The sequence below is a fragment of the Taudactylus pleione genome, unplaced genomic scaffold (assembly GCF_031769625.1).
Source record: "Taudactylus pleione unplaced genomic scaffold, aTauple2 ptg000095l, whole genome shotgun sequence".
Classification (NCBI taxonomy): Eukaryota; Metazoa; Chordata; class Amphibia; order Anura; family Myobatrachidae; genus Taudactylus; species Taudactylus pleione.
This window is the reverse complement of record NW_028284497.1, coordinates 26170167-26233750: the sequence shown is the minus strand read 5'-3', so window position 1 is coordinate 26233750 and position 63584 is coordinate 26170167. Positions and strand designations below refer to the sequence as shown.

Sequence of the window (63584 nt, the reverse complement as noted above, 5' to 3'; positions counted from 1 at the left end):
TAGGCAGTTTCCGCCCTCAGTAATTACAGATTTAGCCACATTGAACTTTTAATTTATTTTTTTCACAAAGTACTGCTTAGGTCACAGGTTCTCAAACTTGGGGTCTCATTCAGACCCGGTCGCAAGCACTGATGTGCTCGCAACCAAGTCGATAGTTAGCCCTGCGCAAGCCCCAGAGCGAGAGAGAAACTCTCTACCCAGGGGTGGTTTCCAAAACGGAGGCGTTCCTTAAGGAACACCTACCGTTTTGTGGGCGGCCGCACTGACATCATCAGTGATGTCAGTGGGGAGTTTCCTGCTCTTTCAGAGCAGGAAGCTCCCTGGGGCTTGTGACTGCCGAGACCCAACCTTAGGGTCTCGTCACAAGCCCCGATGGTCGCGATGGTGTTCACCATCGCGACCATCAACCTGGTCGGTCGCTAAGCTGTGGGTGGTAACAGCTTACCTAATGACCAGGAGACCGCTCTTCAAAAATGAAGCGGCCGCCCTCATTCAGAACGAGCGCTCGCTTCTTGCGAGCACCTCTGAATGAGGTCCTAGGTTCTCAGGACCGCAAACAGTGCATGTTTTCCATGTCTCCTCACAAAATAACAAGTGAAATAATTAGCTCCACCTGTGGATGTTTTAAAATGTGTCAGTGAGTAATGAATACACCTGTTCACCTGCTAGATCCCTAGAAAAAGTGACCTATGTGGGGTCCTGAGGACCAAGTTTCAGAGCCACTGGATAAGGTGAACCACACCTTAAACTGTCCTTGTTCCCTTGTCCACTAATGATAAAGATATCCAGGAAGAAATTGAAACACATCGCCAACTCCTATGGATGCGGATTTACAGGCTACATGATGTAAAAGAGTGGACTTTGGTCAGACTATGGGCCTGATTCAGAGATATACACTAACCCGATGGTTAGCTCATGCGCAGAACGGGTCTTGCGATGCCGCACAGAGTTACCCAAGCTTCTGTAATTTATAAAAACGTATACTAGTTTGCATTGTGTATCTTGCGTGAATTGGAACTACGTATATTCAGAAAGTAAAAGAACATATATACAGCTATGCAGACCAGTACATGTCAAACCTTACAACCAAGGATCAATAAATGCGATTTCACGCAAATGTGGCCCATGCAGACCAGCACGTTAGGAATATATATTCTGTCAGGAGGCATATATTTTGCACCTAGGATAACTTAGGTGCAAGTACACACTGATACACTGATGATTACTTGTAGTAAACATGCATACAGTACATGCTACTCATTCAGAGACATACACATGTCCACATATGTCCAGCTCTTTGTATGTGCAGAAATATGATATTTTTCAGTGCACTGTTCTTTGCTGTAACGCACCCCCATTTTATTTCTGACTCTGCATTGGCCACATAAGGTTTTTATTAGTGCTACCTAGGTTCTTTATTCAGGTTTCCGGACTATAGATAGACAGTAAAAAGCTTGACAATCAATAAGTCGACTGAGGCAAAACATCGACAGGGAAAAAGGCAGACTCACTAAATGTCGACATGGACGAAGGTCGACAGGTACAAGTGGTCGACAAGGTCAAAAGGTTGATAAAAATGGTCTACACAAGAATGGTTGACACAATGTTTTTAATGTTTAGGATTAGGCACTTACCAGAGGGTTAGGGTTATGGTTAGTCACCTACAGGGTTAGGAACTTACCGGAGGGTTAGGCACTAGAAGGGACGGTTAGGGCCAGACACCTATCCAGACGGTTAGGGTTAGGCAACAGGGGTGAAGATTAGGGCTAGAAAATAAAAAAAATAATGTGTCGACCATCTTTGTGGCAACCTTTTTTTGTGGTGACATTTGACCACGTTGACCATCTTGCATGTCGATCTTTAGTATGACGACCTTTTGTCCTTGTCGACCTATTGACTGTCTAACATCTGGTGTATATCTAGACACTGTCGACCTTTTTACTGTCTATCTGTTAGTCCACACCCATTTATTCAGAAAGTGCATTAATACAATCTATCCTTTTTATGGTGGACTCCCCTTTTTTACAAGTGCAGAAGTTGTTGAACAAAATCTGTGGACTTTGTTACTTTATAACATACCGTTTGGACAAATATATATTTTTCACTTGGTGGATATAAAGTAACTAAAAGTCCTTTGTAGATTATAAGTAATGCAAGATCAATAGGTCTGTTCCATTTACTGGTATCTATGGTGTGGACTGTTTTTATTTGTTCAGGTATTTTTATGGAATTAAATTCATTGATTTTATTTATAGATTTTTTGTGGTTTATAAATAAGAATGTAGTATGTTTTTATTGTTATTAAATTGAGCATATTCAACATTAAATGTACTGTTATTTAGTGCAACCAGTGCTGCAAGTGTTAACAGTGGTTCACCAACGTGGATACACTTTTTTACAACATAAGGTTTTGCACACTATAAAGTTAAATGCCCTTTGCTGCTTTAAAAAACAATAAGTCAATTAAAGAAAAAAAAAAACAACAACCACAAACCCGAGGCATTTTCTTACATTATGGAATCACAATAGATTTATTCAGGAGTTCGTATGACTGACCAACACAAAATGGTTTTGTGATACTCTCTCTGGCAAGCTTTGGGAGATGCTCGATTGTTCAAGGTATATTTGTTTAATTTTTTATTTACACTGTCCATTAAACGTCAAATTTATGAAAGGCCTGTGCTACTGTCACATGGACAGCTCCTCCCATCACTCTAGGCTTCCTCTCTAGCAAAAGGCTTTCACATTTGGAACCTCAGTATTGTAGTATGTCCTGTTATAGAGCCTGAACACAAGTGGAATGCGAATGGACCTCGCAGACTTCAACATACGGTACATGCGCTGTGACTAAGAAATCTGCAGGCACCTGATCAGACATACGCACACTGAAGGAGATCACTCGTGTATACGGATAGATCCTTCCATCGACGGACCAAACTATCTGTGAAATGCCGGTTCTCATGATTAAACACCATGCTTAAGGCACGAGAATGGGCATTCTCCGACATAACAGCGTGCTGAATTGAATAGCTCCGGGAGCTCCTTTCGGCGCTATTCAATTCGCGTTGCATTGAACTCGATGATGTTCGGAAATTAGGGGTGAAAAATACGAGGACGGTAATAATTTTTTACAGCCACTGTATCAAACTCTTAAGGTATATAAGCTGCCATTTTAACAAACTGGCACTGACCAACCAGATATATCTTAGATTAGGCCACATGTGTATGTGCGTGTGTGGCCAAACCTGACTGTAACATGGTAACACTATATATGGGTAACTGTTAGCATTAAATACACATTTATTACATTGTGGGTTGCATACCATTTAATTCACTCTAAAAATAACCAAACATACAAAGATAAAAATAAAATAATGTATACATAAATCATTTCAATTGTTTTTAACATATAAATATATGTCTTGAATAAACCTTTTTTTTTTTAAATCTGGTTTGTATTTGCCAAATGAGGTGCTGTGTATTTGTTTGCACCTGCATATCACATCACACTTCTAGTACTGGAGACTTATTACCAAAATGGATTGTTTGCACTCCTGCATAACGAAGCAGGGAACTAATCGGTACATGGTTGTATCTGTTCATGTCACGATGCAGAACATGGACTCTGTTACCTGTAGTGAAAAATAGAAGTGAAGCAACGTCATTCTAAGTTGTATTGCCAGCCAAACTTAAGTTGGCAAAAAGCATTGACTTTGTTGAATGATTCAAAGAAAAGTTATTTAATTAATTTGTAGTGCTAAAATAGTCACTACTGTATACTGTTATTGTAGCAGTATCTAACAATTCTTGAGCAGTATAATAATTGAAACATGTTTGTATTTTAACCATGTGGGTGTTCTGATTTAAACATGCTGGTAAGCGACAAGTACTAGCATCTGCACAGGAAAATTGCTCTAATACCACTTTCAGACAGAAAAATCCCTAAAACCTGGGTTTTTCCCATATCTTTCAACCCTGGAAGGACCAAGGAATTTGCTCCTAACCCCCTTTCACACAGCACATAAATCCCGGGAAATTCCCGGGTCGACCCCTTTCACACAGAACACAGATTATCCCTGCAATATACAGTGTGTCATAATAAATGGACTGCTTTTATGGCACACAGAGATGAGGTCATGAAAAGTGTAGCCCGTGCCACGCCATCTCAGCCAATAAGCGCTGCTTACTATGCCCGGAGTAGAAAAACCCGGGTCGGCACCTTTCAGACAGCCACCAACCCGTGTAAGACCCGGGAAAAACCCAGGTAAATACCTGGGTCGAAGTACCGGGAATTAGGTCCCGTTTTGACCCTTTCAGACAGAGAAAAAACCCGGGTCGACCCGGCAAGAGCCGGAAAATTACTGGGTTCTTTTCTCTGTCTGAAAGGGGTATAAGTAGCATTACACCCATGTTGGGATGCCAGCACTGGCATTGTAAGATCTACATACTCATTGGTGACATAGTGAGTGTCAACCTCCTGATTGCTTACCATGCAGACAGAGCAGAACTCAGGAGCAAGGTTTAGTACCCAGACCGGGAGAATTGAGGTCTGCCTAGTATAGTAGCTATAAAAGATTTGGGGTTTGCATTGTATAGTGGGGGTTTGCACCATGTAGTAACCATGATAAGTCACTAGAATGCTGTAAGTATTGTACACCAGTCACTAGAATAGACTCTGCATTAGTCAAAATGTGATGTGGTTGTATTTGATTATACATTATCATGACATTGTCCTACATTTTATTGGCTATGTGACACTACGCCCACATCAGAAATATATATTTTTTTACAATAGTGTGTAGCCTATTATTCCTGCTTTTCAAAGGATACTTCTTTTTTTCACCTACTAGTTAATAATTTTCTAGAATCCAGAATTAAATCAATAGTATAATTTGGTATCAGTTCCTACAACTGTATCCCCTAATTTGACACCAAAAGGAAGTATGGAGAGGGGTTGTCACCTAAACAAACTTAATGAAATGAGTTATTTCAAAATGATTGATTTAATAATCTCGCCCCCACGAGTCCGGTAGAGTAAGTGCAGCTATATGCCACACTTACCACACAGTAGCTCCAGAGTTGCTGATTTTTGTTTGCAGCCCCACAGGGCTGTGTACAAAAATCAATGAGTCAAGAGCGAGATCAGGCCACCAGGGGGGCGAGTTCGGCTGCCGTTGATGGAATTTCCACTCTTTTTGCATTGGCAACTTGCATGTAATTGCATTGACCCCCAAGATTGAAGATTCTGGAATTGATGCTATAGAAATTCCAGAAATATAGTAAAGAATGAATAAAAAACAAAAATAAAATATGGTTGGATACAGTCTGTTCTTCTACTAGGAGCTATTGCACTCCATAAAACATTTACTAAATTGTGTATAACTTTTAGCTGTGCATTTTAAAGCACTGTATTAGGAAATCTAAGAGGTATATAGCACTCTTCACAGAAACTAGCTAAAATCACTTCATTAAATAAACCACATATGCAAAGATTTATATTTTGGGCATCATCAAAGTGGTGTGCTACATATTTTTTATTTAATGTGTTCTGGATCAAAGAAAGCTTTTAATTTGTAACACAATTTAAAAAAAAAAAGATTTTCCAAATATTGGCACCCCCTTTGGTGGAAATGACAGCAGTGAGCCACTTTCTGTAATGCTAAATAAGGTTGGCAAACACTTGTTGAGGCATCTTTGATCACTCCTCCATGCAGCACATTCCCGGTTCCTTGATATTCTTGGGTCGTTGCTTGTGGACTGTCATCTCCAATACACACCACAGGTTTTCAGTTGAGTTCATATCTGGAGACTGAGAAAACCATAGCAAAACTCTGATTTTGTGTCCCTGCAACCATTGTATGCTGCCCCTTTTTTTCTTCAAACAATGGTGTGCGCCTCTGGTGAGTGCCCCTATCTGCGACCCAGTCCCAGCCTGCACTTGGGCAGCCACTCCCTCCTTACCTCCCACAAACAGTCCCTGACTGTCAATCACACTGCGGCTAAATCCTTACTGCGATCACCGTTGGCACACATTAGCTGTACATGTGCACTGCGAATAAGCATGCGCAGACCACTGATAATCATTCAACTGCGCAAACATTGCCATTGCGTCCATCTCCGAATCAGGCCCATAATTCCATTTGTAGTTTCAAAAATGTTTTACATAGTTCAGGCGCTGTATTTTATATCTCGCTGTTTAGAAAGGTTTCTTTCGTGGAACTCTTCCAAAAAGTGTCTGATCACGGAGGTGGTATTTGACAGTGGATTTTGAAACTTTAAAATCCCAAAATTCAACTAAACTGTGCCGTTCTGAAATTGTGATGTTTTGGTTCTTGTTTGCCTCTCTTACTATCCTCCTGACTGTACGAGGGGGCAGTATGCATATGTGTCTTCTTCATGGCAAAGATTCAGCTGTTCCATGCTATTCTTGCTTTTTTATTATTGTCACTGACTACTGATTTTTTAGAACCATTCCTAATCTGTGCCGGTCCACAACCATCTGTTTTCAGTTGCCAGCTCTTGGTTTTAGCTATGTTGATAGATGATAAAGGGATTTTACATCTTACTTGCCTACTCTCCCGAAACGGCCAGGTGGTCCCAAAAATTGGGTGGCTCTTCTGGCCGCCCAGGAGAGTGAGGAAGTCTCCCCAAGCCAGACGCATCTTGCACCCAACTGCCCACTTACCGAGTGAAGTGGGCAGTCTGGATGGCAGATTACAGAATTTGCCACCCTGCTGTACAATGCTGGTATTCACTGCATTGTATTGTGATGGGGGGGGGGCAAGATGATGCAAACACTCTGCCAAGCCCCTGCACCACTTACTATGCCACGCCCCCAAACTGCATCCTGCGCCGCGCCCCTGAACTACCCCCCCGCCGTGCTTGAACTGGCTGCCCCCTCCCGAGACTTTTGATGTTTGCGATTATGTTTTACACCTGTATAACCCCGGGGGAAATAAGAAATAGTCATATCCAATGTTGCAGTTTCTGGAGACTGGGAGTAATAAAAAGACAGTTTTTTTGCACTAAGATGCAAAATACTTTAGTTTTATTTAAAAATAAATAAATTACCAATATATTTTTGAAAGAATACACTATTTTTAAAATAAAACAACACTCTTTTAGGAATGATGTCTGTTATATAAATGTTAAACAATTTCACTCAACAGTTTGAAGAACTTTTGAATCATTATATGTATTATTTATATGATTGTTTTTGCACAATTTCTTGGAGATGTCAGTCAGTAATTCTGGAATTGCCTGTATTTCCCTAACATTAACAACAACCTTGAACAATTTACACCATACGCCTCCATTTAGTGTGAAATATGCTTTATTCAAATTTACTCACCTTACTAATGTAAACAATTGTGTCCCAGAAATGAACGCTACCACTGCAGTAATATTACAGGATCAGTCCTGGATTCCAGTTCTCCTAACATAGTATAGTTATGGTTTGGTTTACTATGATAATGCATTTAATAGTAAAGCTCATATGTTATAGTACATAACAAATACACATATACAGATAGTATAATATCAGTGCGTCTCAGCAGGACAAGAGCAGTAGACAGAGAAGACGTTGGGCTGGGCAGAGCAGGAAGCAGGATCGGCCGGAGCAGTGGACGTTACAGGGTGGACCAGCGGGCAGACTGTGGTGATCTGGCATATGCCAGGTCCTTTTACTAATCCTATTATACTTTACTAAGGTAGGATGGGATGCGGGAGAATGGCAGAACCCCACAAAATTTGGAAGTCTCACGGACATTATGGCAGAATGCATTCATGTATATTACATATTAGGGGGTTGGAGGGATCAATACAATAATTGTCTAAGGGCGCATATCCACTACACAATTCGCTCCATGAGTGATATCGTGTAGTGTGTTCCCGGCAGTGATGTGCTGAATGCAATTAACGACATTGAGCACACACACTGAATGATATAATTCACAATATCATTCAGTGCCGGCACCCTCCCTCATCCCCCAACCTGCCTAACCTGACGATATTGTCAGGTTGGACAGCAGGTTCAGACGGGAGCTGGTCGTTGATGCCATATCCACTGGACGATATAATGAACCATTGAACGATAATGATATTGTTATTGTTCATTATATCGTCTAGTGGATAAGCGGCTTAAGTTCTGTCCCGTCTCTGGCATGTGCATTGGGAGCCGAGGGGAGTTCTACAGGTGAACAACATCCCCTCTCCATTGGCTCTCACTGAAGTGATGGAACAGACCGGCCAGTGAGGACGGAGGACCACTCTGCACCAGGAATGAGGCGGGTCAAGTGCTTGAGAGACAGAGCCTGGCGGGGGCAGGACGAGGGCTGAATGAAACTGGGTGGGACAGGTTGCAGACCGAGGTGCCTTTATAAGTAAATATTGTTTATAAATGGATAATTAAGCTGCAAATAAAACAATTTGCTTTACATACCTGGGCCTACTATTAACGCTCCACCTTGTTGTGCTGGGTCCCCTTGAAAATCAAATGCAGGACTTTTCATTGCTCTCCAAATGCTTTTAATGCTTCCAGCGATGAAGTTTGATTTCACATGGGGGCTTCCTGCTAAAATATTTAAAAAGCATATTCACCCACTGCAGAGCAATAATGTAGCAAGATTGGTATTGATAATGGTATTCCAAAAAATACGCAGCTTGGTTAGGAGGAAAAAAAAGCTTACAAAACTTAAATAAATGCATGAAACAGCAATTGAAATGAACAGGCAACATGCACAAAATGGAATCGGTATGTAATGCCGGCTGTCGGGATGCCTCTTGTCAGAATACCGACAGCGGCATCCCGATGGTTGGTATCCCAACCATCGGGATAAGTATACCTACCCTTCCCCATTCTCCCCCTCCCTTCTTGTAGCCGTAGCCTAACCCTCCCCACCCCGCACCCTAACCCTCCCCGTTAGCGCCTAAACCTAAGTTTCCCCCCCTTGTGCCTAAATCTAACCTTTCCCCCCCAGTGGTGCCTAACCCTACCCTCCCCAAAACCTAATGCTAACCCCGCTATGCTACCTAGCCATAACCCCCCCCCACCGCTCCGTGGCTCGCAACAAAACGGGGCGGCTGTCGATGTTGACCGACAGCTCGCCCCGTTTTGTAGGCGGGGAGGGGGTAGGGCTCTTTGAGGCCGTTTCCCCCTCTATTAGAGCAGGAAGCTCACTCTCTAATAGAGGGGGGGCTTGCGGGAAAGAGACCCTACTACAAGGGTCTCGTCGCAAGCCTGATGGTTGCGACCATCGCGACCATCACCTGGCCACTCGCAAAAGCTGTGGGTGGTCACCCATAGCTTAGCGAGTGGCCAGGAGGCCGGCTTAAAAAAAAAAAAAAACGCCCTGATTCAGGGCCAGAGTTACAGGGAGTCATGTAACTCTGTCAGTTACATCTATCTATCAGATGGAGCAGTACACTCCTTCTCCAGCGCCACATGCATGTGTTTCTTTCGCAATCTCCCTAAAATGCTTTTACAAAAGTAGGCAAGTATGATATGCACCTGCCTTCAAGCATATACAGATTTCACAGGCATATATGCGTCTCAATCATTCTACATTTGTTCACAATCACGTGAACACGCCTTGAGGTACTCAGCCTACATGTATGGTAGACAGCCTCTCTGTGAGCTGGTGTCAGATTTATGCAACTCTGCATAGGCATGTGACTGATTTTGTGACCATGCACACAGTGCCTTTGCAATTATAGATTGTACACTGAGACTTTTTCCCCATTATTGGCAGAAAATGACAGTTGAAATAAAGAACACTGGCTCCCATAGTAAACAAATTTTCAAAGCCCGCAGTCAGTGTGATTGGTTTATTTGTGGTCTTAAGTATTTTGACTGAAAATTACCATGGGTCCCATGGGCATATGACTAATTATTTTCAAGCATGAGCTTTCAACAAAAAAATATTTTTTATAAAGTTGAATTCATAGTGGTGAATTCAGAGCTGGCCCTAGCCCATTTGGTGCCCTAGGCAAAATTTTGACTGCGGCCCCCTAACAACTTCCCATACTGAGCTGAACAGCCCCTCAGGAAAAAAACAGGTGGCTCTCCTCAGTAGGTGCTGTCGATGTTTTAAGACCCATCTGTCTTTTCATCAGGACATGTCTTGAAACATCAACAGAACCTATGAGATATGTGATTTTTTTCTTGAGGGACTGTTCAGCTCGGTATAGGAATTTGTTTAATATGCTAGGAGGGCACCCTCAAGATTACCAGTAAATATATCCAGAGTGCCGGGCTGAATGTATATATATATATATATACACATACACACACACACACACACACACACACACACACACACACACACACACACATGTATACATACACACACACACACATATATGTATATATATACACATATATATGTATTGTATATACACACGCATATTATATATATACTGTATGTGTGTGTATGTATATACAGTATGTGTGCGTGTGTATATATGTATATACATACATATGTGTATGTATATATATATATATATACACACACACACACACACACACACACACACACACATATATACATACACACACACACACATATATGTATATATATACACATATATATGTATTGTATATACACACGCATATTATATATATACTGTATGTGTGTGTATGTATATACAGTATGTGTGCGTGTGTATATATGTATATACATACATATGTGTATGTATATATATATATATATATATATATATACACATACACAGTCAGGTCCATAAATATTGGGACATTGACAGAATTTTCAGATTGTGGCCTCTATTCACCACCATAATGGTTTTGAAATGAAACAAACAAGATGTGCTTTAACTGCAGACTTTCAGATTTAATTTGAGGGTAATTACATCCAAATCGGGTGAACGGTGTAGGAATTACAACAGTTTCAATATGTGCCTCCCACTTTTTAAGGGGCCAAAAGTAATGGGACTATCAACTGAAAAGCTATTTCATGGACAGGTGTGGGCTATTCCCTCGTTATTTCATTATCAATTAAGCAGGTAAAAGGTCTGTAGTTGATTCTAGGTGTGACATTTGCATTTGGAATCAGTTGCTTTCGACTCTCAATATGAGATCCAAAGAGCTGTCACTATCAGTGAAGCAAGCCATCATTAAGCTGAAAAATCAAAACAAACCCATCAGAGAGATAGCAAAAACATTAGGTGTGGCCAAATCAACTGTTTTTAACATTCTTAAAAAGAAAGAACGCACCGGAGAGCTCAGCAACACCAAAAGACCCGGAAGACCACGGAAAACAACTGTGGTGGATGACAAAATAATTATTTCCCTGGTGAAGAAAAACCCCTTCACAACAGTTGGCCAAATCAAGAACACTCTCCAGAAGGTAGGTGTATATGTGTCAAAGTCAACAATCAAGAGAAGACTTCACAAGAGTGAATATAGAGGGTTCACCACAAGATGCAAACCATTGGTGAGCCACAAAAATAGGAAAACCAGATTAGAGTTTGCCAAACAACATCGAAAAAAGCCATTACAGTTCTGGAACAACATCCTATGGACAGATGAGACAAAGATCAACTTGTACCAGAGTGATGGGAAGAGAAGAGAAGGAAAGGAACTGCTCATGATCCAAAACATACCACCTCATCAGTGAAGTATGGTGGTGGTAGTGTCATGGCGTGGGCATGTATGGCTGCCAATGGAACTGGTTCCCTTGTATTTATTGATGATGTGACTGCTGACAAAAGCAGCAGAATGAATTCTGAAGTGTTTCGGGCAATATTATATGCTCATATTCAGTCAAATGCTTCAGAATTCATTGGACGGCGCTTCACAGTGCAGATGGACAATGAGCCGAAGCATACTGCAAAAGCAACCAAAGAGTTTTTTAAGGCTAAAAAGTGGAATGTTATGCAATGGCCAAGTCAATCCCCTGACCTGAATCCGATTGAGCATGCATTTCACTTGATGAAGACAAAACTGATGGGAAAATGCCCCAAGAACAAGCAGGAACTGAAGACATTTGCAGTAGAGGCCTGGCAGAGCATCACCAGGGATGAAACCCAGCGTCTGGTGATGTCTATGCGTTCCAGACTTCAGGCTGTAATTGCCTGCAAAGGATTTGCAACAAAGTATTAAAAAGTGAAAGTTAGATTTAGGATTGTTTAGTTTGTCCCATTACTTTTGGCTCCTTAAAAAGTGGGAGGCACATATAGAAACAGTTGTAATTCCTACACCGTTCACCTGATTTGGATGTAATTACCCTCAAATTAAATCTGAAAGTCTGCAGTTAAAGCACATCTTGTTTGTTTCATTTCAAAGCCATTGTGGTGGTGAATAGAGGCCAAAATATGAAAATTCTGTCAATGTCCCAATATTTATGCCCTTGACTGTATATAGTTCCCCCCCAGCAGTGCCCCTAGTAGTAGTCAGTGCCCCTAGTAGTAGTCCCCCCAACAGCACCCCCAGTAGTAGCCCCCCAGCAGTCCCCCCCAGGAGTAGCCCCCCAAGCAGTCCCCCCCAGCAGTGCCCCTAGTAGTAGTGCCCCCCAGCAGTGCCCCTAGTAGTAGTCCCCCCAGCAGTGCCCATAGTAGTAGTCCCCCCCAGCAGTGCCCCTAGTAGTAGTCCCCCCCTAACAATGCCCCTAGTAGTAGTTCCCCCTCTAGCAGTGCCCCTAGTATTCCCCCCCTCCAGCAGTACTCCTAGTAGTAGTAGTCCCCCCTCCAGCAGTGCCCCTAGTAGTCCCCCCCTCCAGCAGTGCCCCTAGTAGTAGTTGTCCCTCCTTCCAGCAGTACCCGACAGACACACACACGGAAAAATAACAAAAGATTCCACTTACCTTATTCCCCGCTCCTCCGTCCACTCCTCTGTCCAGCGTCCTCCAGCGCCGGCCCGCTCTGCATGATGGAAGAGACGTCATGACGTCTCTCCCATCAGCCACTGCGGGAGCCGGAAGCCCGGCTTCGGCAGTGGGCGCAGCAGCTGATGAGAGTCTGTCTGACTCTCATTGGCTGCTAAAACAAACACACAGCTGCCGGCGCCAGCGGCTGTGTGTTTGTTCCTGGCAGTGTAGTGCGGACTGCACTTATGTGCGGTCCACACTGCCACCGTGCACCTGGTCTGATGGAAGCAGCTGGGTGGCTAACAGGGAGGCGGAGGCGGAGCCGTGTCAGTGGAGCCGAGGAGTGGACACGGTTGGGCATGCACAGTATGCCGTCCCGCGGCCATCTTGTTTCCTCCTGTAGCCAGAATGAGCTTCTGTACAGAAGCTCATTCTGACCTGGGCGGCTCAACTGGCCACTGCGCTGCCTGATCGGAGCTGCAGCAGCAGGGTAGGGGGAGGGGGGAACTGCGGCAGAGCCTTTGAATGCCCCTAGGCATTCCAGTCCCCCTAGGCATTTGCTTATTATGCCTATGCCTAGGGCTGGCTCCGGGTGAATTAAATTCCTTGCATGCTAGCAGACTTTTGGTCTGTCCCCTTTGGCAAGGTGGGAGGCTTGGTGCAGCAGAAGTGGGTGGAGAGGGGGCGTGGTGGCCCAATTGTGTCATAGAGGTCCCACCCATCCACTATAAAATGCCGCAATTACCAGCATTTTGAACATGGGGCGGGAGCCTAGATGATGCGATTTTGTGTGAATTTCATTTTTGGCCGCCTGCAACGCCCACTCCAACTCAGGGAAGTGGGTGGTACCAGACAGCCGTGGGCAACCTCCGGGAGACTTACCTACTTTTCGGGGCATCCGGGAGCACCATCCGAGATTTGGGATTGTAGTGCTTTTACCATTTGATGGTGGTGGTCCGATGTTTGCCACCATTGCATGGATCACATTTGATGGTGTTCTGATGATTGTTTATTTTTTTTTAATTCCTGTTAGCTATGCCTTCCCTGACTCATTCCTGGCTACTGTGTCTGCATCAGGGCATCTTCATGGCTTCGTTGGAGGCTTTCTCCCATTCTCTGTCTGCCTCAGATGTGACCCTGCTGACAGAGCCGGCCATAGGCATGGGCATTCTAAGCAAATGCCTGGGGGTGGCCTGGAATGCATTGGGGCATTCCAGGGCTCTGACACTGCCCTTGCCCCCTCTGCGATGCTGCCCCCCTTCGCGCCGCTGTCTCCCCCTCCCCTCCTGTTGCTGCCGCGATCGGAGCTCAGCTCAGCTCCGATCGGGCAGTACAGCAGTCAGCCGGTCTGGTGATGCACTGACTGCCTATGAGCCAGGTCAGAATGAGCTTCTGCACAGAAGCTCATTCTGGCTATTTGCAACAGTAGGAGACAAGATGGCAGCGAGAGGGCATCAGAGAGATAGCAAAAACATTAGGTGTGGCCAAATCAACTGTTTGGAACATACTTAAAAAGAAAGAACGCACCAGAGAGCTCAGCAACACCAAAAGACCCGGAAGACCACGGAAAACAACTGTGGTGGATGACAGAAGAATTATTTCCCTGGTGAAGAAAAACCCCTTCACAACAGTTGGCGAAATCAAGAACACTCTCCAGGAGGTAGGTGTATATGTGTCAAAATCAACAATCAAGAGAAGACTTCACAAGAGTGAATATAGAGGGTTCACCACAAGATGTAAACCATTGGTGAGCCACAAAAACAGGAAGACCAGATTAGAGTTTGCCAAACAACATCGAAAAAAGCCATTACAGTTCTAGAACAACATCCTATAGACAGATGAGACAAAGATCAACTTGTACCAGAGTGATGGGAAGAGAAGAGTATGGAGAAGGAAAGGAACTACTCATGATCCAAAACATACCACCTCATCAGTGAAGCATGGTGGTGGTAGTGTCATTGCGTGGGCTTGTATGGCTGCCAATGGAACTGGTTCCCTTGTATTTATTGATGATGTGACTGCTGACAAAAGCAGCAGAATGAATTCTGAAGTTTTTCGGGCAATATTATATCCTCATATTCAGTCAAATGCTTCAGAACTCATTGGATGGCGCTTCACAGTGCAGATGGACAATGACCTGAAGCATACTGCAAAAGCAACCAGAGAGTTGTTTAAGGCTAAAAACTGGAATGTTATGTAATGGCCAAGTCAATCCCCTGACCTGAATCCGATTGAGCATGCATTTCACTTGATGAAGACAAAACTGAAGGGAAAATGCCCCAAGAACAAGCAGGAACTGAAGACATTTGCAGTAGAGGCCTGGCAGAGCATCACCAGGGATGAAACCCAGCATCTGGTGATGTCTATGCGTTCCAGACTTCAGGCTGTAATTGCCTGCAAAGGATTTGCAACAAAGTATTAAAAAGTGAAAGTTAGATTTAGCATTGTTTAGTTTGTCCCATTACTTTTGGCTCCTTAAAAAGTGGGAGGCACATATAGAAACCGTTGTAATTCCTACACCGTTCACCTGATTTGGATGTAATTAACCTCAAATTAAATCTGAAAGTCTGCAGTTAAAGCACATTTTGTTTGTTTCATTTCAAAGCCATTGTGGTGTAGAATAGAGGCCAAAATATGAAAATTCTTTCAATGTCCCAATATTTATGCACCTGACTGTATATATATGCCACTGTGATATTTTTGGCGTCCACATATAAACACTTAGGCCCCCATTTATCAATGATGGTAAACACCAACGCAATTTTTCGTTTAGTATCCCTGTGAAACAAACTAAAAATGTACTAGTATTTACTAATACTTACCCCTCCAGCGAGGTCCCCTGAAGTCCTCCTCCGCTGGGCTGCTGGCTGGCTAATGCTGCCAGCATCAGGGCTCTGGTGTTATGCGCATGCGCAATGGTCCGTCTGCGCAGGTGCATAACACGGGGACCCGGCAGTGCCCGAAAGGCTTCGTCAAAGCCATAAAGGCACCACTGGGTCTCATTGCAGGCAATGGGGACCGCATTACACTCGCCATCTAAAAGATAGCAAAAGCAATGCTTGACAAATAGCGGTAACCTTTGATTACCGCTGTTTGTAAATCCAGAAAAGAAGACATAATTCCTTTAACGATCGCTAAATGGGTTATGCTTCATTGATAAATGGGGGCCTTAGATTGGTGGTGGGATTATCTGCTAGCGGCACCACTCAAAATTTTGCCTAGGGCACCAAATTGGCTAGGGCCGTCTCTGCCTGCTGATTCCCTGGCTCCCTCCCATCTCTAGGCTGCTGCTAAGTAACAGGGCACATTGAGACAGTGAGGGCCAATCAGAGATATCAGAGAGCCAGTCAGAGTGTAGCCCTCGGCCTTGCAGCAGCAATCAGTCAGTCATACACACAGCACAACAGTTTTTTCTGTGACTTGCTTCATTCCAAGTCTCAGTTTCAAATGCTCGCTGTTTCAGCACCCTGGTTCAAGAGATTAACCCGAATGAACAGACCGAACCTTAAACCGGGGACTTTATTTTATATATATATATATATATATATATATATATATATATATATTATGCATAGGAGAAAGGAAGTACTCTGCAGACTTGTAATGGAAATCAATAAAAGTCCTTTATAGTCATCAGCGTTTCGGGGTATATCCCCCCGTCTTCAGGGACAGACAGTTACATACAACCTTAAAACCTCAATGTGTATATAACCTTCCCCTGAACACTAATTATCCCCCCTGGGGCTCACCTGTCGGACGCCGCCCGGTGAAGTCCAGTCTCCATGCTGCAGCCCGGCTGCGCAGTGAGCGAGACGTCATCAGGCATTGTTCGACTCCACTTGATTACGATACACCGGCCTCAAATGGTATCTAGGCAACAGTGCTAACAATACATATCAACTAGGGCTGTGAATTAAATTACATAATATCTGAGCCCCAGTGGATAAACTAATAGATAATCCCACATTAAAAACTGTAACATCAGCAATGTACGCAAACAGTCACATCATTACGTAGGTATAGCATATAACCTCATGAAGAACTAAATGTTAATTAATAATTATTAGCAAATATAGAACAGACTAGCAATATGCTATTATATTATATGGTAGTATGCTACGGCGTAAAGCTCTGTACACCACACTCAATCTACCACAATACCATATACAAAACAACAATGTAGCAGGACCTAATGCCGATCATATCAAGCTTATTATAAAAAACATTGCAGCCCCAATGTTTCATTCAACCCCTTGGGTGCGAGTGTGTATAATGTATGAATCCATCTACTCTCCTTTTGGGGAAGGATTTTACCACATTTACCTCCCCTCAACTCAGGTTCATGGTCTATAATAATGGAGCGAATAGTTGCTACTCCATGTTTAGCAGTAACTCAATGTCTAGCGACCGGTTGGTCACTATATCCTGAGGTTACAGCTTGACGTATGGCACTCCTATGCAAGGCCATACGTTCTTTGAATTGACGTTGGGTTTTGCCTACATATGCCAGTCCACATGGACACGTCAACATGTAGACCACATGTGTAGTTGTGCAAGTGACGGCATAGTTGAGTTTATATTTTTTACCCGTATGGGGATAGCAAAATGTGTTACCTATAGATAAAGATCTGCATGTTACACACCCCAAACAGCGATAACAACCAATTTTTCTACTCTAGAAATGGGATGGCTGCGTTTTATCCAATTCAGTGATATCTAGCTTAACAACATAATCACGTATGCTGCGATATCTAGTATAACTGGGTAATAACCTTGTCTGGGCCAAAGAGGGTAAATCACTATCCGTAGATACTATGGGCCACCACTGTTTTGCCTTCTTCGTAATGTTAATACTATTAGAATTATATCTGTTAACCCAAGGAATGCACTGGGAGGAAAGCTTTTGTGACTTCTGATTATTGCCCTGTAAAGCAGCTTCATGGGAAATGTTCAATATTTTCATTTTTATTTATTCAAGCTCATGTCTTTTGTAACCTCTCTCCACAAACTTTTCCAGCATAGGGCCGTATTCAATTAGTTTCTCACCCGCGATACTTTTTCGCATGCCGGAATTTTCATGCGGAAAAGTATCGGGCGCGCTCCCACTATTCGCCGTATTCAATTAGAAAGGATGCAAAAGCGGCAGTCGGCGAAACTAAAAGAGGCGAAAAGTCCTGTCAAAAATGGGGAACTCTGTCTGACACCCCCCAAAAGATGCACTAACATTGGGGATCACTATACTAACCCCCGATTAGCCCTAATGAAGGTATTTGGGGTGCTTAGTGCCAATTAGCGCATTAACACAAGTGGTGAAGAATAGCATTAAGCAGTATTTTTATGTGAAAATAACTACTCCCAGCAAATTTGGGGTACTTGAAAATGGGTACTAACATATGTTTAAGTTGCTAAAGTGAAGTTTTAAATTACGTTAAAAATCCACCTGCCGCATGCACCTGCAATAAAAAACCACCTTGGTCTATTTTGCTAGTTTTTAAGTTTGTCCCCCAACTTTGCACTTTTTCACCCCTAAAATGAAAGTACTTTTTTTGGGTGTTCTAAAGTCTTTTTTAATTTTTTTTGACACAGTTTATCTTTGGGGGACTGCCCCAAGGGTGCAGGGGGGTTACCCGAGGTTTGCACCCTAAAACCGCAATTCTGCACTTTTTTCCGACTGCTATTCATAGGCAAAACTTTTCCTCTGATTACATTGCATTGACTTTACATGTACGCAAAAAGTCTTTGGAATTGAGTACGGCGGAAACTTTCCGCCTGGCGAAATGACGTCATCCGCGATACTTTTCTGCGGATTCTGACTTTTCGCCTCTAATTGAATACGGCCCCTGGTATCCAATGCCTGTTCTACCTGACTAGGATCAGAGGTTATATGTGTTACTCTCATGAATTGGGAATACGGTAACCCCTTGCGTAACGGAAGGGGATGAAAGCTCTCATGTCTTAACAAAGTATCCTATCAGTCTTTTTTGAGAATAGGGAAGTTGCAATATTACCCTGATCAAGAGTGATACGAACATCAAGATATTCCATATTAGTAGCACTAATCTTGTAAGTTAATTTGACTACAATTTTTGATTTGTTGTGTTTATCTAACATTTCATTCAGGGCTTCCGCCTTACCATTCCAGAATATCAACAAATCATCAATATAGCGGAGGTACATCCTAATCTCACTTCTTCAAGTGCCCTCATTGTAAAACATGCCAAGTTCCACCATGTACATAAACGCATTGGCATACGATGGGGCCACAGAGGACCCCATCGCACACCCGAACACTTGCAGATAGTACCGTCCATCATATACAAAATAATTATGGGTAATGGCGCATATCCACTACACGATATAAATGGATGATTGAACGATAATGATGTTGTTATAGTTCAATCGTTCATCAATCGTGCAGTGAATATGCCAGCAACGACCAGCGATGCGCGCTCCCGCTGGACGTTGTTGGCATCTGTCATCCCCTGACGATATCGTCAGGTTGTGCATGTTTGGGTATGAGGGAAGGTGCCTGAACTGAACAACATGTCATTCAGTGTGGGCACATTATCCACGGCACAGTATAATGAACGGTTGAACGATAACGATGTCGTTATCGTTCAATCATTCTTTCATCGTGTAGTGCACCTGAAGTACCAGCTTGAGCAACCTGACAAAGAACTCTAGAGATGGACCTTCATAAAATGGATTATCAGATATCAATAATCTAACAGTTTTCACACCTGCATCATGTGGGATACAGGTGTAGAGGCTGGAGCCATCCGCACTACATAAGATGATATGACCTTGCAATTGTCCCAAATCATGTAATTTCAGCAATGAGGTGGAGTCCTTCACATATGAAGGGATATTCTGAACACATGGATTTAATAGGGGAGCTAGGCACACAGATATAGGTTGGTATAATGATCCCCTGGCCGATATGATAGATGGATCATTCATACTTTTGTGCACCTTTGGAACACTATAAAACAGGAGTACCACAGGGAATTTAACCATCAAAGCCTGTTGTAATTCAGTAGAGATCTCTCCCTCCTGAACCGCTTGAATCAAGATCGTATCAAGTTCTTGTTTGAACTTATCAGTTGAGTCGCCCTGTAACCTCTCATAGGTAGACACATCCTGTAGCTGACTAAGACTTTCTTTGCAATATTCTTTCATGTCTTGAACCACAACTGCCCCTCCTTTGTCCACACTTCACCGGGCGGCGTCTGACAGGTGAGCCCCAGGGGTGATAATTAGTGTTCAGGGGAGGGGTATGTAAACATTGTGGTTTTAATGTTGTATGTAAAGGTCTGTCCCTGAAGACGGGGGTATATACCCCGAAACGCTGTTGACAATAAAGGACTTTAATTGATTTTCATTACAAGGCAGCAGAGAGCATCCTTTCTCCTATGCATATACTGGGTGTTTGCACACTCCAGGAGAGCACCGCAGCAGGAAGATTATATATTTACTAGGAGTGCCGGGCTTGAAGCTGCGGAGAGAGAGAGAGACAGAGAGAGCCTTTTTGTGAGTAATACTGTAACAGAGGGCCTGATTCAGAGCCGCTCGTAAGCGGCCGCTCGTTCGCTCCGAGCGATGTTCGCACATCTGCGCATGCGTATGGGTCATAATGCGCATGCGCCAACCAGTCATTGCGGTCGAAAATCAAGCGCTCGCAAAATAGCGAGTGCCTGCTCATTTGAGTGACAGGATGAGGCGTTTGTGGGTGGTAACAGGGGAACGTGCTTGAAAACGGGGAGTGGAGATCCGAACGCAGGCGTGCCTAACGGTCAAAACGGGCGTTTTAACGGTGTGCATAATTAACAAAGCAGAGTCATCGACCACGTCACTTGGTTGTTTCTTAGCCTGAACTGTTCGCATGATTGTGGTAGGAAAATCCAACCACAAGCACTGCGAGTAGTTCAGACGCCTTTCGATGTACTCGATTAATCAAATAAATAGCGGAGATGACGTAGGATGCAAGCAGCCAGGGGGCGTCTCTACAAAATAGCGAGCGCATGTTTCGTTCGCTCGCTCAGACATAGAGGCGTCAACAGACCGCAAAGAGCGAGCGCTCAATTTAAATAGCCGGCCCCTTTTTCTGAACGAGCGAGCGCAAATAGCGTCCGGCTCTGAATCAGGCCCAGAGTTCCAGTGCACACACAGTGACACTACTACAGCCACTGAGATGCCGGACGCAGCGTAGAGTCCCTCTGCGTGCAGGAAGTCTCACAACTCCTGCGGCACGGTCAGGTCTACCTTTAGTCTGTGTGCGGATCCGATGTTACTCGATGTTCCCGATGTTTTCTCAGCCTTGCGTATCAGTACGGACGTTAGCGGAGGGTAAAGGGGGCGGCATTATGTAGTGCTGGGCGTCTGCATCTTTGTGCTGCGATTGCCTTCCGTATGCAATCATTAGCATTTTCTCGCAGCGGCCGGGTGTGTGCATCTGCATCCGTGCGTTCCTTGCTGAATCAGGCCCATAATGAGAGCTTACAGCTAAGCACTTGATCAGTTCCATGTGGTTAAACATTGCATTAGGTGTCTTAAACAAATAAATCGATACCTGATGAGGTAGAGGTTTCCCCTTTTTTCATCCCCAACTTGTTATAGATATCTCGGTGAGTATCAACATATATTTCATGAGGATATCCTGTTAATGAGCAAAATTGCTGGAGAACAGAGAAGAAAATATGAGATATGGTAAGAACTTACCCTTGTTATCTCTATTTCTACGAAGTCCATAGGGTTCCACAGGATACCTTGGGGTATAGGTGTGACGTCAGTCGCAGGGCACCAAAGAGTTAAGCTTTCAGCCTCCCAGGATGCACTGGGTCCCCCTCCTATACCCCGCCCCCGAGCCAAGGCACCTCAGTTAGTTACCAAGCCATAGGCCGGAGGAGGAGAAGGAAGAGAGAGAACAAAGATCTGGACACATACAAGAATCACATTCTCACCAGAGGGAGACGGAAAACCGGTGACCAGAGCAAAGCCCATCTGCAGCACAGGTGCGACAGGGCGGGAGTCCTGTGGAACCCTATGGACTTCGTAGAAATAGAGATAACAAGGGTAAGTTCTTACCATATCTCATATTTTCTACTTCAGGGTCCATAGGGTATCCACAGGATACCTTGGGGATGTCCCAAAGCAGTATCCTTTAAGGGTGGGGACGCTCCTGTGCTGAAAGGAGAATCCGCCGCCCGAAGGAAGCATCCTGAGAGGCGAAGGTGTCAAACCTGTAATACCTCACAAAGGTATGGACAGAGGACCACGTAGCAGCCTTGCAGATCTGGACTGCAGAGGCACCACGTCGAGCTGCCCACGAAGGACCCACAGACCTAGTGGAATGAGCCTTCAGAGAAGGAGGAACCGGCAGGCCTTCATGAAGATAAGCTTCAGAAATAGCCATACGGATCCAGGCTGCCAAAGTTTGCTTTGAAGCAGGCCAACCCTTTTTACGGAAGCCATAGAGGACAAACAAAGCGTCCGACTTCCTAAACGAAGAAGTGCGGTCAACATAAGTCCTTAAGGCCCGCACAACATCCAAAGAGGCCTCACCCACGGAAAGACCCGGTGAGTTAAAGGCCGGAACAACGATTTCCTCGTTAACATGAAACTGGGAAACAACTTTGGGAAGAAACTCGGGCCGAGTGCGGAGCACTGCCCTGTTCCCATGAAAAACCAAGAAAGGGGGTCTACAAGAAAGAGCCCCTAACTCAGAAACACGTCTGGCCGAAGCAATAGCCAGAAGGAAAACAGTCTTAGCTGTTAGCCATTTAAGATCCACTGAGCCCAGTGGTTCAAACGGCGGTCCTTGGAGAGCCCTCAGGACCACAGCCAAATCCCAAGGCGCCACAGGTGGAACAAAGGGCGGCTGAATGCGGACAACACCTTGCATAAAGGTGCGCACATCCGGGATTGTAGCAATCCTACGGTGAAACCAGACAGACAGCGCCGAAACCTGTACCTTCAAAGAAGCAAGGCGAAGCCCATGATCTAGTCCCGCTTGCAGGAAGGCGAGAATCCGAGACAGACGAAACTCCCGCGGTGCATAACCTCTCGGTCGACACCACTGGAAGAACGTATGCCACACGCGATGGTATATCCTCGCGGAAGACGGTTTCCGAGCTCGCAACATGGTACGCATCACAGAGCTGGAAAACCCCCGGGACCTCAGCATGGCCGTCTCAACAGCCACGCCGTCAAAGACAGCCGAGTCAGGTCCGGGTGACGACAAGGACCCTGAGACAAGAGGTCCGGTCGTAGCGGCAACCACAGAGGACTGTCCACGGACAGACCCTGAAGGTCTGAGAACCAGTGCCGTCTGGGCCACGCGGGAGCTACCAACAGGAGCGTCCCTCCTTCCTGTTTGAATTTCCGGATTACCCGTGGAAGAAGGGAGACCGGAGGGAACAGATATGCGAACCGGAACGTCCACCGGACGGACAGAGCATCCACCAGAGACGCCCCTTCGTCTCTTGTGCGAGACCCGTACACCGGCAACTTGTTGTTGTGCCGGGACGCCATGAGGTCGATCTCTGGAAGACCCCATCTGTCCACCAGTAGTTGAAAAACGTCCTGGTGCAGGAACCATTCCCCCGGATGAACGTCCTGGCGACTTAGAAAGTCCGCCTCCCAATTGAGCACTCCAGGGATGAAGACCGCTGATATGGCCGGAAGATTGCGCTCCGCCCAAACCAGGATCCGAGACACCTCTACGAGAGCCGCCCGGCTTCGGGTTCCTCCTTGCCTGTTTATGTAGGCCACGGTGGTAGCGTTGTCCGACTGGACCTGTACCGGGTGACCCTGGAGAAACTGATGTGCCTGCTGGAGAGCATTGAAGACCGCACGGAGTTCCAAGATATTGATTGGAAGCTCCGCTTCTGTCGGAGTCCACCTGCCCTGGACCCGAAACTGCTCCCCAGCCCCGAAGACTGGCATCCGTAGTCAACAGGACCCAATTTGGAATCCAGAACGGACGTCCCTCGCTGAGGTGGGTCGTCTGTAACCACCAAGCAAGGGACAGGTCGAACCTCCGGGGTGAACACAATCGTCTGGGACTTCAGAGACTGAGGCAGCCCGTTCCACTTTGACAGGATCAGGTGCTGCAGAGGTCTGGAGTGAAACTGGGCATATTCCACCATGTCGAACACCGACACCATGGAGCCCAGTAACCTCATCGCCGAGTGTAAAGACACCTGGCGGCTGTGCAGACAACTGCGCACCATTGACTGCAAAGCAGAGATCTTTTCCTCCGTCACGAAGATCTTTTGCTGTCCCGAGTCCAATAAGGCTCCAAGATGCAGAATCCTCCGAGACGGGATTAGAGTGGACTTCTGCCAGTTGATTAGCCAGCCGTGCCATTGTAGCAGGGCAATGGTCAGGTCTAAGTGGCGTAACAGGAGCTCTGGAGATCCCGCCACCAATAACAGGTCGTCCAAGTACGGCAACATGCGGACTCCCTGCAGCCGCAGAGAAGCCGCCATGACTGCCATCACCTTGGTGAAGACACGTGGTGCTGTCGCCAGGCCAAAAGGTAACGCCCGAAACTGGAAGTGGTCGCTGCGGATTGCAAACCTGAGGAACTGTTGATGGCGCAAAAGAATAGGGACATGCAGGTAAGCGTCCTGTATGTCCAATGACACCATGTAGTCCCCCGGTTCCAGCGCCAGAATGATGGACCGTAGGGTCTCCATCCGAAACTTCGGTACCCGCAAAGACTTGTTGAGTGCTTTGAGGTTGAGAATCGGACGATACGACCCATTGGGTTTCTGTACCAAAAAAAGATTTGAATAGAAACCCTGGCCCCTCTGGGAGAATGGAACAGGCACTATAACTCCAGCCTGGAGCATAGTGTGCAATACCTTCCGCAGCTCCGTAGCCTTGTTCCGGTCTGATGGTAGACCCGTGGTGAAGAATCGAGCCGGGGGTCTGTGCCGGAAGGAGAGGGCGTACCCGTGGGAGACCACCTCCAGAACCCAAGTGTCTGTCGTAGTGACTGACCAACACTGGGCGAACTGCAGCAGGCTTCTCCCACCCTGGGATCCCCCAAAGGGAGGCCCGGACCGTCAGGCCGCAGGCTTGTCATCTGGCTTGGGGGCCGGACGTCTGGTACTCCATGCCTGCTTCCGGGGCTTGACCGATTTCCTAGGGCCAGCCTGACGAGGAAATGACTGTGGTTTGGGCCTGCCCTGGGCCCTAGCCTCTAATGAATCCGCCCAGCGCTCCATCGCTCTGGCAACCCAGCAAATGGCCATAGCCGGCCGTGCTGCCCCCCCCGCAAGGGAATAAGCGGACTTCAGGCAGATTTCCACCTTGCGGTCCGTAGCATCCTTAAGGGAGGACATGGATGGCATCGGCAATGTGGCACTACGGACAAGACGGGTCACGTGAGAATCCACCTGTGGAGGGGATTCCCACTTAGCAAAATAATTATCCGCGAACGGATAAGCCACCGCCAGGCGTCTCTGCGGCTGGTATCTTTTGCCAGGCTGTTTCCACGCCTCCTCTAAATGGTCCACCAACTGACCCGAAAGAGGAAAGACTGTGGCATCGCCCTTCACATCTTTGAAAAAGGCATATTTAGACTTAGCCGCTGGGGGAACTTCGTCCTCAATCACCAAGGCTGTGCGGACCGCCCGAATAAGTCCAGGAATATATACTTTGGACTTAGCATCAGCGTCCTTAGTATGGAGAGGTTCCTGATCGTAAGGATCCAGAATCTCCCCATCATCAGACGTCCCTTCGTCATCCTCATAAGAAGCGGACAGAGACGCCACCGGCCGTTTATGAGGCCGCATCACAGACTCCCCTTGCAATACATCCGACAAGTGCTGTACAGAACTCGTCAGGGAGTTAACCCACGCTGGCTCCTGAGAAACCGGGAGCGGGGAAATAGGGAGACTGTGGGGTACCACCAATTGTCATGGGAAACCCTGCATGGGTGACGACACCACAGACTGCTTGGACAAACCCATCGGAGTAAACGCGGGCTGCGGAGCTAACTGGCCCGCTAAAGCTGTTAGCGCCTGAGCGAAACAAGCCCAGGGCGGCTCCTGTACCGGTGCTGTAACCGTAAGCGGCCGCGCCATGGACAAACACTGCCGGAAAAGGCCCTCCGCGCTACCCTCCCCCTCCGCTAACGGTACTTTACACGTGGTACACTGTAGCCGGAGGGGAAAATCACTTTCAGACATGATGGCACCACGTATGTGACCCCTCTCACCAATTATATATTAAATAGGCGAGAGACCACCCTGCAGCACCGCACCGCAAGGGCTTAGCAGAAAGAACAGGGACAGTAATAAAGCTGACAGTTTAGAGAAGAAAAGTTACAGGCAGCGTTAGCACAGTCACATACAATGCAAAGAAAATCAATTCCTGCACTAACAGCGCTGATCACTCAACTACACAGACACAGGGCCTGGTAGGACACAGCGCTGCATACACAGATCTGACCACAGTGGAGGAGAGGTATGCGGGGGGACCCAGACCACGATGCTTCCGTCCAGTGCTACCAGCAGCGTTCACCATGCGTTGGAGAAGATGGCCGCCGAGGAGCAGAGAGGAGGCTGGCCTGGGGGAGGAGCGCTGACACAGGGCCAGTCAGCACAGTGCAGAGAGGGCTGTGTGCAGCGGGGGAGGCGCCGGCTGTGAGACAGGGAAGGCGCGCTCCCCTGGCATGCATTTAACCCCTGGGACGCCGCAGCGCTACCGCTCTGCTGCGGTCCGCTGTCCCAGGGGGTAGTGGAAGCGCAGGTTGGTCGCCTGGCTCCACGCTGCAGCCAGTCCCCAGGGAGCCCCCTGCCTGGAGACTTAGGACCATGTGATCAGCGGGGACCCACCGCGGGACCCCGCTGCTTACCTCTGTCCCCCTTGAATCCGGCCATGGTCCGGAACATCTGGGGTCACCGCTAGCTGTGACCCCAGATGCCCACCAGCATCCCCGGATCAGTACCGGCGGGGTGTAGGGAAGACAGCATGGACGTCAGGACTGACTGTCCATGCTGTTCATCCAGATGTGCAGCCACAGCTGCATGAAGAAAAAGCTTCAGGGGCTCTTCTAGCCCCCACTCCAACAGGTGCACCCGACTCCGGCCGGGCACCAAACTAAACTGGGGTGCCTTGGCTCGGGGGCGGGGTATAGGAGGGGGACCCAGTGCATCCTGGGAGGCTGAAAGCTTAACTCTTTGGTGCCCTGCGACTGACGTCACACCTATACCCCAAGGTATCCTGTGGATACCCTATGGACCCTGAAGTAGAAAACACAATGTAGTTGTAGGAATGTTTGATTTGTGTACATACTAGTATGTGGTCAAGCAGTAATGTGACTTCCATATAATTCTCTCCTGTCTGACATGACGTTCTGGTTTGTGACCTGCCAACTCATGAAGTTGTAGTCATCAAGGGTCAAAATGTACTGATACCAACAGAGTTCATTGTGCCACACTAAATACCAGCTACAATATCCATAGTGATAGAAGGAGCAGGGACACAACGCAGGCTGCAGCTTTCTTACTTTCTCATAATTGTTTGAAACGGTATATACTGTTTAAATGACAGAAACTATACTCAAAAGCAGGGATCCAGAGGTTGGCAGGGCATGCAGCAACTTGTAGTTCTACAACTGCCGAACGGCTTCAAATTAATGAGGAGGGGGTAAAATGTTTTTTAAGTTTTCCATAAAATTAGAAATGTTGGGATTAGAAAACTGTTTGTAAACTATCTTGGATAACTTAATGTTATATTTCTTAATGCTTAGATGCATTTTCAGCAAAGTACATTTTGAAATATTGCCATCTGTGCAGTGCGATATACAATAATCTGACAATTTTATATACAAGTGTTTGAACGCAGGGGTGTGCATAGTGAAGCCCCTGCGATTAAATATGCTGGCAGAGGTCTAGATGGTGACAGGAAGTTTAGCAGTTTGTGAGGTAGGTTCAGGTCAACCACAACTGTGCTAATGGTTCCGATGTTACTCGGTGTTACCGATGTTTTTCGCTGACATGCGGATGCATGTCATGGGAAGTGGGTGGCTTTATATAGTGGTGGGCAGCTTGGTATAGTGCTGCGGTTGCCGTGTGATTGCATTCATTAGCCTATTTTCGCAGCTAGCAGGTGCGTGCAAAAGAAGCCATGCGATCCGTGCTGATTCAGGCCCATGGTTCAGAGTTAGAAGCAATCAAAAATGAAGCAAACCATGTTGAATGTAAGGGGTGCAAATGCATTTAATTTTTGCATGCTGGGAAAACACCACTTGCTTTTATATACTATATAGACAAAAGTGATTGGACACCCCCATGCAAGCGAAATGGTGTGCTCCTGCAGCAGACACGTGTTCGTGAAGGTATAAAACGAGAAGTACAGATATGTTCTGGATAACTCTGTGCTCCCTACATTGTGGCAGTTCTACGGAAACAATAAATGTTTTTATCAGGACGACAATGCCACATGCAAAGTTTCAAGGGCGACGCTGGACTGGTATACAGAATATTTGGTAACACGGATGGACTGGCCAGTTCAGAGTCCAGATCTTAACCCGATTGAGAACCTCTGGGACGAATTTAAACGACGGGTGTGTTCTAGGCCGACTCAACCTTCTTCAGTGTCACAGTTGGTCACTGTACTGAAGGCGGAACGGCAAAACATACCGCCTGCTGTTGTCCAGGGACTTGTAGGCAGTTGCCAAGAAGGGTGTCTGCAGTAATCACTGCACGTTGTGGACCTACAACGTTCTGACGTCAATAAAATGTCATTGATCTATTTGATGTCAGTCACTTTTGTCTACATAGTGTATGTAGCAAACATGTACTGGGCAGCTTTGTTTTTAACTGAAATGTATAAATAAGCTTGGACATGCCACTTCCCACCTATAATTCTCTCTGCACATTTTAAATCTGCGTCACTTGCAGTGCAACACGGTTTTACCAAGGTGCAAATTGCTCCTTTTTGGAATTGCTCCTAGCTCTGAATCAGGGCCAGTACATGTAGATGCTTTTATTGACAAACAAAACAAGAGAAACCTTACTTGTATGTGTAGAAACGATGACTGTCCAATGACAATAAGTCTGACATCTGCTTTCTGAAATATCAGAAACATGTTAGAAATTAATGAAAAAACAATTATGCTTAGGAAGGATTAATTATTAGAAATTAATATAATATAATAAATTAAAATAATAGTCAGGTTATCATATACCTATCCTACAAAAACAAATATTCAACATACATGATCATTCATAGATCAGGAATATACATATTGGGGTCTTTTTAATGACAGTTTGCTGGAACCATAGTCCCATTATTCTTAATAGGTGCCTGAGGCAATTTTCAAGCTCCAATAACCTTAGGTAACTCCATCTTCATATGGCGTTAGCCATCCTGTCTTTATGGGGAGCATCCCCGGAGAGGGATTGTTTGATCCCTGTCTGGCATTCTGCAAGATCCACCCTACCCTGCAATCGCGTTTTTCTGAAGCAGCGTACACACTTGGCAATATTAATGAGCGATTGAACGATTACGATGTCGTAATCTTCGCTCATTAATTGTGCATAAATCGTGCACTATAATGTCGGAAACGACCAGCGATGCGTGTTCCACTGGTCGTTTCCGACATCTATCATCGCCTGAACATGCAGGTCAATCTGCCGATAATGACAGATTGGCCATGTTCAGGTATGAGGGAGGGAGCCTACACTGAACGACATATCATTCAGTGTAGGCACTGCAGGGGAACAGGAACGACTTTACAATTACGATGTTGTAATCGTACTGTCTTTCCTAATCGCCAAGTGTGTACGCTGCTTCACACTCATGTACATAAACCATCATCTGCCAAACTCATGCTGTGCCTCCTGATGACAAGTGGATAGAGAAGTGCGGGCCTAAACGTATATTTACTAAAGGTCGATTTTAATCAATTTTGATCAATGTTGTGTTTCTGGGGTTAAATCGCACATTTACTAACAGACAATTTTTGATTTAAACACAACATTGATGTTGATCGAATAAAAATGTTATAAACTCGACCATTAGTAAATATATTGCCTAGTGTTAATAATAATACAGTGATGCATGACTGAGCATCAGGGTGCAAATGCCCCAGCCATTGCTGCAGAGGGTCGCATGTGGGGCCAATATAGACTTGGGTTTACTGCAAGTGTGGGATATCAACAAATGGGTGCCGGGTGGATGAGAGAGTCCTGCGCTCCCCAACAGTCAGGGGGCAGACCTGGGCAGATGCCAGACAGACCTAAAAGTTAACCCATTTACAGCAAATTCTCGCCAGTGCCTGGGTGGCAGTGCATCTAAATTTGGAGTAGGGGAGAGAGTGTGGTCAAGAGCCCTATAGGAATCCTTGGAGGGAGTGCCATGTAAAGGGGGGAATAGCATAATTTAAGTAGGAGAGCGACAGAGAGACATCCTGTAATGAGAAAAGAGCGGAGACACTCATGTTAAGAGGGTGAATGTTTCAGTGTTATGTGTAAGGTATTCCTGTTAGACAGTATGGCTGGAGGTAGAGGATGATGGAGGAAGATCCATGTACCAGCTTCTTTATAGGAGAAAAGAGAATCCCTGGGAATGTTCCTTTTAGCAATCCCTAATTAGGAAGGGTGAGGCCACATTGCTGTAAGGAAATCTACGTGAGAGCCTCTATGTACATAATCATATGTGTACAGCGTCCAGTGGTGTAAGGGTTAAATGTCTGTAGAAAGTTACCAGCATGTCAGATAGACAACCCCTGCATATTAACCAGTCAGTTCTAGAAGAAAGTGTATACAGTGGGGCAGCGCTCCATGTAGAAGAGGGTTCATGCCATGAGAAGATGTGCTGCACGTTTAGGAGTATCCTACTTTCCCAGATTTGAGTGCGCTGTATGTCTACATGTGTTTGGAGTGAACGGTCATGCTGTGGAATCGTTGTACCCAGTAACACCGGGTATGTGATGCTTGTTTATTGCTGTGTCATTTATGCTTAAGATTGTGCTGCAGGATGGGCCGTAAATAGGGGTGGATGAGCAATGTCATCGCTCAGGGCACATGGCCCTGAGGGGTGGTACCATCGCTGCCCCATGGCACTTGCATTACCTTGCTAGTTGATTTGAATGGCATCCTGCAGCCAGTAGCGCCGCTGCAAAACTGCTCAGGCACCCTTTGCATGCACCCTTTGCATGTAGACCTGCTTGGTGTGTCCTAAGGATGCTCCGGGCAATGCTCTACTTCCTGGAGCCCTGCTCCAGCACTGGCTGGAGGAGATGGAATAAAGTAAGAGCCGCAAACTTATTTCTAATACATTTGTTTAGAGCAGAGATGCCCAAAGTCTGTCATTACAGTCCAGATTTTAAGGATATCCTTAAAACCTGGACTGTAACTGCAGAGTTTTGGAGCCTCCAGTTTAGGCCCGTATTCAATTTGAGGCGAAAAGCCGGCATAAGCGAAAAAGTTTCGCTGATGATGTAATTTCGCCAGGCAGAAAAGTATAGCCGTATTCAATTTGAAAGCCTTTCCGCCTAGGCAGAAAGTCAATGGAATGTAATAGGCGGAAAAGTTTTGCCTATGAATAGCAGGCAGACAAAAGTGCAGAATTGGGATTTTGGGGTGCAATGTTGCGGGAACCCCCGTGCAGCCTTCAGACAGTCCCCCAAAGGTAAACTGCGTCAAATTTATTTAAAAAACCACTTAAGAACACCCCAAAAATCACTTTCATTTTGGGAGTGAAAAAAAAAATGTTGCAGGGGCTTGCAGAAGGTGGATTTTTCACGATTTTTTAAACTTAACTTTAGCAACTTTAAAATATGCTGACCCCCATTTTCAAGTACCCCAAATTTGCTGGGAGAAGTTATTTTGTGCAAAAAACTCCTCCTGAATACTATTCTTCATCACTTATACAAAATGCTATTTAGCAGCTATTGAGCCCGTTTAAAAACACCAAATACCTTCAGCAATCCAAATCAGGGGTAACCATAGCTAACCCCCATGTCAGAGCATCTTTTGGAGGGTATCAGGCTGATTTCCCCAAATCTGACAGGACTTTCTGCTTGTTTAAGTTTCGCCAAGTCCCGTTTTCGCGTACTTTCAAATTGAATACGGGGATACGTGGGCAGGCACGCGATACTTTTCCGCTTGCAAAACACACGATGTAGGCGAAAAGTTCGGGAGGCGGAAAAGTATCGCTGGTCCGCTTAAATTGAATACGGTTCTTAGAGTATAATGCCAGTCGAGTTTGGAGAATGATAAATTGCATTTAACATCTGTGTGGCACCAGCCAGCAGTACAATGCAAATATCTTTACAGGGAAAGACCCCATAATATTATGTTGTGAACATACTAAGATGCACAAAGGAAAAAATATGAATCAGAATCATTTATTTAGATAGCTAACTAATCATACCTGCAGAAAACTTTTTGGAATCTTAGCCAAATCTTCCACATATTCTTTACAAGTGTAGCAGAGGAAATTCTGTAGAAAACAGTTACATACACTTTTCAGTATCATAGCAACACTCATTAGTCACAATGCACATACATTGCTCTCTTACCAAACAGACGTTTTGTCCATAAAACTAAACTAAATCCATAAGAAACGAGGGAAATACCGATAAGTATATAACTAGACATAACACTAACAATTGTTTTTCTCTATATGAGTCATGTATATATAGTTGGCTACACTTAGAAAAAACTTTTTCAAGAAGTTGCTTGGGACATTTATAGAGAGCACAGGTCCAGACTACTGCCATCCTGACTTGTATAGAGGGCTGGGGATTGTACCTGTCAGGCCAGGGCACACACTTACCCTCACAAATATTATGATCGCCTTATTGTCTCTGTATAAGTCCCCAAATTGGAAACTCCTGCCACTCCTGTCCTTCAGCAGGCAGCTTGCAGCTAGCTCCAGGTCCGGGTGGTACAGAGAGGTGCACAGATCGGCGCTGCTGCACTCCATGTCCCTGCCTATCTGCTGGGTGACTGGAGTGCTGTTCTCCGAGGCCATGTTACCCTTCCTTCTAAGCTGGGTGGGAATCAGGCAGCCCTCCCTTCTCCATTTACAGCAACAGTCGTGGAAACCTAGTTGTAATGCAGTTGCTCAGTATGGGCGGCCCTTTGCTGGGTGCAGCCCTAACTCTGAGCTGTGACTGAACTGCTGCTGTCTAGTAACTGATATACTGTACAGCATGTCACTGCAGCTTACTGTGTATTACCTTACATACTGTACAGCACGTCACTGCAGCTTAGTGTGTATTACCTTACATACTGTACAGCACGTCACTGCAGCTTAGTGTGTATTACCTTACATACTGTACAGCACGTCACTGCAGCTTACTGTGTATTACCTTACATACTGTACAGCACGTCACTGCAGCTTACTGTGTATTACCTTACATACTGTACAGCACGTCACTGCAGCTTACTGTGTGTTACCTTACATACTGTACAGCACGTCACTGCAGCTTACTGTGTATTACCTTACATACTGTACAGCACGTCACTGCAGCTTACTGTGTATTACCTTACATACTGTACAGCACGTCACTGCAGCTTAGTGTGTATTACCTTACATACTGTACAGCACGTCACTGCAGCTTAGTGTGTATTACCTTACATACTGTACAGCACGTCACTGCAGGTTACTGTGTGTTACCTTACATACTGTACAGCACGTCACTGCAGCTTACTGTGTGTTACCTTACATACTGTACAGCACGTCACTGCAGCTTACTGTGTGTTACCTTACATACTGTACAGCACGTCACTGCAGCTTACTGTGTATTACCTTACATACTGTACAGCACGTCTTACATGCTGTACAGCACGTCACTGCAGTTTACTGTGTATTACCTTACATACTGTACAGCACGTCTTACATGCTGTACAGCACGTCACTGCAGCTTACTGTGTATTACCTTACATACTGTACAGCACGTCACTGCAGCTTACTGTGTGTTACCTTACATACTGTACAGCACGTCACTGCAGCTTACTGTGTGTTACCTTACATACTGTACAGCACGTCACTGCAGCTTAGTGTGTATTACCTTACATACTGTACAGCACGTCACTGCAGCTTAGTGTGTATTACCTTACATACTGTACAGCACGTCACTGCAGCTTAGTGTGTATTACCTTACATACTGTACAGCACGTCACTGCAGGTTACTGTGTGTTACCTTACATACTGTACAGCACGTCACTGCAGCTTACTGTGTATTACCTTACATACTGTACAGCACGTCACTGCAGCTTACTGTGTATTACCTTACATACTGTACAGCACGTCACTGCAGGTTACTGTGTGTTACCTTACATACTGTACAGCACGTCACTGCAGCTTACTGTGTATTACCTTACATACTGTACAGCACGTCACTGCAGCTTACTGTGTGTTACCTTACATACTGTACAGCACGTCACTGCAGCTTACTGTGTGTTACCTTACATACTGTACAGCACGTCACTGCAGCTTACTGTGTGTTACCTTACATACTGTACAGCACGTCACTGCAGCTTACTGTGTATTACCTTACATACTGTACAGCACGTCTTACATGCTGTACAGCACGTCACTGCAGCTTACTGTGTATTACCTTACATACTGTACAGCACGTCACTGCAGCTTACTGTGTGTTACCTTACATACTGTACAGCACGTCACTGCAGCTTACTGTGTGTTACCTTACATACTGTACAGCACGTCACTGCAGCTTACTGTGTGTTACCTTACATACAGTACAGCACGTCACTGCAGCTTACTGTGTGTTACCTTACATACTGTACAGCACGTCACTGCAGCTTACTGTGTGTTACCTTACATACTGTACAGCACGTCACTGCAGCTTACTGTGTGTTACCTTACATACTGTACAGCACGTCACTGCAGCTTACTGTGTGTTACCTTACATACTGTACAGCACGTCACTGCAGCTTACTGTGTGTTACCTTACATACTGTACAGCACGTCACTGCAGCTTACTGTGTGTTACCTTACATACTGTACAGCACGTCACTGCAGCTTACTGTGTGTTACCTTACATACTGTACAGCACGTCACTGCAGCTTACTGTGTGTTACCTTACATACTGTACAGCACGTCACTGCAGCTTACTGTGTGTTACCTTACATACTGTACAGCACGTCACTGCAGCTTACTGTGTGTTACCTTACATACTGTACAGCACGTCACTGCAGCTTACTGTGTGTTACCTTACATACTGTACAGCCCGTCTTACATGCTGTACAGCACGTCACTGCAGCTTACTGTGTATTACCTTACATGCTGTACAGCACGTCACTGCAGCTTACTGTGTATTACCTTACGTGCTGTACAGCACGTCACTGCAGCTTACTGTGTATTACCTTACATACTGTACAGCACGTCACTGCAGCTTACTGTGTATTACCTTACATACTGTACAGCACGTCACTGCAGCTTACTGTGTATTACCTTACATACTGTACAGCACGTCACTGCAGCTTACTGTGTATTACCTTACATACTGTACAGCACGTCACTGCAGTTTACTGTGTATTACCTTACATACTGTACAGCACGTCACTGCAGCTTATTGTGTCTTACCTTACATACTGTACAGTATGTCACTGCAGCTTACTGTGTATTACCTTACATGCTGTACAGCATGTCACTGCAGCTTACTGTGTATTACCTTACATACTGTACAGCACGTCACTGCAGCTTACTGTGTATTACCTTACATACTGTACAGCACGTCACTGCAGCTTACTGTGTATTACCTTACATGCTGTACAGCATGTCACTGCAGCTTACTGTGTATTAACTTACATACTGTACAGCACGTCACTGCAGTTTACTGTGTATTACCTTACATACTGTACAGCATGTCACTGCAGCTTAGTGTGTCTTACCTTACATACTGTACAGTATGTCACTGCAGCTTACTGTGTATTACCTTACATGCTGTACAGCATGTCACTGCAGCTTACTGTGTATTACCTTACATACTGTACAGCACGTCACTGCAGCTTACTGTGTATTACTGTACAGGCTGCAACACGTCACTGCAGCTTACTGTGTCTTACCTTACATACTGTACAGTATGTCACTGCAGCTTACTGTGTATTACCTTACATACTGTACAGCACGTCACTGCAGCTTACTGTGTCTTACCTTACATACTGTACAGTATGTCACTGCAGCTTACTGTGTATTACCTTACATACTGTACAGCACGTCACTGCAGCTTACTGTGTATTACCTTACATATTGTACACCACGTCACTGCAGCTTACTGTGTATTACTGTACAGGCTGCAACACGTCACTGCAGCTTACTGTGTCTTACCTTACATACTGTACAGTATGTCACTGCAGCTTACTGTGTATTACCTTACATACTGTACAGCACGTCACTGCAGCTTACTGTGTCTTACCTTACATACTGTACAGTATGTCACTGCAGCTTACTGTGTATTACCATACATACTGTACAGCACGTCACTGCAGCTTACTGTGTATTACCTTACATACTGTACAGCACGTCACTGCAGCTTACTGTGTATTACCTTACATACTGTACAGCACGTCACTGCAGCTTACTGTGTATTACCTTACATACTGTACAGCACGTCACTGCAGCTTACTGTGTATTACCTTACATACTGTACAGCACGTCACTGCAGCTTACTGTGTATTACCTTACATGCTGTACAGCATGTCACTGCAGCTTACTGTGTATTACCTTACATACTGTACAGCACGTCACTGCAGCTTACTGTGTCTTACCTTACATACTGTACAGTATGTCACTGCAGCTTACTGTGTATTACCTTACATACTGTACAGCACGTCACTGCAGCTTACTGTGTATTACCTTACATATTGTACAGCACGTCACTGCAGCTTACTGTGTATTACTGTACAGGCTGCAACACGTCACTGCAGCTTACTGTGTCTTACCTTACATACTGTACAGTATGTCACTGCAGCTTACTGTGTATTACCTTACATACTGTACAGCACGTCACTGCAGCTTACTGTGTCTTACCTTACATACTGTACAGTATGTCACTGCAGCTTACTGTGTATTACCATACATACTGTACAGCACGTCACTGCAGCTTACTGTGTATTACCTTACATACTGTACAGCATGTCACTGCAAGTTACTGTGTATTACCTTACATATTGTACAGCACGTCACTGCAGCTTACTGTGTATTACCTTACATACTGTACAGCACGTCACTGCAGCTTACTGTGTATTACCTTACATACTGTACAGCACGTCACTGCAGCTTACTGTGTATTACCTTACATACTGTATAGTATGTCACTGCAGCTTACTGTGTATTACCTTACATACTGTACAGCACTTCACTGCAGCTTACTGTGTCTTACCTTACATACTGTACAGTATGTCACTGCAGCTTACTGTGTATTACCTTACATATTGTACAGCACGTCACTGCAGCTTACTGTGTATTACCTTACATACTGTACAGCACGTCACTGCAGCTTACTGTGTATTACCTTACATATTGTACAGCACGTCACTGCAGCTTACTGTGTATTACTGTACAGGCTGCAACACGTCACTGCAGCTTACTGTGTCTTACCTTACATACTGTACAGTACGTCACTGCAGCTTACTGTTTATTACCTTACATACTGTACAGCACGTCACTGCAGCTTACTGTGTCTTACCTTACATACTGTACAGTATGTCACTGCAGCTTACTGTGTATTACCTTACATACTGTACAGCACGTCACTGCAGCTTACTGTGTATTACCTTACATACTGTACAGCACGTCACTGCAGCTTACTGTGTATTACCTTACATACTGTACAGCATGTCACTGCAAGTTACTGTGTATTACCTTACATATTGTACAGCACGTCACTGCAGCTTACTGTGTATTACCTTACATACTGTACAGCACGTCACTGCAGCTTACTGTGTATTACCTTACATACTGTACAGCACGTCACTGCAGCTTACTGTGTATTACCTTACATACTGTACAGTATGTCACTGCAGCTTACTGTGTATTACCTTACATACTGTACAGCACTTCACTGCAGCTTACTGTGTCTTACCTTACATACTGTACAGTATGTCACTGCAGCTTACTGTGTATTACCTTACATATTGTACAGCACGTCACTGCAGCTTACTGTGTATTACCTTACATACTGTACAGCACGTCACTGCAGCTTACTGTGTATTACCTTACATATTGTACAGCACGTAACTGCAGCTTACTGTGTATTACTGTACAGGCTGCAACACGTCACTGCAGCTTACTGTGTCTTACCTTACATACTGTACAGTATATCACTGCAGCTTACTGTGTATTACCTTACATACTGTACAGCACATCACTGCAGCTTACTGTGTCTTACCTTACATACTGTACAGTATGTCACTGCAGCTTACTGTGTATTACCTTACATACTGTACAGCACGTCACTGCAGCTTACTGTGTATTACCTTACATACTGTACAGCACATCACTGCAGCTTACTGTGTATTACCTTACATACTGTACAGCATGTCACTGCAAGTTACTGTGTATTACCTTACATATTGTACAGCACGTCACTGCAGCTTACTGTGTATTACTGTACAGGCTGCAACACGTCACTGCAGCTTACTGTGTCTTACCTTACATACTGTACAGTATGTCACTGCAGCTTACTGTGTCTTACCTTACATACTGTACATCACGTCACTGCAGCTTACTGTGTATTACCTTACATACTGTACAGCACGTCACTGCAGCTTACTATGTGTTACCTTACATACTGTACAGCACGTCACTGCAGCTTACTGTGTATTACCTTACATACTGTACAGCACGTCACTGCAGCTTACTATGTGTTACCTTACATACTGTACAGCACATCACTGCAGCTTACTGTGTCTTACCTTACATACTGTACAGTATGTCACTGCAGCTTACTGTGTATTACCTTACATACTGTACAGCACGTCACTGCAGCTTACTGTGTATTACCTTACATACTGTACAGCACATCACTGCAGCTTACTGTGTATTACCTTACATACTGTACAGCATGTCACTGCAAGTTACTGTGTATTACCTTACATATTGTACAGCACGTCACTGCAGCTTACTGTGTATTACTGTACAGGCTGCAACACGTCACTGCAGCTTACTGTGTCTTACCTTACATACTGTACAGTATGTCACTGCAGCTTACTGTGTCTTACCTTACATACTGTACATCACGTCACTGCAGCTTACTGTGTATTACCTTACATACTGTACAGCACGTCACTGCAGCTTACTATGTGTTACCTTACATACTGTACAGCACGTCACTGCAGCTTACTGTGTATTACCTTACATACTGTACAGCACGTCACTGCAGCTTACTATGTGTTACCTTACATACTGTACAGCACATCACTGCAGCTTACTGTGTCTTACCTTACATACTGTACAGTATGTCACTGCAGCTTACTGTGTATTACCTTACATACTGTACAGCACGTCACTGCAGCTTACTGTGTATTACCTTACATACTGTACAGCACATCACTGCAGCTTACTGTGTATTACCTTACATACTGTACAGCATGTCACTGCAAGTTACTGTGTATTACCTTACATATTGTACAGCACGTCACTGCAGCTTACTGTGTATTACTGTACAGGCTGCAACACGTCACTGCAGCTTACTGTGTCTTACCTTACATACTGTACAGTATGTCACTGCAGCTTACTGTGTCTTACCTTACATACTGTACATCACGTCACTGCAGCTTACTGTGTATTACCTTACATACTGTACAGCATGTCACTGCAGCTTACTGTGTGTTACCTTACATACTGTACAGGCTCAGCACGTCACTGCAGCTTACTGTGTATTACTATACATACTGTACAGGCTCAGCATGTCACTGCAGCTTACTGTGTGTTACCTTACATACTGTACAGCATGTCACTGCAAGTTACTGTGTATTACCTTACATATTGTACAGCACGTCACTGCAGCTTACTGTGTATTACTGTACAGGCTGCAACACGTCACTGCAGCTTACTGTGTCTTACCTTACATACTGTACAGTATGTCACTGCAGCTTACTGTGTCTTACCTTACATACTGTACATCACGTCACTGCAGCTTACTGTGTATTACCTTACATACTGTACAGCATGTCACTGCAGCTTACTGTGTGTTACCTTACATACTGTACAGGCTCAGCACGTCACTGCAGCTTACTGTGTATTACTATACATACTGTACAGGCTCAGCATGTCACTGCAGCTTACTGTGTGTTACCTTACATACTGTACATCACGTCACTGCAGCTTACTGTGTATTACCTTACATACTGTACAGCACGTCACTGCAGCTTACTGTGTGTTACCTTACATACTGTACAGGCTCAGCACGTCACTGCAGCTTACTGTGTATTACTGTACAGACTGCAACACGTCACTGCAGTCCTTGGGGAGCATATATAGTACATGTTATATAAAATTGTGATTAAAAGCATTACTTTTACACACTTATTAACAGAAGCAGAAGGCCATGGTGTGGGTATTACAGGTGTAATAACTGGCAGTTTTATAAAACTAGCGACACTTAACATTAACTACTTCTAAACTGTATTAAAAATGAAAGAGGTAGCATCTGGAACGTCAGACCTTGGAAATAGAGTATGTATAACTGTATTCAGGTACAAAATCATTGGTTTGATGTCCCATGTCTACTATGAAATCTAAGTTTATTATAGCGATGGTGGTTCCTAATAGTGTAATTTTGTTTAATCGCTGTCTACTGTAGCAATAAGGAATTTACGTTTGGTGCTATTTGTTTTTTCAGAAATACACTTATTTTTGCAAACAGTATTACTATCACTACGTTATTGCTGGGACAAGACACGGCTTGCTTAATGCGCTGCGTTTCTGTGCAAGTATATGCTGCAGATCCAGCAAGGGTTCCCAACCACGGCCCTCAAGGCACACTAAAACAGTCCAAGTTTAAGGCTAGCCATACTTGAGCACAGGTGACTTAATTAGTACCTCAGTTATTTTGATTTAACCATCTATGCTCAAGCATGGATCTCACTAAAACCAGGACTGTTAGGCCCCCATTTATTAATTATCGTAATCTGGGCATGACATTACTGGCCATGATCACATTGCAATATACGATCATAGTACCTGGATGTATCATCCGGGACAAGCAGGGATGATACATCCGAAGGAGCCCGTTCCAGCAATATGCCCAGAGAGCTGCTGGGGCTGCTGCGCATGCGCAGTCCTGATGACTGCACATGTATGGCCGCCATTGTCGAACCCTCCGCCGCCTAATTATGCGCAGTGTAGGCCGTAGGCTACATCGGCTAACAATGGCGTTAGCTGCTGGGGTCAATATCCGGAATGTGCTGGATATTGGTAAATCTGGCAGCATCTCATCCTCCATAGAAACCTATGGGAGATATGGCTGCCAGAGGGAATGGAGGGATCACAGCAGGTATTGGAGATACTTGCTGCGGTTCCCCCTTCATACACCCAGGGGAAACAATATTTGTAGTTAACCCCTGAAAACGAGTGTTTTCGGGATATAGCCATAAATATAGCATGATAAATGGGCCCCTCTGTGTGCCTTGAGGACCAAGGTTGGGAATCACTGCTGTACCGCATAAAACTTTGAATAAGTAGCCTATCAGCTACAATGGCTTACTCCATATAAAGATGGCATCAGGGCTGGATTACCCTCAAGGCAGTACAAGTGTCCATCTAAGGCCAAGTGGGACCTAAGGTGTCAACGCCTCCCGGCATATTTTTTATTCAGTTACAGGGGACCATTCATCATCGCTTAATTTAAAACTTTCACCTACTTTTGTAGATATTAAGTATCGGGGCTCTTCATTATAAAGGTAATGCAGGAGATATCGCTGATATCTCCTGCTTACCTTTCAGCCCCGATCTGTCCCGCCGTCCCAATACACTAGTGTGAGGACCTAAAATCACCAAGTTCTGAAAATATAATATTTTCGGACTTGACTGCGGGAGCATTCACCATCGTTTGCCCTCGCACCCTCGGTCTCCCTGTGGGAAGGACTCCCGGGTTGTGAAAAGGGATATTTTCGGATCCCTCTGCCCCTGTCCGGCTCCTTCCGCCACACGGTGGGGCTTTGTGCACCTGTATGAAGCCCAGTTTACATAGACACACTAGTACTGCTGAGTAAGACTCAGCAGTGCTATGTTTGACTGCTCCGAAAGGATCACTGTAGAGGATCGCGGAGACAGCTGAAAGGAGCAGTGTAGAGGATCGCGGAGACAGCTGAAAGGAGCAGTGTAGAGGATCGCGGAGACAGCTGAAAGGAGCAGTGTAGAGGATCGCGGAGACAGTTGAAAGGAGCAGTGTAGAGGATCATGGAGACAGCTGAAAGGAGCAGTGTAGAGGATCGCGGAGACAGCTGAAAGGAGCACTGTAGAGGATCGCGGAGACAGCTGAAAGGAGCAGTGTAGAGGATCGCGGAGACAGCTGAAAGGAGCACTGTAGAGGATTGCAGAGACAGCTGAAAGGAGCAGTGTAGACGATCATGGAGACAGCTGATTTTTGGATCAGCTGTCTCCACACCGGAGCAATGTTGAATTGCTTCAGTGAATATGTATCTACCACTGCTACTTGCAGTGTGTTGGGTACTTAATTATCGGGGGCCCTATGGTCCCCTATAATTAAAATGATTATGTATATATGAATATATACATAGACTCAGCCGCAGGGTCTGCAAGCTGTGGTGCGATCAGGCATGAGCAGGGGGAGAAAATGCGACATTCTGAAGCGGAGAGTTAGGGTTAGTCTACAGGAGGAGTGTGCTAGGGTTAAGCACTATCAGGAGGGTTAGGGTTAGAGTGCTGGAGGGAAGGTTATGGTTAGGCACTAGAGGGAGGGTTAGGGTTAGAGGTTAGCAATACTTGTTGAAATATGGAGTGCGCTACTGTGCAGCCTCCATGTATTTCACTTTACCAAGATAGAAGCCATTTTGTCATCTGCGCATGCATGGCGCCATCTTCTCACTGTGTAAGAGCGCCACAATGGAACACAGAAATAGTCAGGTTATCGATGGCAGCGGCAGCAATCGTGCCCAGTGGCAGTGACAGAAGTACCCAGCAGCGTTGGTCTATCTCGGCGAGTAGTGGGCTATCAACTGAGGTTACGGGTAGCTGACAGGAGGCGGGTCAGAGGAGGCCCTGGCAACTGACAGGAGGTGGAAATAACAACTGAATTGGCCGGTCTATCTGATGCTGCACTGGCTGCCACCAGTGAGCCAGCATAGTTTTAGGGGTAAATTTACAAAAGTGAGCATTGTTGCCCATAGCAACCAATCAGATTTTTAGCTGTTATCTTCTAGAATGTGCTAGGTAAATCTTAAGTAGAATCTGATTGGTTGCCATGGGCAACATCTCCATTTCTAAAATCTCTCACCTTAGTAAATATACCCCTTAGAGCCTGCAAGCAGGACATCAGCCAACTGAGCTTCAATTTACAGGAGGAGGTGAGTACTGCTATCATAGAATTAAACTAGCAACAACAGTCTGGGTTAGCTACTTATGCTTCACCACCATAGCCGTCCGCCAGATATAGGGTGGTATCCAATTAGCCACGAACATTGTTCAGGCGCTAATGGATCCGCCGGGGCTATCCAGTTAGCCCTGAAGGCGGCCCAACGCCGGCACTTATTGGGGCTGTTTTTTGGGACCTGATGTATACCAAAAAAAATCCACGAAAGTGCAGTTTTTCACCCCCAAAATAGTGAAAATACATAGGACTGTGAACTTATCATGGATCCTATGTGTTTTCAGGAGAAACATCCTATTATTTTGCCTGAAATAATAGGATAGCGGGGAAAAAACATTAGCGAAAAAACGGGGATAATCATCAAAAAATCCCTGTTTTTCGCCGATCGCAGCTAATTGGATACCGCCCATAGTGTAGTTAACAGTGGATTGATATTATTAGCTGCCATCAGTGTATTATCATTAAGTGATCCATCTATCGAGGCCAGCCATCAGATTGGGTTGGATGATGTTGATGAGGAATGCTGGTACTAATAGCCACTTCAGTAAATCAATAGAGGATATCCATTTTTTAGTGGCCAGTCAGCAGGAGACCTGAGGGAGAAATATAGGTATATATATATATATATATATATCCCAGGAGCTCATCACCAGTAATATTTGCCATTCAAGTAGAAACTTGGGGAGTTGAAGGCCAGAAGTCTTCCAGTATGGTATTTCAAAAATATCGGTGTGGCAGGGAAGAGGTTACAGAGGACTCACAAGTAAGCATGCTGGAAACTTTGTTTATTACATGTTGTTATTATTTCATTGTATCACTTGTTCACAGAACTAGAAAAGGTAACTAAGTATCTGTTTAGTGTAGTACAGGGGTTCTCAAACTTTTTTGCTCTGGGACCATGTCTAACGATATAAATTATTACAGGACCCCAGCAAGATACCGTAGAATGGCCACCACACATGCGTGGTCAGCAGACCATGCATGACCAGTAGCACTGCGGAGGACACAAAATAGCGATCACTTCACTCTATTTCTTACACACTGCAGGGACGAGCGCCTTTCAAAGCCCCCGTCCCTGCCAAAAGAGACAGTGGGTGACTGGGGAGGCAAAAGATGATGTAGAAGGCAGTGGGTGACGGAGAAAGAGAGTGACAGGGTAGGCAGTGGGTGATGAGGAGGCAGAGGGTGGCAGGGAGATTCAGGGGGTGGCAGTGGGTGACGGGGAGATTCAGAGCTTGGCAATGTGTAACAAGAGAAAGCAGTGGGTTGCAGGGGAAGGCAGTGGGTGACGTGGAGGCAGTGGGTGACAGGAGGAGACAGTGGGTGGCAGGGAGAGAAAGAGGGTGGCACGGGGTGACAGGGGGAGGCAGATGTTGACAGGGAAAGGAAGCGGGTGGAAGGGACAGGCAGTTGGTGACAGAGGGTGTGGGTGACGGGGAGTGAGTATGTGACAGGGAGGAAGAAGTGGGTGACCCAATGGGTATTTAATAAATTCCCCTCTTTGCTCCACATGCTCTCCTGCTGCTGTTTCTTCCCCCTCCACAGCAATCATCACACATTCTTTGTCCCCTCAGCCCAGGCTGCACTTACTTAAAAACATCTTCACAGAGAGTATGGCAACTGGCTCCTCTGAATCTGTACATTGCTGGTGTTGGCTGCCTGTGTGTCAGCTTCTGCTGGTAACTGCTGCCGGTTGGGAGGACAGGAGATGCTGAGTACTGGGATGTGGGTGGGGCTGCTCACTACTTCTGGGAGGGAGGACAGGAGATGCTGAGCACTGGGGCGGGGCTGATGACTACTGCTGGGAGGAAGGGCAGGAGATGCTGAGCAACGATGACTCTTCGGATCGCTCAGATACGCAGACCCTCCATCATGACCCATTCCATTAGGTAGAAGATGCTCTGCTCCTGGACTTCCCTATTAATTTATGATTGCAGCCACCCTTCTCATCAGTTACCTAGTTCAACACAGGTGACTTAATCATAAATTAGGTGGTAAGTCCAAGAGCAGAGCATTGTGCACCTGATGGGAGGGGTTATGTTGGAGGTTAGGAGATAGTGATCCAAGGAATCTGAAGTAACAGACATTTCAACTGATTTCAGACTCCTTGAATAACTGGTTAAATAATCCACGGAGTCATTACCCTGACCCTATGTGAGTCAAGACCCCAAGCAGAGATGGCCGCGACCCACTTTGGGGTCACGACCCACAGTTTGAGAACTGCTGGTGTAGTACATACAGTAATGGGAAACTGTAATAGGCTGTACTATAATGCTGACTTCAGGTGATGATTATTTCTCCGGAATAATAGCACTCAATACAAAGATAACCCGGCAGACTCGTAATATTTTGTCTCTGAAGGGATTTCTCATATAAATCATTCTAGTTACCATGTAAAGTTGAAATGTGAACCACAGCTTTCATAGATACTACAAAACTTGTTATACCTAGCAGCTGCCATTTTAAGTGAATATAGACTGTAATTAAAGGGAGGTATATCTATTAACTAATGCACCACCATATAGCAATATTGTATGAGAGAACAGTTTACTCTCAATGTTCACCATGTTTATTATTTGTTTAAAAGTATATTTATGTGTGACTGTATTGACTATCATATATGGTTATCCTACAGAGTACATAAAGATTTATTCAAATATATCTTTATGCTGTGTATAATTTACCTGAAGAGTGGTCGGGAAAAGTTGCTGAGGAAAGTTCCTGTACGGAAGGTAAATGATGAAACATAATACTACACATTATCCAAACAAATACATATTTTGGCTTACCCAAGCAGGCCTAAATTGCTTAATAGGGTTTTCCCAAGTAAGCCCTGACTGACTATCAGTACTTGGGTAGAGGCACTAATATAAGGGTAAACCACTTAAAGGGCAGTTAAGTGAGGGTATATCCTAGATATCAAGAGAGTTAGTAACCTAGGGTTCCTTTATAGAGTAAAATGGGGTTACACTAACCCTCCCCCTAGTGTCTAAACCTAACCCTAATACTTATTGTCAGAATCTGTCAGGGTGCCGCTGTCGGTATTGTGATCATCTGCATTCTGACGCTTGGGATCCTGGCTACATCCTAATGGTGAATGTCAGCAAAATATACACCTGTTTCACCAAGGTGCAAAAGTGCTATTGGGTGACAACTGGGCTTTCAGGCTATTGTGCCAGTAATGACCATTTCCCCAACCCTGTAAGAAAGCACTAACTTTCTTGAGGTCTTTCATCTTGCGCAAGAGAAGGAGCATGTGTTGATTATTTGGGGTTCTTTATGACTTCATCCTAGTCTGAGTCTGATGCAACTTATGCTGGATCTGTTTTTCCGTGAAATAGTTGAGGAAAGGGATCCGCGCCCTTCCACATTGTGGGCGTGTATGAAAAGCTCTATGTCTATCTGAGTGGTGTGTACGGGGAAGGGAAGATTATTTCTGATGGATCTCTTGCACCTAGCATGAGGCTGGTGAAAGTGCTGATGTTACTTATGAGGACAGTTACGGTGGCCAGCTTAAAGTCAATGCAGCTCGAGCTTCCACTTGCACACGCATGAGCACTTTAGCATAAGGTAGTAAATCAGGCTTCCGGGGCTGCCCACAACTACAGCTGCATTTACAACTCAGAATCAGCCCCTATGTCTGCTGTGTATTAGTCTGCGTGATAGTAGACTGTCAGGCCACACACCAAAGTGTTTTGCTTGCAGACTTCATCAGGCACATATGGATAGAATAGGAATTCTGTAACTGTTCCAGCTCTTGTTGTAACTTATAGTGCATTGTTTTTTTCCTGTTAAATATGTTTGTTTTTTTTGTTTTTTAAATCTGTTTTGAATATTTTAACTTTATGGTGATTTTTAAATAAAATGTTTAAATTGCACTATGGAGTGTCCCCTTCCCTTTCTTTTAGAAATCGTGCATGCTATTTATGTTATTTGTATGTATGGTTCTAGCAATCTCGGGGCTACCCCTAAACCAGATGATGTGAATGAAGCCATGGGTACCATAGGCTTAGCTGTGCAGCAGCATATGTTGTACATCATCCATGGCAAAGGGTAAGACACAAGTTGTGGGTAGCCTTGCATACATCTTAAGAGTACAAGGGTCTAATGAGAAGAATTAACTTGAGGTGAACTTTGCACAAAACTGAGTGTGCAAGGACATGAATGAATACATAGATACAATTCTGTATCTCAGCAACTGAGATTGGTAGGTGTCCAGGAGGACAACAAGTAACCTGCAATGTCCATACTGCAGAGTCTTACATAGGAGTTTGATTTCTTAACAGTGGTCTTGGAATCTAGCTCTACTAAGATATCAATGGACATACAGGGAGATGTATCAAACCTTGGAGAGAGCTAAAGTGGAGAAGTGGCCCATAACAGCCAATTGGCTTCTGACATTTATCTAGTACAGTTTTTGAAATGACAGAAGCTGATTGGTTGCTTTGGGCAACTACTCAACTTTAGCTCTCACCAAGACTTGATATATCCTGCCGATAGTCCGGGCCAAACTGCTGCAGTTTCAAGAGCATATACCTACAGAGACAAATACTGAGTGCAGGATACACTATCATCAACTATGCAGTCAAACTCCACAAAATTTTGTTTTCGGGGGTTTGACCGCATTTCTCATATGCAGCAAGCTTCAGAAAGCAAAGCTTTCCGCACCTTGGACCCAGTGGGCAATGCCATCTTCATATGGCATTGCTGAATAGAAGCCTATGGGCTTCTTTTGCAAAGTGTTTTGAGAGGGACCCCCACGATGCGCATATGATGCATGTGCAGAGGGACTTCTGGGTCATAAAACAAATCTTCATCGCTATTCTTCATGCATACCAGCGTTATTAATGCCAGCATGCAAAATACAATGCTTGATGCAACCCGCCCAAAGGGTGCAAAACCAAAGAAACCCAAGTACAAGTGTTTTAAATGTCACAAATTAGGACAAAAGGCCTTAGAATTAAAAAAAGTAGACTAAGTGTAGCCGCATGTAATCATGAGATAAAAAATGAGTCAGCCCTAAATGTAGCTGACAGTCATAAAAAGGACTGCTGGTACATGAGCTTGGGAGCCACAAGGCACTTCAGCTGTAACCAAAGTTGATTCAACAGTCAGCAGTTACGATCTTTGTATGTATTTAAGGATCAAATACAAAATAGTAGTCACTAACATCAAGGATGTGTAATTTGTGCCAGATCTAGGAACCAGTCTTATAACCATAAGTATTCTGGAGAAAAAAATATTCAAGGCTCAATTTGCAGAAGCACAGTGTGTTGTGCAAAATAAAAGAGGGACTGTAGGCCTGATTCTGATCCGGACATCAATGTTCTATGCAGATTGAGCAATTGTCCATCATTGCGAATGCGTATAAGCCGCACTGCGCATGCGCAGATATTGAATTTCAATTTCAATTAGAAAGAGGGTATTTGCACAGTGACTGACAGGTAGTTGGCGTTGGGTAACAGGGGGTGGCTACAGAAATGCAGACATGTTGGGTCTGTTTAAACACTTTTCTGGGTGTGTGTATATTAGCCACTGCAATCTTGCCTGCAGCTGGAGAGTCCTATGCGTGGCAGGAGAGCTGCTCTGTTTGAGACAGGTCAGACTTACTCAGAAGGTCCATGAGTGCATGATCTGCATCAATGTTTCCGATGTTCACATTATTGCACATTGTCAGACGGATAAGAGAAGGCGGCAGTGGACGTTCATATGCTCATGTAAACTTCTGAGTCATTAGTATATATTTGCAATTGCAGAGCAAGTGAAATCGCAAATGCAATTGTGTCTGGATCTGAATCATGCTCTGTGATAGCAACTGCAACCTAGATCTAACAGCTGTATATCCTGGACACTGAGGAGTGCTGTTCAATGGTGGCCTCTTTCTGAATCGAATCAGTCTATGGAGCTATGATATCGGAGACTGGGGGCCTGATTCAGCAAGGAACGCACGGATGCAGACGCACGCATCCGTCTGCTGTGAGAATATGCTAATCAATGCATATGCACGGAGACCGCAGCACAAGATACAGATGCCCAGTCCCTTTAATTATAGCCTGATCAGCACGCAAGATAGCATAAACATCGGTAACATCGAGAACCATCGGACCTATTAGCATAATAGTGGTTGACCTGACCTGCTGCAGAAATTTGGCCACTTCCTGTGTATGGCTGCGTATTAAATTGCACTGCCTTAATTATGCATGCCCCTGTAATGGCGTTATTATGCCTGCATTCGCCTGACCACCCCCGCGTCACCACCCACAAACGGCACTTCCTGTCAATCAATTTCGGAAGAGCCTGCATACACACTGCATGTAGTCTCCGTACCATAACCCTTTCGCACTGGCTAGTTTGTCACCAAGGGTATGATACATCCAGAAACTTTTCAATAGCATGGTAACAGGAATGTAACCAATCATGAGAGCTGAAAGTATGAAAGTTGCTTGATAAGAAACATTATTCCTATAATAATTCAGCGTCTAGAGCCGAAGTGCCATTGGCATTGGTGCACATGGACATGTACAGTGCATCCGGAAAGTATTCACAACGCTTCACTTTCTCCACATTTTGTTATGTTATAGCCTTATTCCAAAATGGAATAAATACATTTTTGTGCTCAAAATTCTACACACACTGGGGGAGATGTAAGAAGCTCAAAAGCAGTATCAGCACACGTTATGTGCTCTGATACCCCTTCTACCCGAAGTATGATCGGGGGTTTGGCAGTAAATGACAGAAGCGTTATGCACCCCTGTCATCATCTGCACTGCTATTTACAAGATAGCAGCGCCGATAGCCTGGGCCATGTGTGAATGGTCAGATCGCCTGACCTTTTGGCCTGCTGTAGCTGTCGCTATCGACAGCTACAGCCTGGTGCTGCCCTATTCCCACAGCAGGGACAGGGCTGTCCCTGCTGTGGCAGCTGCCAGCTCCAGGCTGCACGCAAGGATTTTGCGATACTTGCGAGATCCCGTACATGCTCAGTGGAGCTGGCCAGGACTGAGACACAGCGCATCAGCACTAGGCTGATGCGCTGCGGTCTCTAACGGGAGCGCCGGTCGGGGGAGTGATCGCTCCCCCGCTCCGGCCGATGAGATGTTTATACATCTGAAACAACAGACCACTTGGCGCTCACTCGTAGGGTTTACCCAAGGCAGCAGATGGTTGCAAATGGAGGTGCCCCGTAGTCCTCCAGACACAGTAGAGGGAATACAAAATATGCAACAAGCGCCAAAAAGAACCTTGTAATGGGTGTACAACAGAAAAACTTACTTCACAATGGTATTAGTGAAATATATTTTTACTGTTAATGTAGAAGGTCTATACACAAATGCATTAAAAACAAAAAATAATAACAGCTCCAAAATGAATATGCACAGAAACAAAACAAGAACAAAAACAAGATAAACTCCAGTGGCACAAGAAATGTAACACCGTAGAAATGGAAAATATGATCCTCCTAGAGGTTCATATAATACCGCTGAGTACCGCACGAAGGCGGGTTTAAATGACAAAGAGAAGTGGGGTTCACTGGCATCACTTTGTGAAGAGTTACTGATGCACCTTAATGGAGAGTGGCGTCCCACAACTGAAAATGGGGTAATGTGTGTAAGGTAATACAGTTTTAGTAGTGATGCTGCAGCGTCTCTGTGGAGGTGGTCCTGTTAAAGCTGGCCGGCATAGGTGTTTGCAGAACGGGTGGGACTGCCTTGTAGGACCGGTGTCAAACTCTGGACTTGCTTATGGCAGTTGGGGTATGTGGGTACACAGTGTACTGCTCCTTGTGAAGGGGGCAATGCTACTGACCTGAGACCACCGAAACTGTCGCGGCAGTCTTGGAGAGACCGTGTCTGGCGAAAGAGCCTTGCTGGGCCAAACGTCAGGTGGTCTCTCCTACGGAGTCTTACCTGTATCCGATTCGGGCGTCTCTCACTCCGTCTCTGTCCGTCTTCACAGTGCGTGCCGCCTGTGCGCTACTGTCTCTGCCGGGAATCTCCTATCCTGGTGACTTCCGGGTTCTCCTTTCTTTGATCAGGTGATCGCGTCTCAGATGTTGGAAGTTGCCGCGGGTAAGTGTCTCGGATGCCGGCTGTACAGATGGAGGGAGAGCAGAATCCACTTCTCATTGCAGGTGCAGCTATGTGATGGCTGTTACTGGAAAATGAAACAAAGTCTGTGCTCCTACGCGTATTAGCCTTGCGGCCTTCGTCAGGGAGTATCTGGTGTCCATCTTAGATGTGGTCAGTAAATACCCATAGGTTATGATGCCACTGCAGGGTGATTGGTCCTGTATTCAAGCCAATCGCAGTCCCTCCTATTATGTCTGATTGCTCAGTAATTGATGTCAATCAAAGTCTCTGGCACATATCACCAGAGTAATCAAAATTATATTTGCTAATAAATGTACATAAACATAAACAAAAACAAAAAGCACGTGAACGGCACACATAAAAGGGGGGGGGGGGATACATATAAACTATTCGCTGTGGTTGGCAAGTGAAAATATCCATGCGTAGGTTCAATGGTCTAAATACACATGTACTTATATTGTCCAAACCAGTACACTCAGTGACATGACATATGTGTCTAAATGCGCGTCATGGGGATATGGATCTTGGATAATGTCAGGTCATTATTTTTATAGTAAGTCTCAAACGCAAGTATTATATTTACAAAAATTCTTTAAACTGATGTAATGACTGATTTGACTTCATTGTCCAAATTCAGTCCTTGTGGTTTGAAAGTTTTTAATGTGTATATCTATTTAAGTTCTTCTTTGTTTATCTTCCGTTCAAAGTCTCCCCCCTCAAATTTTTTGTGACTAGTTTGATTCCCATGTAAGTCAGGCCTGCAGGATTTTGATCATGTTTCTCTTTGAAATGATTTGAAAACGAGTGCGTTTCTAGTCCCTTCTTCACGTTCCTGATGTGCTCAGCTATACGTGTTTTTAATGCTCTGGTAGTTCTGCCTACATATTGAAGTTTACATGGGCATTATATAAGGTATATTACCCCTACACTGTGACATGTGATGTGTTCTCCAATGTTATATAGCGTATTAGTGACATTTGATGTAAAGGATGTCACCCCTTTTGTTGTGGTTATATGTGTCTTGCACGCATAGCAGTGCCCGCAGTAGTAGAAGCCTTTCTTCAGTTGCATATTGGTTATAGTCATCTGCTTTATTTCCTTCCTATTCAGGTGGCTATGTGTCAATTTAGATTTGAGATCACTAGCCTTTCTGTACACTATCTTAGGTCTTGTTGGTAATACATCTGAAAGTACTTCGTCCTCCATGAGTATGTGCCAGTGTTTATTCATTATTCCTTCTATTTTCTTATTGTCTCGGTTGAACTGGGTAATAAAAATGGTTTTAAAATCATCTTTTTTCTCTTTTTTTCTATATGTTAAAAGTTCTTCTCTGTTCATCGTCAAAGCCTTATGTAAGTCAGTATCTAGACTACTTTCATTATATCCTCTCTCTATAAAGTCTTGTTTCATCTTACTGGATTGAGTCATAAAATCATCTAATTTCGTGCAGTTACGTTTTACTCTTTTGAATTGTCCTAAAGGGACATTCCGTATCCAGCTTGGGTGGTGTCCACTTGTGGTAAGAATATAACTGTTGACGTCAACACTTTTCTGATAAGTTTTAGTGTGTATGTTAGATCCTTCTATTGATATGGTCAGATCTAAAAAAATAACTGATTCTTTGCTATAGTTAGTGGTAAAAACTAGATTATTGTTGTTGTTATTGATATATTTCAAAAATTCTAAGAGCCTATTCTCTTCTCCATGCCAAATGAAGAAGACGTCATCAATGTATCTCCACCAGAGGACCAGGTTTGCCCCAAAGTCATGCTCACCCCAAATGTTAATCTCCTCCTACCTACTCATGAACCTAATACCCAAAGGTTTAAAAATAAAGAAGTATCCAACACACAATAGAGAAAATCCATAATTCATACAGAATTGGGAGTCCATATTACATGAATGTTCCATGAAATTGATCCAATTGATCATTAAAACACATGAAACAGAGCTATCTACCTTAGAACAACAAATAACATCTTTACACAATTCTTTAGATGTACACAGGCAAGACAAAGAATTTCAGGATCTTGAAAACATCTCACAAAGTAGGTTACGATGAGTAGAAGAAGAAATAATAGATAAGAAAAAATCCAAAATCATAAGAGATAAAATTGGAAAAAGAAAAGAAGACAAACATAAGAATACTGTTAAACCCAAACATAAGACGTGTAATAGTCAAACTTCAACAATTCAATACAACTATAATACAACTACTACCAAAACCAGAACCACACCAATATATAAGAGACTGAACCTCACATATCAAGAGTATATGAGGAGGCTGCATAAGAAAGATTCAGATACCCCCAAGCAAGATTTAAAAAGGATAAAAGAAATAGATACACCATCGTCAGAACTCAACACATCTCAAGAGACTGTATTTTCCACATATAGCCTCGGAGATAGTTTCCATTATGAATACTTAGCACGAGTGTCTTTAGAAAAAGGTTTTCATTCCTTAGAGAATACTGTAGGCATCATACCAACATCCAACATACCCACACCAAAAATAGGAGACAAAACTAATGATTCAAGCTGTACAGACCTTTTTTTAGAGATACATGCAGGCAAACCAGCCTGCGAACTGATTCACATGACCCCACAAAAAAGAAAACTAATAGACAGACGAGGATGTAGAGGAGGAGGAAAGAATAGGAGGAAAGAATAAACGACACAACAATCAACAATAACCAGTACAGGGATTTTTAACCTCAGTAAGGTAACACTGGAACCAGAACATTTATCATTGTTGAATAAAGGCTTAAAATTCGCACCAACCAACAAGATGAATAAATTTGAAACTTATTTAGACGTACATAAATTTGTATGCAAACTAACTTTAACTAAATATTTCCATAAAAAGGTAGATACACAAACAACGCAATATGCAATCACAGACACCTTCAAGCATTCTGCTTTGAAACCGAATTCCAAATTCTATCCACAGCACATGAAAGGACACCTTGTTGACACTTTCGAGAAGCTGGTCATGAGAGACATAGACAAACTAGACACCAGAACCAAACACACGAACTTGAGTAAGAAAGAGAAAACAGCTTTGAAACAACTTAGCGACAACAAGGAATTGGTCATAAAACCAGCCGATAAAGGGGATGGTATAGTGTTATTAGATAGAGAGGATTACAACATAGAGGCGAAACTAATTTTGAATGACAGCTTGATCTATCAAACTTTACAGAGAGACCCAACACCAGACTATATGAAACTTCTACAAGCACTAGTGAAGGAAGGTCATGACAAAGGTATTTTAACTGACAAAGAAGAACAATTTCTCAATAACAAAAATCCCATAATTCCTGTATTTTATTATCTGCCAAAAATACACAAAAATATATACAAGCCACCGGGCCACCCCATTATATCAGGGATAGGTTCACTTACCGCCAACATGTCACAATATATAGATACTTTTTTACAGCCGTATGTTAAGATACAAAGAGCATACATTCAGGACACCACAGATATAATAAGAACATTGAGCAGAACAGAGTGGAAGGAAGATTATTTGTTGTGCACCAGCGATATCACCTCTTTATACTCAGTGATCAACCAAAAACAGGGAATAGAAGCAACACAACATTTTCTTAATCAAGATTCAACCATGGACAAGACACAGACAGATTTTATTATAGATTGCATAAAATTCATTCTCCAATTCAACTATTTTTGGTTTGACAAAACATTTTACATACAGACCACAGGAACCACCATGCGGACCAGGTTTGCCCCGAGTTATGCGAACCTGTTCATGAGTAGGTGGGAGGAGATGAACATTTGGGGTGAGCATGACTTTGGGGCAAACCTGGTCCTCTGGCGGAGATACATTGATGACGTCTTCTTCATTTGGCATGGAGAAGAGAATAGGCTCTTAGAATTTTTGAAATATATCAATAACAACAACAATAATCTAGTTTTTACCACTAACTATAGCAAAGAATCAGTTATTTTTTTAGATCTGACCATATCAATAGAAGGATCTAACATACACACTAAGACTTATCAGAAAAGTGTTGACGTCAACAGTTATATTCTTACCACAAGTGGACACCACCCAAGCTGGATACGGAATGTCCCTTTAGGACAATTCAAAAGAGTAAAACGTAACTGCACGAAATTAGAAGATTTTATGACTCAATCCAGTAAGATGAAACAAGACTTTATAGAGAGAGGATATAACGAAAGTAGTCTAGATACTGACTTCATAAGGCTTTGACGATGAACAGAGAAGAACTTTTAACATATAGAAAAAAAGAGAAAAAAGATGATTTTAAAACCATTTTTATTACTCAGTTCAACCGAGACAATAAGAAAATAGAAGCAATAATGAATAAACACTGGCACATACTCATGGAGGATGAAGTACTTTCAGATGTATTACCAACAAGACCTAAGATAGTGTACAGAAAGGCTGGTGATCTTAAATCTAAATTGACACATAGCCACCTGAATAGGAAGGAAATGAAACAGATGACTATAACCAATATGCTACTGCGGGCACTGCTATGCGTGAAAGCCACATATAACCACAACAAAAGGGGTGACATCCTTTACATCAAATGTCACTAATACGCTATATAACATTGGAGAACACATCACATGTCACAGTGTAGGGGTAATATACTTTATATAATGCCCATGTAAACTTCAATATGTAGGCAGAACTACCAGAGCATTAAAAACACGTATAGCTGAGCACATCAGGAACATGAAGAAGGGACTAGAAACGCACTCGCTTTCAAATCATTTCAAAGAGAAACATGATCAAAATCCTGCAGGCCTGACTTACATCAGAATCAAACTAGTCACAAAAAATTTGAGGGGGGAGACTTTGAACGGAAGATAAACAAAGAGGAACTTGAATGGATATACACATTAAAAACTTTCAAACCACAAGGACTGAATTTGGACAATGAAGTCAAATCAGTCATTACATCAGTTTAAAGAATTTTTCTAAAGATAATACTTGCGTTTGAGACTTACTATAAAAATAACGACCTGACATTATCCAAGATCCATTTCCCAATGACGTGCATTTAGACACATATGTCATGTCACTGAGTGTACTGGTTTGGACAATATAAGTACATGTGTATTTAGACCATTGAACCTATGCATGGATATTTTCACTTGCCAACCACAGTGAATAGTTTATATGTATCCCCCCCCCTTTTTATGTGTGCCGTTCATGTGCTTTTTGTTTTTGTTTATGTACATTTATTAGCAAATATCATTTTGATTGCTCTGGTGATATGTGCCAGAGACTTTGATTGACATCAATTACTGAGCAATCAGACATAATAGGAGGGACTGCGATTGGCTTGAATACAGGACCAATCACCCTGCAGTGACATCATTACCTATGGGTATTTATTGATCACATCTAAGATGGACACCAGATACTCCCTGACGAAGGCCGCAAGCCTGATACGTGTAGGAGCACAGACTTTGTTTCATTTTCCAGTAACAGCCATCACATAGCTGCACCTGCAATGAGAAGTGGATTCTGCTCTCCCTCCATCTGTACAGCTGGCATCCGAGACACTTACCCGCGGCAACTTCCAACATCTGAGACGCAATCACGTGATCAAAGAAAGGAGAACCCGGAAGTCACCAGGATAGGAGATTCCCGGCAGAGACAGTAGCGCACAGGCGGCACGCACTGTGAAGACGGACAGAGACGGAGTGAGAGACGCCCGCATCGGACACAGGTAAGACTCTGTAGGAGAGACCACCTGACGTTTGGCCCAGCAAGGCTCTTTCGCCAGACACGGTCTCTCCAAGACTGCCGCAACAGTTTCAGTGGTCTCAGGACAGTAGCATTGCCCCCTTCACAAGGAGCAGTACACTGTGTACCCACATACCCCGACTGCCATAAGCAAGTCCAGAGTTTGACACCGGTCCTGCAAGGCAGTCCCACCCATTCTGCAAACACCTATGCCGGCCAGCTTTAACAGGACCACCTCCACAGAGACGCTTCAGCATCACTACTGAACCTGTATTACCTTACACACATTACCCCATTTGGAGTTGTGGGACGCCACTCTCCATTAGGGTGCATCAGTAACTCTTCACAAAGTGGTTGGTTCCCGATGCCAGTGAACCCCACTTCTCTTTGTCATTTAAACCCGCCTCCGTGCGGTACTCAGCGGTATTATATGAACCTCTAGGAGGATCATATTTTCCATTTCTACGGTGTTACATTTCTTGTGCCACTGGAGTTTATCTTGTTTTTGTTCTTGTTTTGTTTCTGTGCATATTCATTTTGGAGCTATTATTATTTTTTGTTTTTAATGCATTTGTGTATAGACCATCTACATTAACAGTAAAAATATCTTTCACTAATACCATTGTGAAGTAAGTTTTTCTGTTATACATTTCAGCGGTAGTGCTTCCTGCTTCTCCTCAGTAGGGACATCTACCCCAATACCCCATAATGACAACGTGTAAAAAGATTTTCTGAGATTTTTGCAAATTGAATAAAAAAAATAAAACAGTAAAAATCACATGTACATAAGTATTCACAGCCTTTACCATGAAGCTCAAAATTGAGCTCAGGTGCATCCTTTTTCCACTGATCATCCTTGAGATGTTCCTACAGTTTAATTGGAGTCAACCTGTTGTAAATTCAGTTGATTGGACATGATTTTGAAAGGCATACACCTGTCTATATAAGGTCCCCCACTTGACAATGCATGTCAGAGCACAAACCAAGCATGAAGTCCACGGAATTGTCTGTAGACCTCCGAGACAGGATTTTCTCAAGGTACAAATCTGGGGAAGGGTACAGAAAAATATCTGGTCTCCATCATCCGTAAATTGAAGAACCACCAGGACTCTTCAGAGTTGGCCGGCCGTCTAAACTGAGCGATCAGGGGAGAAGGGCCCTAGTCAGGGAGGTGACCAAGAACCCGATGGTCACTCTGTCAGAGCTACAGAATTCCTCTGTGGAGAGAGGAGAACCTTCCAGAAGGACAACCATCTCTGCAGCAATCCATCAATCAGGACTGTATGGTAGAGTGGCCAGACGGAAGCCACTCCTTAGTAAAAAGCACATGGCAACCCACCTGGAGTTTGCCAAAATGCACCTGAAGGACTCTCAGACCATGAAAGACAAAGATTGAACACTTTGGCGTGAATGTCAGGTGTTATGTTTGGAGGAAACCAGGCACCGCTCATCACCAGGCCAATACCATTCCTACAGTGAAGCATGGTGGTGGCAGCATCATGCTGTGGGGATGTTTTTCAGTGGCAGGAACTGGGAGACTAGTCAGGATAGAGAGAAAGATGAATGCAGCATTGTACAGAGACATCCTGGATGTCCTGCTCCAGAGCGCTCTTGACCTCAGACTGGGGCGACGGCTCATCTTTCAGCAGGACAACGACCCTAAGCACACAGCCAATATATCAAAGGAGTGGCTTCAGGACAACTCTGTGAATGTCATTGAGTGGCCCAGCCAGAGCCCAGAGTTGAATCCAATTGAACATGTCTGGAGAGATCTGAACATGGCTGTGCACAGACGCTTCCCATCCAACCTGATGGAGCCTGAGAGGTGCTGCAAAGAGGAATGGGCAAAACTGCCCAAAGATAGGTGTGCCAAGCTTGTGGCATCATATTCAAAAAGACTTGAGGCTGTATTTGCTGCCAAAGGTGCATCAACAAAGTATTGAGCAAAGGCTATGCATACCTATGTACCTGTGATTTTTTATTTTTTTTTTCTATTAAATTTGCAAAAATCGCAAAAAAATTTTTTACATGTTGTCATTTTGGAGTATTGTGTGTAGAATTTTGAGGACAAAAATGAATTAATTCCATTCTGGAATAAGGCTGTAACTTAACAAAATGTGGAAAAAGTGAACCGTTGTGAACACTTTCCGGATGCACTGTACAAAATGGTATCAATGAGAGAGCAGATATGAGAATTGTTGAATAAGCAAGAGATGCAACATTGGAGAAAAAATTCTAGGCAGAGGCAGTGTACCTACAGTGGCCGTTCAAGGTAAAACACCAGTGGAGGCATGGTCCACAAAAAAAAAATAATGTCAGTCATTTTTGTGTCTTTAGGTTCAAAGCATTTGCACACATACCTAAGGAGAAAAGATGCAAGCTGGATCCAAAGTCAGTCTCATGCATCATGCACTGACCCCAAAAGATATAGGTTGTCGGACATTAATAATAAATGGTTCACCCAGTCACATGGTACAGCACATTACATTTAGTCATTGCCATATTTGCCTAAAAGAATATAGAAATATGGTGCACTTCACCAACCAATTACATTAATGCTATTCTACACAGCAACTCTCACAGTAGGTTCTGCTACCTACTATTCAGATGAAGCCGGGGTGTATTGCACCCGGAGAAACGCATCAAGGCTTTGGTGACACACACCAGTACTTTGGCACTGTACTTCCTTAATAATTGGATCAGCACTTTTCTAAATAGGACCCTAACTGCAATTAAAGGTACCTTTGCAATTCAGCTGAGGTGCTGGCCATCTGTGAATCTGTAGCGTCAAAGTGGAGATCACCTAAGTCAGCATCTAATAGGTGCCTGGGGACACACAGCCGGGAACACTGGTGCGGCTGTGTTGGCTGCTTGATCACTGCTGTTGGCCCAGAAGAGGTTATCTGGATACCGTCCAATGAGTGAGGGGAAATATACTCACAGCAATCCAGTAAGTACCCACTAAAAGGCTTATACTGCACCCCTCTATGGAATATTTGGGGAAACACAAGGTGGAACAGCTTATACAGCAGCACAATAGTTTGAATTAATAAACAGATGGACATTATTCTATTCTGCTGCTTGACAATTAGCCCTTCCATCTATAAAGTATGTTTAAGGATATAGAAAACATTTTATTGAACTGCAATAAGCATTTTAAGCAAGTGACATATATATTTCTTTGGGCACTTATCATATCATGGAAAATTACTATGGACGTTACTTCCTTGGATGGGTGAAAAAGCCCCATATTATGGAAATGTCCTTGTTTTAAATCAGTGATACTGATGAGAACAATTTTTATTGAATACTGTGCTATACACTTCCACGTTCCACTCCAGCTTTTACCCTGCTGCCACCTGCTGTCCATACATAAGCTTCTACCATCCAAGTGTAAGACCTGGAGACATCTGAGCACCTGTGAGAACAAAAATCTGTACGGAATAGAGGGTTTCTGAAGACCTCTCTAGTCTGATTCTAAGAGATATATTTACCTAAGTGTTGGTTTAAAGACGTGGAGGTTTTGCCCATAGCAACTAATAAAATTCTAGCTATTATCTTCTAGAAGGTGCAAGATAAATGATAATAAGAATCTAATTGGTTGCTATGGGATACACCTCCACTTCTATAAACTCGCACTTTAGCAAATATAATATAGGAGTTCATGAGAAATGTTAGGTGTTCATAACATTATAACCAGCCCTTTTCAGCTGCTAGTGGAATTTGGATTATGGATCTTGCTCAGTCCAATCTGGTTCAAGTGCTGGCTAGCCAAATACAGACACAGGTGGTTCAAGATTTGTCACTTTGTTTAGCTGCTCAAGAGGAAAATTATAATATTGTAAAGTTCCAAATATGCGCAATCAATGACTGCAGCTATGGTGTTACAGACTGGAGATACTATAAGTTTTCTACCTATTTTGAAACATGTGAGTGTTCCTTTGTCATCACCATTATAAGTGTAATTTTATTATCATTATTGCACTATGTTTGGTTTCTCTTTTTTGAGATATTGATGCAAAGGAAGCGGAATTGGAATTTCACACATCTTGAGGAATAAATCCTGGAAGATTTACATACAGAGGATCTCATTGTGGTTCCTTTTTGGAAATATAAGGAGACATTGTGTGGCAGCGCCAAAGGTTGACTTTGTTTATTTGTATGCTGAAGAGGAAGTAACAAGATCTATTCCAGCCCCCTCAACTTCTGTTAAAGAGCCTAAATTACATCTTTCAGATCGTTTCTCTGGAGATCAGAAGTTATTCCAGAATTTCAAGGAAAACTGTACATTATATTTCAGACCTCTGACTCAGAGCAACAGAGAATAGGAATAGTAATTTCCTTTTTACAAGGGGATCCTCAGACCTGAGTCTTCAGATTAAGTTCCGGACATTCGACTTTACAGACCGTGGATGCATTCTTTGAGGCGCTGGAGTTTCTATATGATAATCCTGATCGAGTGGCCTCCGAGGAGTCTCCCCTACGTTCTCTGAAACAAGGGAGCAGTCAATTCCATTTTGGCCTGTCAGAACAAATCAAGGATTCTCTACTCCAGTACCCCATTCTTGATACTTTGGAGAGACTTATGCAACTTGCTATTAAGATTGACTGGCATCTCAAAGAAAGGAAGATGGAGAAGGAGCTACCATGTCTCTTCTACAGATCCCTTTTCTTTCACAAATGACCCTTCTGAGCCAATGCAACTTGGGGTTATAGATTGTCCCAAGAAGAAAAATCAAGGATATGCACTCTAGGTCTCTGCCTTTACTGCAGTGACAAGGGGCATCTAGCTCACTCCTGTCCCAATAACTCTGGAAAAGATCAATCCTAATGGATGAGGAAGTGATCCATTTAGGTTTACAGTCACTCTCTTAAAAATTCTCTCCTAATCCCTGCCCAGCCTCACTTCGATAATTGTGTTACCAATATTTCTGCTTTTCTGGATAGTGGCACAGCCAGCAACTTCATGGATATTGGTCTGAAACTCTGAACATAACTATTTCTAAAATGAATCCAGCAATCTCAGTATGTGGCCTTGATGATAATTCCATGACACGATGGTAAACTCAGGTATCAAACACCATCCATACGTTTATTAGTGGGTGCTCTACATTTTAAGGAATTGATCTATCTTGGTTAATTGTTCCATGGTTCCCCTCATCCTAGGCTACCCATGACTCAAACATCATAATCCATTTATCTACTGGAATTGGGATGAAATAGTTTGTTGTGATCGGGTTGTACCAATACCTGTTTGTCCTTAACTGTACAAGTAATAAGTGAGTTGGCATGTAGCAGTTATATGACCCAAAGTGGGTGTTATTATCACATAGCGTTAAGGACCACCAGAACAGAGAAGCCTTGACGCGGGTTGAGTGGCTGAAACATATCTTTGCAAATATGTGCAAAATTAGATTTCTGGATATATGTTATCATGTAATTTTCAAGTCTCATTGATGGTCCTTTGCAGAGTGCTGGAGGAACATTTTTCCTTTTTCTTATCTAGATTAACCCCTCCCTTTTCATGCACGTGAGAAGGACCATTAAATTGATTTGAACAACCACCATTTTATTTTACTGTTCTGAGGCATGGATGGGACCAGCATTTGGAGGGTGTGCTGGTTCCTGTAGTGCCATTTGGAGGATTTTAGGATTCCTCCAAGTGAGTTGGCTCTCAATTTAGATATATTAATGCATGTGCTATTATCATGTAGCTTAACACTATGCAATTATATGACCCTAGGTGGCTACTATTATCATGTAGTCTAGCCACCAGAATAGAGAAGCCTTGATGTAGCCTGGTGGCTTAAACATATCTTTGCAACCATATGTGAATTGAGATCTCTGTATTTCTATTATCATGTAGTATTTAAGTCACATTGCAGGCCCTATGCAGGGTGCTGGGGGAACATTTTTCTTGCCTAGATTAACCCCTCCCTTTTCATGCACCTGTGAAGGGCCATTAAGTCATTTATATTACTGTTCTGTCCAAGTAATACAAAAGGTTCCTGAAGGACTACCTCACCAGTGTCATGATTATCTGGATGTCTTCTCTAAGAGTAATGCAGATACACTGCCTCCACATTGTGATTACGATTCTGCCATTGATTTGATTCCTGGAGCCAGGCTACCTACGGGTCAACTGTTACCTCTGTCTGTTCCTAGAAGACCGTGGACCCACGTCTCAATGGATTTTATTGTCGATCTACAGTACCTGTTGCTACAGGTCATAATGCCATTTAGATCATGATTGACCAATTCAGTAAACTAGCTCATTTTAAAAAAAATCTCTTTATTTAGAATAATAGTTGAAAAAAGATACAGTATAAGAAAAGATAATTATAGATCATGTACAGTGAAATACAAATTGAGAAATT

The 63584-nt window shown here is 44.0% G+C and overlaps 1 protein-coding gene across 3 annotated transcripts; it reads right to left on the bottom strand.

The window, feature by feature from the left end:
- Positions 1-3337: 3337 nt before the first annotated feature.
- On the bottom strand, positions 3338-32880 carry PRXL2C (peroxiredoxin like 2C). 3 transcript variants are annotated; one of them, XM_088470276.1, is made up of 7 exons: positions 32622-32880; positions 32217-32285; positions 28855-28908; positions 21391-21496; positions 8441-8572; positions 7352-7435; positions 3571-3632 (listed from the first exon to the last, which is right to left on the bottom strand). In XM_088470276.1, the coding sequence occupies exons 1-6, from the start codon at positions 32817-32819 to the stop codon at positions 7389-7391; spliced, it is 606 nt and encodes a 201-aa protein (XP_088326402.1). In that variant the 5' UTR covers positions 32820-32880; the 3' UTR covers positions 3571-3632; positions 7352-7388. The 3 variants fall into 3 exon arrangements, with proteins under 3 accessions (XP_088326400.1, XP_088326401.1, XP_088326402.1); XM_088470274.1 differs by lacking the exon at positions 7352-7435 and having other exon boundaries at positions 3338-3632; XM_088470275.1 differs by lacking the exon at positions 7352-7435 and having other exon boundaries at positions 3338-3632; positions 8441-8569.
- Positions 32881-63584: the final 30704 nt, after the last annotated feature.

Excerpts from the sequence above, each read along its gene's own strand:
- PRXL2C (XM_088470274.1), bottom strand. The coding sequence starts at position 32,819 with ATGGCCTCGGAGAACAGCACTCCAGTCACCCAGCAGATAGGCAGGGAC. Across the intron at positions 28,909-32,216 it reads TTCCAAAAAGTTTTCTGCAG|AAAGCAGATGTCAGACTTAT; the intron begins GTATGATTAGTT and ends CTGATATTTCAG. Across the intron at positions 8,573-21,390 it reads GGAAACCTCTACCTCATCAG|CAGGAAGCCCCCATGTGAAA; the intron begins GTATCGATTTAT and ends TAAATATTTTAG.